The sequence below is a fragment of the Leucoraja erinacea genome, chromosome 6 (genome assembly GCF_028641065.1).
Source record: "Leucoraja erinacea ecotype New England chromosome 6, Leri_hhj_1, whole genome shotgun sequence".
NCBI lineage: Eukaryota > Metazoa > Chordata > Chondrichthyes > Rajiformes > Rajidae > Leucoraja > Leucoraja erinaceus.
The window spans coordinates 43,727,471-43,797,167 of record NC_073382.1 but is presented as its reverse complement, the minus strand read 5'-3'; the positions used below and the strand labels follow the sequence as shown (position 1 = coordinate 43,797,167).

At 44.1% G+C, this 69,697-nt stretch overlaps 3 protein-coding genes and 1 long non-coding RNA gene across 5 annotated transcripts in view; 2 read left to right on the top strand and 2 right to left on the bottom strand.

The window, feature by feature from the left end:
- The window catches only part of rfc3 (replication factor C (activator 1) 3), a 22,179-nt gene extending 19,748 nt beyond the window's left edge, over positions 1-2,431 (top strand). Inside the window, exons 7-9 of the mRNA XM_055636843.1 lie at positions 231-329; positions 781-850; positions 2,026-2,431. Coding sequence (XP_055492818.1) covers positions 231-329; positions 781-850; positions 2,026-2,217 — 361 coding nt within the window. The 3' untranslated portion in view covers positions 2,218-2,431. The remainder of the gene's footprint in view (positions 1-230; positions 330-780; positions 851-2,025) is intronic.
- Positions 2,432-14,195: 11,764 nt separating this feature from the next.
- LOC129698022 (uncharacterized) lies at positions 14,196-15,815 on the bottom strand. Its single transcript, XM_055636842.1, has 3 exons — positions 15,183-15,815; positions 14,632-14,914; positions 14,196-14,513 (listed from the first exon to the last, which is right to left on the bottom strand). The coding sequence occupies exons 1-3, from the start codon at positions 15,404-15,406 to the stop codon at positions 14,403-14,405; spliced, it is 618 nt and encodes a 205-aa protein (XP_055492817.1). The 5' UTR covers positions 15,407-15,815; the 3' UTR covers positions 14,196-14,402.
- Positions 15,816-17,752: 1,937 nt separating this feature from the next.
- Positions 17,753-61,678, bottom strand: trmt9b (tRNA methyltransferase 9B). Of its 2 annotated transcripts, XM_055636841.1 has the most exons (6): positions 61,560-61,625; positions 51,423-51,542; positions 40,369-40,429; positions 33,925-34,125; positions 32,616-32,789; positions 17,753-19,042 (listed from the first exon to the last, which is right to left on the bottom strand). In XM_055636841.1, the coding sequence occupies exons 4-6, from the start codon at positions 34,076-34,078 to the stop codon at positions 17,979-17,981; spliced, it is 1,392 nt and encodes a 463-aa protein (XP_055492816.1). In that variant the 5' UTR covers positions 34,079-34,125; positions 40,369-40,429; positions 51,423-51,542; positions 61,560-61,625; the 3' UTR covers positions 17,753-17,978. The 2 variants fall into 2 exon arrangements, with proteins under 2 accessions (XP_055492816.1, XP_055492815.1); XM_055636840.1 differs by lacking the exon at positions 51,423-51,542 and having other exon boundaries at positions 61,560-61,678.
- Positions 61,679-61,745: 67 nt separating this feature from the next.
- LOC129698023 (uncharacterized) lies at positions 61,746-64,474 on the top strand. Its single transcript, XR_008723608.1, has 2 exons — positions 61,746-62,804; positions 63,987-64,474. It is a non-coding gene; the product is annotated as an uncharacterized LOC129698023 (long non-coding RNA).
- Positions 64,475-69,697: the final 5,223 nt, after the last annotated feature.

Here is a 69,697-nt window from a genome sequence, read left to right as displayed (position 1 = left end):
TGGTTACGTTTAGATGCCACAGTGAGGCTTGATGACCTATTTTCTCAATGACCCTGGGTCTTGGTTATTGAATCTGTAACTAAATTCCATACCCTCAATCCTGTGTAAAGAATTTGACTATTTTCATATTTTCTCAATCTTTGCAGTATTTTGAAAACTACTGTCTATTGCTCTCACCATACCTTAAGCAGGAAATGTGAAAAGGGTGTAAACATTTGTGTGTTCTTTAGATATCCATTTTCAGCGGATCAAGATATTCCTGAGACAGATTGGGAAATTTACCTCAGAGAAACCGCGAATGCCATTGTCAGCCAACAAACCCCACAAAGGTAATCCAGGAGGCTACTGTTTTTGCATCTAACATGTCCGTGACTTGCTTCATCCCACATTTGAGACAGAAGCTAGTGAGCAATACAAGATTCTGGGTGTAAAGTTTGAAGCGTGTTTCAAAGCGGGGAATGCCGTTACAGATACCAGGTTTGGAATTTTACACTTGTGGCATTGATTGGCACAGAGAATGCAGAATCCAAGTAATTGCCCTTGGGTGAACAGGACTTGATGCACAAACTCATGAACATTATGCAGTATCATCTCCATGTCATATCAACGTCATAGTAATCTGCTGGTTATGAACAAGTTAATAATGAAGCATCAAGTTAGTAATAAGATCCATAACTAGTCATAAACACATTTTTTTGGCCAATGCTGATAAATTCTCTTGGGACATTGATGTTTCATTTAATTTTGTAAAATTCTTTGAAATGTCTCTATTTTACCTAGGCTGTTGGAAGTCCGTGGACGGTTATATGAGCTACTGACCCACTGCATACCCCCGGAGATAATAATGAAGGTTTGTTACAGAACATCATTTATCCCCATCATTTGATCGAAACACTGCAACGTGTGAATTATGCAATCACCTTTGATGATTTATACAGATGTTGCTTGACCTACTGAGTTCTTCCATTTTTATGTACCTCAATCAAATTTCCTTTCAATTTCCCCAAATAGAACATCTCTAGCTTATTCCACTATCCTATTATACTTATGTGAAGTCAATTACATTTCCAATTTCTCTGCTTAACTGACAAGACCATCTGTATCTGAAGCTATCCACCTCTGTTAGCCCTAGAAAATATTTCTATGATCTACAAATATGTTCATGCCCCCTAGTTTGGGTGTAAAACATTGATATATTGTAGAGATGGAGAGATACAGCATTGGCCCACTGGGTCTGTGCTGACCATCAACCACCCATTCACACTAATATAATCCAACTTTATTCTCTCTATTGTTAACAATTTCCACCAAATTCTGCTACTAATCTGCACACAAACGTCAAGTTGCAAAGGCCAATTACCCAACAAACCGTGTCTTTGGATGTGGTGAGAAACTGGAACTCCCGGAGGAAACTCACCCCATTACAGGGAGAGCGGGCAATCTCCATACAGTCTGCGCCCAAGGTCAGGATCGAACTAGAGTTTCTGGTGCCCTGAGGCTACAGCTCTACCAGCTGCGCCACTATGCTGGCCCATAAATAGATAGCAAAGGGCTGCATACTGAGACCTGTGAAACTCCAGATGGAGTAGCATTTTAGTTGCAAAAACACATCTAGTTGCAATGTTGATAGAAGGCAAAAAATTCAAAGATTTCTAACAAAAGCAGATGGCGTGATTGAGACCCAGTATTTATAGAAGTACTCTTGCGGGTTGGAACTATTGTATAGTATGTTGCAAAATTCAATTTTGCAAATGGTGAGAGAGGAATGAAGTGGTTGTAAAGATTGTATAATAAAGCCAATTTATATCAGATTTCAATCTCCAGATAGAATCTATCCCAGACAGAAAAAAATCTGATTCACATCACATTTTAGTCATTTGTTAAGTTGCATATTTAACCCAGTTGGAAATGTGATTGCTCTTCACAGTCTGGCTGTGATCTGATTTGGAATAATTCAGAAATTTGAACCGTTCCTTGCAAGTGTAACCAAGCTGTAACATTTTGAATTTTTTTTTTCTGTTTTAGGGTCTCTTGTTTGAGTTGTTAAACAACTGTGATGGTTTACTAAAAGGGGAGGTTGCACAGATGGCTGCCTATTACGAACATCGTCTGCAGCTTGGCAACAAGGCCATCTATCACCTGGAAGCTTTCGTAGCCAAATTTATGGCTATTTATAAACAATTTATGGAAGATGGTTTGGAAGCTATGATGTTCTAATAAACATCTTGTTATCGAAGATGTTCTTTGACTTTGAAAGTGAATATAACAGGATGGATTTTGTATGCTTTTAAAACCAAACCAAAACATGTAGTATACCTTAGATTTACTCTGAATTGCACAAATGTTTTTGTCCCAATATACCCATATACAACCTGATAAGGGTGGTGAAAATAATTACCTGAATCCACAATAAATGGGATTTTAATGAAGATTGATTTTTTTTTGTCGTGTTTGCATTAGTATCAATATTTTCAGTTCAAAATAATTGCTTTGCTTTTGGAATTAGTTTTTTGGATAATGGAGGAAAAGGGAACAAGCACATTGAAAGAAAAATCCTGGAGTATTATGTTCTCTGCCCAATTTGGAAATGTTTATATTTCAAAATTATTTGTTTCAGTAACTGAGATTTTTTTTTTACTGATTATTTAATGTAAATATAAATGCTATAAACCAGTGGAGAATTAGATATTCATAGTCAAATTATTCCAAAGTTAAGTGCTTAAAAAACAATCTAAACATATGTTGTATTAAGAGCAGGCAGAGACATTTTGTACCCCAAAATAAACAGTTCTGTATTTGGTATGAATAGTGAGTGGTCTGTTTGCAATGCAATGGTTTATTGGATCTCAAAATGCTTCACAAAAGGGTAGAAATAAATGACTTTATTTTAGGTTGAATAAACCTTAATTAGATAAGCCCACACCAGCAACAAACACTATATTTGCCTGACCCTTCACCATAACCTTGTCAAAGAAGAATATGTTTTGAACATTTACTATTTCACTGTAAATATGTTGCATTTGACAATCTTCAATCAAATATTTCAATGTAATGTTTTTTCTCTTCAATCTGCTATTATTAGCTTGTATTTACCTTGGGTGACTCACTGAAGAGTTCAAGTGAACAACTTTAATTTGTCTTATAATTCCTTGCAATTAAGAGACTAATATAATCTTGCAGAATTGTTGTTTTTCACCAAAAGCATATTTAACACCAATCCTCAACATGTATAATTGGATGAGCAGTTTGGACCCAAACACCACAATGTAGTGGTAGCAGCTGGTTTATACAGACTTTTCTCCTAACAATCCACTGACTGGTTTTGCACCCAATAACGGTATGAAATTAAAAAAAAAAAACTGTGATCACTGTCATGGAAAACCTCCACATTCTTTGTCTCAGTTTTAATCATTTTTACAATTGCCGTTAAATAGTAGGGTTTAGGATACCTGGCCATTTAAAAAAAAAAATGAAATTAAGTTCATCTCACACCAATCACTTCTGAAGTGTTTAATTATATATTCCTGGTGTGAATATTGATTTATAGATGCTGTTATTAAAATAATTTATTTTGATGATCTTGTGTATGTTCCCACAAGCTTAACTACACCAGTTCTCATTAGAGTACTTTCATCAATCTTGATGTATTATCGAATTGCAAGCACTCTTATTGCTGGCAGAATCTTGCAAAATATCATTACTTATTATTCATTTAGTGTTCACAAGGCTTCCTTGAGGCTTAACTACTGAATTTCCATCACTTATCTTCTAACACAGTGGAAACTTCTTGGTTCCAAATCTAATTTGCTGCCAACATGAAAGATTTCTAATATTAGCCAGCCAACTTCTAATTAGCTTATAAAATGAATGAGGAAGAAAATAATTAAAAACAGAACAAGTCCACTTACAATCATGCAAAAAAACAAATTTTGTACATCAATCTTTGTAGCACCATTATAAATTAAAGTGTTGCAGCTACTCAAGTCTGATTGCATAGCACTTATTAAAATGAAATGGATCGGTAAGGTGTTTTTGCCTAAATCTAAGAGCTATTGTTTTAGTAGACACTGGAAGGAGCAGTTTAATTCAATTTATTTAAAAGTATGCTATTTGCATTTCAAGTTCCCTTTAATACCAGGATATTGAACTATTCACAGTAGTGACATGTGCTTTTGTTTGAGAAACAAAAGTAAATGACTTGAGTCCGAAGAAGGCTCCTGATCTGATGCACCGTCTATCCATTCCTTACATGGATGCTGCCTGGCCCACTGAGTTCCTTCAGCACTTCGTGTTTTGGTCAAGATCCCAGCATCTGTAGTTCTGATGTCACCTAAATGACTTGGGTGTTGGAAAGAGCAGGATAAATTGAGTTCAGTTTAGTTTATTGTCATGTACTGAGGTACAGTGAAAAGCTTTTTGTTGCTTGCTAACCAGTCAGCAGAAAGACAATACATAATTACAATCGATCCGTTTTCAGTTTATAGATACATTATAAGGTTTAGTGCAAGGTAAAGCCAGCAAAGTCCGATCAAGGATAGTCTAAACATTATCAAAGAGGTAGATTGTAGCTCAGTACTGCTCTTTGGTTGTAGGATTATTCAGTTGCTTGATAACAGCTTGGAAGAAACTGTCCCTGTATCTGGTGGTGTGCATTTTCACACCTATACTTTTTGCCTGATGGGAGAGGATGGAGTGCCCAGGGTGCAACCCATGCTTGATAATGCTGCTGGCCTTGCGGAGGCAGCATGAGGTGTAAATTGAGTTAATGGAAGGGAGGTTGGTTTGTGTGATGGTCTGCGCTGCGTCCACAATGTGCTGCAATTTCTTGCAGTCTTGGATGTCTCTGTTCCCAAACCAAGTTTGGATGCATCCTGATAAAATGCTTTCTATGGTGTATCTAGAAGTTGGTGAGAGGTTGTAGGGGACATGCCAAACTTCCTCAGCTTTCTAAGGAGGTAGAGGCGTTGGTGTGCTTTTTTGGTTGTTGCTTCAATATGGGTCGTCCAGGAGAAGTTGGTGGTGATATTGACTCCGAGGAATTTGAAGTCGATCACTATCTCCTTTGTCTTGCTGACATTGTGAGAAAGGTTGTTGTCTCGATACCAGGACATGAGGTTCTCAATTTCCCTCCTGTACCCTGTCTCATCATTATTAAATATCCGGCCCACAATGGTGGTGTCGTCTGCAAATTTGAAAATTGCATTAGATTTGTACATGGCTGCACAGTCGTGGGTGTAGAAGGAGTAAAGAAGGGGGCTGAGAACACATCCTTGCAGAGCCCCCGTGTTGAGGGTTATCATGGAGGATGATTTGTCCCCTATCCTCACTGATTAGGGTCTGTTGGTCAGGAAGTCAATGATCCAGTTGCAGAGATAAGTGCTGACACTGTCTCGCTAGTTTTGTGATAAGCATGGATAGTATAATGGTATTAAAGGCACTGTAGTCTATGAATTACAGTCAGACATAGGTGTCTCTTATCCAGTTCTAGGGATGAGTGTAGGGCTAGGGAAATGGCATCGGCTGTGGACCTGTTGTGGCGGTGGGCAAAATTCAGTGGGACAAGGCCGCTGGGTAGACTGGATTTACTGTGTTCCATAACTAGCCTTTCAAAACATTTCATGAAGGTGGATATCAAGGCCACTGGACGGTAGTCATTTAAGCATGTGGCCTTGATTTTCCTCGGCACTAGAATGATGGCGGTCTTCTTGAAGCAGGTGGGTACCTCGGAACAGACTAGGGAGAGATCAAGGATGCCTGCGATTACTCCCACTAGCTGGTCCGCGCAGCTACTAAAGACACGGCCAGGAACTCCGTCTGGGCCAGTTGCATTTCGCGGTTTAACCCTCAATAAGGCCGATATAACCTCCTACAGTCACCCTGCGGAGAGGCACAATAGAGTCTGAAGGGCCAGGTATCACCGCCCTGTTGGCCTTCTGCTCGACGCGAGCATAGAAAGCATTCAGTTCATCAGGTAGGGTCGTACTATCACCAATGACATTGCCTGACCTTGCTTTGCAGCCAGTTATCTTGTTCAGATCTTGCCACATTTTCCGTGTGTCCAAGTAATTATACTGGGACTCAAGTTTGTCCCAGTATTGTCTCTTTGCATCCTTGATGACTTTGCTGACATCATTGCGGACCTTCATGTACTGCTCTGGGGCATTTGGCTTGTGTGCAGCAGACCTGGCCTTAATCTGCAAATTTACCTCATGGTTCATCAAGAAAGTGTCTGGGATCTTGGGCTTCGTAACTGAAGGTATTGAACGCACGAGCAGAAAAGTTTATATCACTATGATTAGGCCAAAACTAATCAGTTTTGGTCTAATCATAATGTTATAGCATTCAGTTATGGTCACCATACTTTAGGAAGGATGCAAGAGGCCTTGGAAGTTAAATTGCACTTTTTAATTTCATATTTTAGAAAGAAATGCAGATGCTGGAAAAAATCGAAGGTAGACAAAGTTGCTGGAGAAACTCAGCGGGAGAGGCAGCATCTATGGAGCGAAGGAATAGGTGACGTTTCGGGTCGAGACCCTTCTTCAGACTGATGTTGGGGGGGGGGGGGGCGGGGGACAGCGGGAAAAAGAAGAGGTGGAGACAGTAGGCTTGTGGGAGAGCTGGGAAGTGGAGAAGGAGGGAGAAAGCAAGTTCTACCTGAAATTGGAGAAATCAATGTTCATACCGCTGGGGTGTAAACTACCCAAACAAAATATGAGGTGCTGTTCCTCCAAATTGTGGTGGGCCTTACTCTGGCCATGGAGGAGGCCCAGGACAGAAAGGTCGGATTCAGAATGGGAGGGGGAGATGAAGTGCTGAGCCACCGGGAGATCAGGATGGTTATTGCGAACTAAGTGGAGGTGTTGGGCAAAGCGATCGGTCTCACCGATGTAGAGCAGTTGACACCTGGAACAGTGGATGAGGTTGGAGGAGGGGCAGGTGAACCTCTGCCTCACCTGGAAAGACTGCTTTGGTCCTTGGATGGAGCCGACGGGGGAGTTAAAGCGACAAGTGCAGCATTTCTTGCGGTTGCAAGGGAAAGTGCCAGGGAAGGACATGGTTTGCGTGAGAAGGAACAAATCCACTCCCCAGCTCTCCCACAAGCCTACCGTCTCCACCTCTTAATTTCTTCCCCCCCCCCCCCCGAAATCAGTCTGAAGAAGGGTCTCGACCCGAAACGTCGCCTATTCCTTCACTCAATAGACGAGTTTCTCCAGCAATTTTGTCTACCTTTTTAAGGAACTGCAGATGCTGGAAAATTGAAGGTAGACAAAAATGCTGGAGGCCCATTGTTATTCTCGTTGCCACCAGCTCAAAAATTATAATCTTAAAAAGTTCAGTTTAAACACAGCTAACAAATATTAGAGCCCGATTTGAATACACCAAGAGTGATAAAATAGAACAAAATACAAAGTCCTGGAGTAACTCAGCGGGTCAAACAGCATCTCTTGAGGCTTGCGTCCAAAGAAGTATCCTAACCCAAAACGTAATCTGTCCAGTCCCTGGCCCGCTGAGTTCCTCCAGCATTTTGTATTTTGCTCAAGAATCCAGCATCTGCAGTCTCTTGTGTCTGATAAAATTGAATGCTTTGACAGAATTCCTTTGACTTGGTGGTAAAATAGGACTCACTGGGAATGGTTCAACAGTGGATTTTTTTTTTAGCATGGATATGAAAGAATAAATTTCAAACAAAATACAACTCAAATTAAAATTGCTTGTCAGACAATGCAGAACTACAAAACAGTAGATGGCAGCACACTACATATTCTCTATTCAGATTTCTTTCCCACGTTGAAAACAAGTGACAGTGGAAGAAATGTGCACGCTGAGAAGGCGCAGGTGAAATATTACATTGAAATAGAGAATTTAATGTTCATACCAATGGGCCGTAAGCTATCCGTGTTACAAGGTTATATATATATATACTAGACTAAGTGGGACCCGTTGGGTCCCAGCATCACACAGGAGGGCTGGTCATCCAACGCAATATTCCACCTCTCCACCAATTCTAATATTGGTGGCCAGTTGGGGGGGGGGGGGGGGGGGGGGGGGGGGGGGGGGGGGGGGGCCTTTCTGGAGCACTTGTATGGGTGTTGTGGGCTGATGGGACTGGTTTCCAGAGGGCTAGTATGCAAATTGTGCGCCAAATGGATTCTTGGGCTGGCGTCTCAGTCAATCAAGCCTGTTGTGCTGGCAACTCACTGACTCACGGCTGGTGGGCTGGTAGTTGATTCACGGCTAATCCTTGAAATTCTATTTCAAGCGGGGTATAAGGCCACCAAATTCAAGTGCAGTTTCTTACCACTTCTAGCAGGGTGTAAGGCCACCAAATTCAAGTGCAGTTTCATACCATTTGAAGTAGGGTGCAAAGCCACTAAAGACAGCGAGTCGTGACCTCTCCCTCCTCCATCTTGCAGAGACTGAGCCACACCCCACATTTCCGGGTTTTATAACCCCTCCCCCCCCCCCCCCCCCCCCCCCCTTCGGAAAAGGTGTGGCTTTCATGGAGTGATTGACAGGAGAGAGATTCTCAACATTTTTTTAAAAAAACTAATAACACTTTTATTTTTAATTGATGGGAAGAATTCTCTGCATCTGCTCAGCGGAGGGGGACTGAGTAAGATGGCCAAAAATCACAGCCATAAGTGGTAGCGTTTTAATTAAAATCAATATACAGTGCAAACAGTAAGTAATTGCATTTACAGCAGTGCCTTTTAACTTCAAGCCAAAGCACCCAAGCCACCATTAGCAGTAAGAGGTGCCTATCAACTTCAAGTCAAAGCAACCAAGCCACCATTAGCAGTAAATACTGCCTTTCAACTTCAAGCCAATGCACCCAAGCCACCATTTGCAGTACGTAGTGCCTTTCAACTTCAAACCAATGCACCCAAGCCACCATTTGCAGTAATGTAGTGCCTGTCAACCTCATGCCACTATTTGCAGTAAGTAGTGCCTTTCAACTTCAAGCCAAAGCACCCAAGCCACCATTTGCAGTAAGTAGTGCCTTTTCTACTTCAAACCAAAGCTCCCAAGCCACCATTTGCAGTAAGTAGTGCCTTTCAACTTCAAGCCAAAGCAACCAAGCCACCATTTGCAGTAAGTAGTGCCTTTCAACTTCAAGCCAATGCTCCCAAGCCACCATTTGCAGTAAGTAGTGGCTTTCAACTTCAAACCAAAGCAACCAAGCCACCATTTGCAGTAAGTAGTGCCTTTCAACTTCAAGCCAATGCTCCCAAGCCACCGCTTGCAGTAAGTAGTGCCTTTCAACTTCATGCCACCATTTGCAGTGCCTTTCAACAATGCCAAAACACCCAAGCTACAATTTGCAGTAAGTAGTGCCTTTCAACTTCATGCCACCATTTGCAGTGCCTTTCAACTTAATGCCAAAGCACCCAAGCTGCAATTTGCAGTAAGTAGTGCCTTTCAACTTAAAGCCAAAGCACGCAAGCCACCATTTGCAGTAAGTAGTGCCTTTCAACTTCAAGCCACATATTGCAGTAAGTAGTGCCTTTCAACTTACAGCCAATGCACCCACGCCCCCATTTGCAGTAAGTAATGCATTTTAAATTCAAGCCATTGCACCAAAGCCAACATCTGCAGTAAGTAGTGCCTTTCAACTTCAAGCCACACCCAAGCCACTATTTGCAGTAAGTAGTGCCTTTCAACTTCAAGCCACACCCACGCCACCATTTGCAGTAAGTAGTGCCTTTCAACTTCAAGCCAAAGCAACCAAGCCACCATTTGCAGTAAGTAGTGCCTTTCAACTTCAAGCCAATGCTCCCAAGCCACCATTTGCAGTAAGTAGTGGCTTTCAACTTAAAACCAAAGCTCCCAAGCCACCACTTGCAGTAAGTAGTGCCTTTCAACTTCATGCCACAATTTGTGGTGCCTTTCAACTTAATGCCAAAGCACCCAAGCTACAATTTGCAGTAAGTAGTGCCTTTCAACTTCATGCCACCATTTGCAGTTCTTTCAACTTAATGCCAAATCACCCAAGCCACCACGCAGTTAGTAGTGCCTTTCAACTTCAGGCCACCATTTTCAGTAAGTGATGCCTTTCAACTTCAAGCCAATGCACCCACGCCACCATTTGCAGTAAGTAGTGCCTTTCAACTTCATGCCACCATTTGCGCTGCCTTTCAACTTAATGCCAAAGCACCCAAGCTACAATTTGCAGTAAGTAGTGCCTTTCAACTTCATGCCACCATTTGCAGTGCTTTCAACTTAATGCCAAAGCACCCAAGCCACCACTTGCAGTAAGTAGCGCCTTTCAACTTCAAGCCAATGCACCCATGCCCCCTTTTGCAGTACGTAATTCATTTTAACTTCAAGCCATTGCACCAAAGCCATCTGCAGTAAGTAGTGCCTTTCAACTTCAAGCCATACCCGAGCCAGCATTTGCAGTAAGTAGTGCCTTTCAACTTCAAGCTGAAGCAACCAAGCCACTATTTGCAGTAAGTAGTGCCTTTCAACTTCAAGCCAAAGCAACCAAGCCATCATTTGCAGTAAGTAGTGGCTTTCAACTTAAAACCAAAGCTCACAAGCCACCACTTGCAGTAAGTAATACCTTTCAACTTCATGCCACCATTTGCGGTGCCTTTCAACTTAATGCCAAAGCACCCAAGCTACAATTTGCAGTAAGTAGTGCCTTTCAACTTCATGCCAACATTTGCAGTGTTTTCAACTTAATGCCAAAGCACCCAAACCACCACTTGCAGTAAGTAGTGCCTTTCAACTTCATGCCACCATTTGCAGTGCCTACCAAGCTACAATTTGCAGAAAGTAGTGCCTTTCAACTTAAAGCCAAAGCACCCAAGCCACCATTTGCAGTAAGTAGTGCCTTTCAACTTCAAGCCACAAATTGCAGTAAGTAGTGCCTTTCAACTTCAAGCTTAAGCACCCACACCCCCATTTGCAGTAAGTAATGCCTTTCAGCTTCAAGCCATTGGATCAAAGCCACCATTTGTAGTAAGTACTGCCTTTCAACTTCATGTCAAAGCACGCAAGCCACCATTTGCAGTAATAGTGCCTTTCAACTTCATGCCACCATTTGCAGTAAGTAGTGCCTTTCAACTTCAAGCCAAAGCAACCAAGCCACTATTTGCAGTTAGTGCCTTTCAACTTCAAGCCAAAGCAACCAAGCCAGCATTTGCAGTAAGTAGTGCCTTTCAACTTCAAGCCAAAGCTCCCAAGCCACCATTTGCAGTAATAGTGCCTTTCAACTTCAAGCCAAAGCAACCCAAGCCACCATTTGCAGTAATAGTGCTTTTCAACTTCAAGCCAAAGCACCCAAGCCACCATTTGCGGTAAGTAGTGCCTTTCAACGTCAAGCCAAAGCAACCAAGCCACCATTTGCAGTACGTCAAGCCTTTCAACTTCAAGCCACAATTTGCAGTAAGTAGTGCCTTTCAACTTCAAGCCACACCCAAACCATCATTTGCAGGAAGTAGTGCTGTTTAACTTCAAGTCAAAGCTCGCAAGCCACCATTTGCAGTAAGTAGTGCCTTTCAACTTCATGCCACCATTTGCAGTAAGTGGTGTCTTTCAACTTCAAGCCACACCCAAGCCACCATTTGCAGTAAGTAGTGCCTTTCAACTTCAAGCCAAAGCAACCAAGCCACTATTTGCAGTAAGTAGTGCCTTTCAACTTCAAGCCAAAGCAACCAAGCCAGCATTTGCAGTAAGTAGTGCCTTTCAACTTCAAGCCAAAGCAACCAAGCTACCATTTGCAGTAATAGTGCCTTTCAACTTCAAGCCAAAGCAACCAAGCCACCGTTTGCAGTAATAGTGCCTTTCAACTTCAAGCCAAAGCTCCCATGCCACCATTTGCAGTAAGTAGTGCCTTTCTACTTCATGTTACCATTTGCAGTAAGTAGTGCCTTTCAACTTCATGTTACCATTTGCAGTAAGTAGTGCCTTGCAATTTCAAAACACACCCAAGCCAAGGGGAGGGGGGGGGGGTGCTTTTTGGGGCGCTAGTATGAACCATTTTAGAACAAATAGACATATTTTTTGCAAGCTTTAGAACCAATAGACATTTTTTTGCAAGCTTTAGAGCCAATAGACATTTTTCTTTTGCAAGTTTTAGAACCAATAGAGACATTTTTTGCAAGCTTTAGAACCAATAGAGACACTTTTTGCAAGCTTTAGAACCAATAGACATTTTTTGCAAGCTTTAGAACCAATAGACATTTTTTGCAAGCTTTAGAACCAATAGACATTTTTTTGTAAGCTTTAGAACCAATAGACACTTTTTGCAAGCTTTAGAACCAATAGACATTTTTTGCAAGCTTTAGAACCAATAGACATTTTTTTTGCAAGCTTTAGAACCAATAGACATATTTTTTGCAAGCTTTAGAACCAATAGACATTCTTTTGCAATCTTTAGAACCAATAGACACTTTTTTGCTAGATTTAGAACCAATAGACACATTCTGCAAGCATTTTAGAACCACTAAGAGCACTTACATTTGAGTAGACATGTGTTCAGTGTTATTCACAGCTCAGAGAAACGTGACCCTCTGCCTTCCTCCATCTTGAAGAGACTGTGTGGCACACCACTTCCTGGTTTTATAGTCCCTCCCCCTTGCCGCCAGCGGGGGCAGCAGAGAGAATGGTGAATTTTGTAAAAACATTAATATCTGTCATTTTTAATCGACGGGAAAAATCCTTGGCACACATACAGCGGAGGGGGGCTCTGAGCAAGGTGGCCAAAAATGACGGCCGTAGGTGGCGGCATTCTTTCGGAAATCACAGCACAGGTGGCCAAAACCGGTCAACAACAGACTTTTAATAATATAGATAAGGTTATATTATTTATATGGTTATTCCTGTTAGGGTCTTTCTCATTTCAGTTATTTTGCCTGGTATCTGCTCATCACAGATAACAGTACATTTCTCTCTTATTTTTGCAAGTCATTTGTCCATGTCTCGTTCAATCTTTATTGATATATTTAATTCATGTGTTATTCTTTTTAATAAAAAAGCAAATGATCACTTTCACAAATGGGAGGACAAAGGTTACCACACTCTTCTATGAATGAGAAAATAGTTGACATTGCCTATTGCTGAGAGATGCCGTGATTTTAGGCCAAAAGCAAATAGTTGTTGAGTTGACTCATGAAAGAGATACGAAACAAGACCAAGAGAGACACTTGAGGGATGTTGGGTCCAGAGGTAATGATAGAGTCTGGATTTACAGAAACACTGAAGGAGGCTTTGGAGGCTGTATCGGAGAAAGTTCATTTGATTAAAACACAATATGCTGGAGGAACTGGGGAGGGAAAGGACAAGTGATATTTTGTGTCAGTACCCTTCTTCAGATTTCAAAGTTCCTCCAGCTGTTTGAGTTTTGCTCAAGATTCCAGCATCTGAGGCCTTGGGCACGTGGAATTACAGTTTTTGCCCGTTGCTTGAACACGTTTTGCAAAACTTCGCTCATTGTGTCAAAACTCTACACACAAGCAAATAAGACACAACATTGGGAAATAAACCATTCACATCCATGTCAAATTGAAACTCTGCTATCGAAACCTAAACTCTGCTATGAAAACCTAACAATCCTTTGTCAAAACGTCACTCTGATGCCAAAATTATACACACTTGCATCATATGAATACACTTTCAGATCAGCAGCAACACACTAGTCTACTTTATATAAAACACTGCAGTCTTTAATTTTCACTGTTTTTATTCAGTTCCACAGAAGGCACGTTTTCACAACAACCAAAAAATCAAATACTCAATATAGTACATTGCAGTACTGTACTTCACAGTACTGTAAATTCAGTCAAAGCAAAAATAAAACAAAAATAAAACCAAAAATACACTATACTGTAAACACAGAAAAACACGGCAATCGTTTGTAGGTGGGCTTATGGATCCTGCCGTCTGAGGTCTGGCCACAGGATCTCATCCACATCGCAAGCAATGTCTTCTCCCGCTAGGCATCGGGGAAAATATCCCCTTGTGTGCCGAATCCATCCATGGATTGACCTCACCTCAATGTCTCCGCAGGCCTGTTCCATTGCCTGCAGAAGAGGCATGCGGGCATGTGGTTGGCGGTCATATACACGCCATCTCCAAGCCGAAAATAATTCTTCTATAGGGTTTAGAAATGGCGAGTAAGGGGGAAAGTATACCACTTCAAATTGATTATGGTTGGTGAACCAGGTCCGGACCAGAGCAGCCCGATGGAAACTGACATTATCCCCGATAACAACAAACCTGGGCTGCTCTGGTCTGTCCTGTACAGCTATATTATGAAGAGCATCTAGAAATGTGATGATATGTTGTGTATTGTATGGACCTAGTTTTGCATGATGGTACAGAAGCCCTCGAAGGCTTATGGCGGCACACAATGAGATATTTCCCCCGCGCTGCCCCGGGCCGTGCACAATTGCCCTTTAGTCAATTATATTACGACCCCGTCGTCTTGTTTTGCTAAGGTTGAATCCAGCCTCATCAATGTAAATAAAGTCATGAGGCTGTGCAGCTCCATCCATGGCCAAGATTCTCTGTAACAAAAAATACATATTGTGGATGGCTATGTGGTACTGATACAATGGTACATATTCAGCTGTTACTGGATTACACCAATACTGTATTGTAAATGTAAAGGACTGTAACACTTACTTGTACATATTCACGTCGAAGTCCTTTGACCCTGACACTGTTCCTCTCAAATGGGACCCTGTGCAGTTGCTTCATGGTCATTTTGTGCTTTACCAAGATGCGTCTTATAGTGGTAATGCTTACTCGGTTTATGTTGTTGAACACTTGCCTATCTGCAAGTATTTGTTGCCGTAGCTGCTGGAGACGGATTGCATTGTTTGCTCTGACTAGGTCCACAATGGCAAGTTCCTGCTGTTGGGTGAACAGGCGTTGGCGTCCACCACCAGAAGGTCTTCTAGTCATTCTATAGCAAAATGCAACCACAAATTGTTATTGGTTTGCTTCTTTTTTACAGTACTGTATATACTGTACTTTACTGTATATACCATAAACTGTATATCTCAATATACGTAATCACGGTATGTTTCACTAAACTACCACTTTCGTTCCAAAAGGAGCATTGGCCACCCTGCAATACAATACATGTGATACGGTAATGTGATATGGTACAGTACTGTAAATACTCTAGATACCATTTGAGTAGAGTAGAAAGTAGAGAGTTGAAGACATACCTGTTTTCCAGTCGGAATGTCCTTATTATGTATGGAACTGTGCAAGTGCTTAGATTAGGGTGGACTCTCTGCCCAGCTTCCCTCACAGTCAGGCCATGGTTTATGACATGGTCCACCAAAGTTGCTCTTATGTCATCGGAAATAACGGTCCGTGCATGGCCTCTTCGACCGCGTCCTCCTCTTCCTCTTCCTCTACCTCTGCCTCTTGCTCTCCATGCATCCATGCTTGCAAAGTTCTCAAAATGGCTTAACTGAGGCCTTTTTGTAGCTGGCTGATTGGTGTTCAGTGTTGTAAGTAAGTATTTTCAAGTGTGTATCTTAGTGTTTTCAATTACCCGATGTGTTTTGTATTTTGAATAGCTGTGTCTTCCCAATGGTACCCTGAGATTTCATTTTTGAACGAAGTGTCTTATGTATGAAATAGTGTGTAGTGTGCAGGAGCAAGTGTGTTGCAGAAAGGAGCAAGTGTGTTGCAGAAAGGAGTAAGTGTGTTGCAGAATTGCAACTAAAGTGCAAAGCAGCGCTTTTGTTTAAGGTATGGTTACATGTGTTTAAGGTATAGTAACAAAAACTTCAAGTTGTGTTACTTTGGTCTAAGCATGGGTCTATAGTGTTCAAGCAATGGGCAAAAACTGTAATTTTCTGGCATCAAACCACCTGCTCAATGAAACTCCCAATTTTGTGACAGGAAATCACTGATGTTGCAAGCAAATAACAGAATTCACAACAGGTTCTGTGGATCTAGGTACTGCAGATGTTGTTTACAAAAAAGGATACTGGAGTAACTCAGCAGGTCAGGCAGCATCTCTGGAGAACATGGATAAGTGACGTTTCTGATCTGAACTAAAGAAAATAGAGAAACATCACCTATCCGTATTCTCCAGGGAGGCTGCCTGTTCTGTTGAGGTACTCCAGCATTTTGTATCTTTCACTGCAACTTCTCTTGGATTCATTATTTCCATTGAGTTAATTAGTTGTTTAGTTGCCTGTGACGGACTGCTCGGACGTGCTTTGCTCTTTTAATACAGAAATTAATGAGTCAGAACCCACTGTCGGTGCCAGACCTGCCTTCAATTGCCAGCGCCCTACTTTGGAAGTGGAGATGCACACAGCTTTCCCAAATCTGTCATCGACAATTGGCTGCCTTGCTAAATGGCAAAGCCCTGATAATGGTACACCCACAACATTGCTCAAGTAAATATTTGACAGCTATCTAAGGCACAGCCTAGGCTCCAATGACTGGTAATACTGTCCATGCTGTGAAATTCTACTGAGTATCACTAACATATTCAGAAATTAACAAAATACTTAAAAAATCCTTATAATTGGGGCAGCCCAGTGCACAGCGAGTAGAGCTGCTACCTCACAGCACCAAAGACATGGGTTCAATCACGACGTCGGGTGCTATCCGGTGGGCGGCGCGACTCACGTCGCAGCGGCCTCTGCAGTCTGTCTGTTTTTTTGTTATTTTTTTGTCCCGTTTTAATGTAGTTTTTATTTTTTTGATGGGGTATGTGTGTGTGTGTGTGTGTGTGTGTGTGGGTGGGGGGGGAAACTTTTAAAATCTTTCCCCTGCACGGATCTCCGTTGTCATTGGGGCCTAGCACTGTGGAGCGGCCTCCAGCAGGATCGTCCTGGGGCTCCAGTCACGGAGCTGCGGAGATACTCACCATCGTGGAGCTGGCCAAGTCCGGAGCGGGTGGAGCGGTGGTGGCGCGCTGCTGCGACCCGACCCCGGGGATTCGGAGGCTCCAACCGCAGGTCTGGTAGACAGCAACACCGGGAGCCCGCGGGTCCCTGCTGGGAGACCGCTTTTCGGGGCTTCCGCAACGGTGACTTCTCCCGCCCGAGTAGCGGGGTCGAGGATGACCTGGAGCGGGGCCTGACATCATCGCCCGGCGTGGCTTCAACGGCTGCGGGACTTTGCTAGCGCCCGCCCGGGGCTCCAACAACAAGACCCGGAGCGTGGCCTTGCACCACCCGGCGCGGCGTTAATGGCCGCGGGACAATTGTTGTCGCCCGCCGGGGGCTCTCACTTGGGCTCTGACTTTGACTCTGACATCGGGGGGAGAGGGAAGTGCAGGGGAGAGATAAGTTTTTTTAGCCTTCCATCATAGCGAGGAGGAGATGCGCTGTGATGGTTGTCTGTGTAAATTGTGTTGTGTCTTGGGTCTTTTTTTTCTTGTATGTATGACTGCAGAAACAACATTTCACGAGCCTCTATGAGGTTCAAGTGACAAATAAATTGTATTATGTATTGTGTATTGTGTATCTGTATGGAATTTGCATGTTCTCCCTGTGATCGTGCAGGTTTCCTCCAGGTTCTCCAGTTTCCTCCCACAATCCAAAGATATGCGAGTTTGTAGGTTAATTGGTCTCTGTAAATTGTCCTTCCAGTGTAGGAAATGGATGTAAATGTGCGAACGGGTGGTCAATAGCTGGCATGGACTCAGTGAGCAAAAGGGCTTGTTTCCATGCTGTATCCAATTAATATAACATTTTATTTCAGCACAAAATACATTCATATTTTTTGTTAATTTTCAGCTGGTTAATAATCAAAGTACATGAAGTTTTTGAATTAAAATATTTTAATCAAGAGTGCAAAACGTTAGTCATTATAATAATATTTGACAGCACAAGTTCCTGGTCAAGTACTGCATTATCATCAAATATATTAAAGTAACACACAAATTAAATAAAACCAAATGAAAACAATATGCACAAACACTTAAAAGACACAATGATGATTAATAAAATATTGTCCATTAACATTTAGGATGTAATTATTGTGTAATCTCAAGTTTGGCAAGCTCCTACCTTTTCTGCAATTACACACCAGTTAGAATGATCATAATACGTCTCAATCACCTTGAGGTCTTCTGTGTACTTTTCTATGAGCTCAATCAGCTCGCCTTGTTTAAAAACATGGTAGTATCTGAGATATGCACTATTGAAATTCATCTGATCTTTGGTGTCCTTTGACAGCTCCAAATGCCAGCTCTTGGTATCGGTGATCACGTTACCTTGATCATTGTTATATCTGTCTTTCTCACAGTCAGGGCAGATTGCAGATTCATTTTTGCAGTGGCAGTTATGGATGTTATTTTGGAACAGAGGCTGTGAAACAAGATCAGGTAAACAAACTTCCGCACAGCTACCAAACAGGCCGGGAGAATCTCGAAGTCCAAAAGATCCAGCACATGGGTATTCAAAGAATTGCATGCCAGATGCTGAACTGTTGTTGGATTGGGTAGTTGGGCTGGGTAGTTGCGACTCGGAGAGAACATTCAGAACATCTTCACAACTTGGTCCATAAGAGAACCCATTTGAAACAACCCTGGTCAGCTGGTCACTGTTGCTTTGTTTGAAAGATTTTATCGCACCATTTGTTTTAACTGCAGTAGAATAATCCTGACACAGCCACAGTTCTTTGGGTGTTTTTGTTCTATCATTGGTGCTAAACTTTAGCACAGGATTGAGTGATTGTGAAAACAACCATAAGTTGAAACATTTTTCAATCAGTAATTTAGCCTCCTTTCCCAACATGGAGGCTTCGTTTGACTTTAAGTGTTTTTCACAGCTATTAAGTTCATGCTTACAAATAAAAGATTTGCTTTGATTAATAACTTTATTATTGTACTGGAATGATTTATCATCTTGATTCATTATTCTGCTCTCAGAACATTGTGTAGGTGGAGATGTTGGGTTCCATGGAATTAAAATATCTTGTTTTTCAAACTTTCGTCGTTTTTGCTCCATTGCCCATACGTAAATCATAATTTTCCCTCTTACTTTCAAAATCCTTGCCATTTCCTTTATTGCTTGAATACGACGTTCTTTCGTGGAAAAATGGTGTATCACTAAAGCAAAAAAAAGAGGTAAATACTTTCTTAGACACCAGTGTTGTCAATAAGCTGAAAAGAGCAGAGAAGATTTGGTGGGGTTTTGCCAGGACACGAGGGCCCGTGCTATAGGGAAAGACTGGGCAAGCTAGGACTTTAATGAATTAGGAATTGATAGCTGGCCAACTGGATAACCTGACCGCAAGCAAACCAACTACAATAACAGAGATGCAAAACAAAAACATCTGAAGGGTCCCAACCCAAAACGTCATTTGTCCATTCCCTCCACAGATGCTACCTGACCCGCTGAGTTCCTCCAGCACTGTGTTTTGCACAAGATTCCAACATCTGGAATCAGTGTGCCTCCAAAACAAAACATGTTTCCATCAAAATTGAACAATTCCCTAATCTTGTCATACTTTTATGAATTTTGCTCTTCACTGCTTTTTTCCCCTTTTTTTTCAAAGGTCTTGGCTTGTTCTCTTCTTCCAATCTACTCCCTGAGCCCACACGTGTTATTGGACATGGTTTTACTCATCAATGTTTTGGTTATGAACACATGCTCAGCTTTCCATAACTTTACTTCCATAGTTCACACCTCAATCCCAAGTACCAAATTCCTCTTAATTAGCTGCCATAGAGAGAGTCATACAACAGAAACAGGCCATTTGACCCATCTTGCTCATGTCTACCAAGATGTCGCATCAAAGCTAGTCCCAGTTGCTTGCGTTTGGCCCATATTCCTCAACATTTCTCACCCATGGACCTGTTTATGAGTCTTATGGTGTTCTGGTACCTGCCTCAACTAGTTACAGCGGCAGCTTGTTCCATACACCCATCACCCTCTGAGTGAAAAAAATTGCTAACAGGTTACTATTAAATCTCTCCTCCGGGTGGCGCCAGCAATGGTTGCCTCGCCAACAGTCTGTCTCGTCTCATCTCTTCCTTCTTTTTTATTTTTTTAGTATGTGTTAAATGTATGTTTTCATGTTCTTTAGGTAGTCTTATGTAAGGTGTGGGGTTGGGGGAAACTTTTTTAATCGCTGACCTCGACGGAGATCTGATTTTTTTTCAAATCGTATCTCCGTCCACACTGTGGCTTAACATGTAGTTGGCGGCTTCTGCTGGAGACCGACTTCAGGAGAGCCAACCGCAGGAGCCTGCGGAACTTACCATCGTGGAGCTTGCGATCCCTTTGCCAAGGATCGACCTCGGGAGCTCCAACTGTGGGAGCCTGCGGACTTTAACATCATGGGTTACACAAAAAAGCTGGAGAAACTCAGCGGGTGCAGCAGCATCTCTGGAGCGAAGGAAATAGGCAACGTTTCGGGCCGAAACCCTTCTTCAGACTGATCGGGGGCGGGGGTGGGCGGGGAGAAGAAAGGAAAAAGGAGGAGGAGCCCGAAGGCTGGGAGGAGACAGCAGGGGGACTGAGGAAGGGGAGGAGACTTTAACATCATGCTGCTCGCGGTCCCTGGTTAGTGTGTCTTGTTGCTTTTTTTTAGTATGGCTGTATGGTAATTCGAGTTTCACTGTACCTTAATTGGTACAAGTGACTTTAAACCCTCTCATCTTAAACCCAAGTCCTCTGGTTCTTGTTTTCCCTACCCTACGTAAAAGATTCTGTGCATACACCCTCCTGATTTTATGCCTTGCCAATTTCCCCACATACTTTGGACTTCACCATAGTGGCAGCCCAAGTTACACTGCTCCGGGCCAGTGTACCGTCAGTCCAGGGCTGTCGGTCAACCCGGCGGGACAGAGTTGAGCTAGAGTCAGCGCTTCTTCTCCACGCTGGCTGTAAGCCTGGGCCGCCACACTGCTCCGGGGCGGTGTCCCGTCATTCCAGGGTCATCCCGGACATCTCTGGCCGCCCCCGGACAGGGATGGGACACCCGGGAGGGGACGGGGAAGGTTCAGTAGCAATTCAACAGCGCTTGCTATGCCGGAGACCCGGGTTCGGTCCTGACTACGGATGCAGCAGCACAGCTGCCAAGAATGTTTTATCGCGTGACCTTTGACAAATTCCATGATTTCTTGCGTTTTTCTGAATACCGCTCGCTTATTGTGTGCTTTTAAGTAAAACATTTATTTGTTTGGATTTAGAGATCAGTCATTATATTAGGAGTGCACCTAACGCATACAAAAAATTTGTATATAAAATGCAGCTTAAATGATACTAGACCAAGTGGGACCCGTTGGAACGTGTGTGGGGGGGGGGGGGGGGGGGGGGGGGGGGTGCAGGGGGTGGGGGGTTTGGGGGGTCGATGAGAGTTCTCTCCCCCAACCCCCCCCGATTGGCCATCCCCACTCCCTGCCTTGTGTCCAAACACCAGGATCGTGGGACCAAAATGCAACTAGAACAATGAGCAGCCCCTTCAGATATTGGTAGAGGGGCAGCAACCTCGTTACCGTTGGCAACGTCCCATTGTGATGTCATTGTGGCAGTTGGCAGCCGACAGCCGGCTTGAGAGCCCATTGTTACCGTTGGCAACGTCCCATTGTGATGTTATTGTGGCAATCGGCAGCCAGCTTGAGAAGCCATTGTGATTGGGAGAGGGAGAGGGAGGGAGAGGGAGAGAAGCACACACAACTTAGTTATATAGAGATGCATACCAATTTTTTTTTAAAAAAGGGTTGCCTATCAGTATTCTTCAGCTGTGTTTAACACCAGGGAGGTGCAAACATGAAATATTCATGAGTAGAGAGTTGTCTGGCCCATGTCCGTGGGCCCTTACTGGCTCTCACCGCTGCTGCATGTTGTGCAGAGACAACTAGGATGCCTGAGACAATGTAACCGCTTCACTCTTCATTAATTATTGGAAATTATTTCACGTTTGGCTGTTAAACAGAGACTAACATTAGCCAATGGCGGTTAAGAAAATGTTCCAGACCAAACTATGAAACATTCCTGAGCAAAACATCACCCCTACCCTTCTACCCTTCAGGGTGTATACACAATATACACCCATGACTGCACAACAATACACAGCACAAACCGGATCATCAAGTTTGCAGATGACACGACTGTGGTGGGGCTGATAAATAACAACGACGAGTCTGCCTACAGAGATAAAGTCCAAAAACTGACTGGTTATTGACTTCAGGAGGAACCTGCTCCTCTCTACATCAAAGGAGACATGGTGGAGAGAGTCACTGACTTTAAGTTCCTGGGAATATACATCTCCCAGGACCTCAAATGGACAATAAACTCCGTCACTCTCGTGAAGAAGTCACAGCAGCGGCTGTATTTCCCGAGGTCTCTGCGGAGAGCAAACGTTTCACAGCAGCTCCTGGTGTGGTTTGCTAGCTGCACTGTGGCTGAGAGATGGGCGCTGCAGAGAGTTATTAAAACTGCACAGAGCATCACAAATGCTCAACTGCCCTCCCTGGATGACATGTTTGTGGCCCGATGCTTGCGCCGGACCACAAACATCAAGCAGGACACATCCCACCCTGCCAACCACCTTTTCACTCTGCTACCCTCTGGGAGGCGATACAGGTCTCTGAAGGCTAAAAAATAGACAAAAACATAATTTCTACCCATGTGCGATAAATGAACTCAACTCTAACAGAGAACACTGGGGGAAGCACAATATAATTCGGGGTGCAAGATAATGCACAAAATTCTTTTAAAATATTTTTAATACCTATTTATTATTTTCTTTACTGATCTTGTGTATATGTGAATCAATGGCTGTTGTGTTTTGTTCTTTTTAAATCTTTTATCCTGTGTCTTCTATGTACACACCGAAGGAGATGCAATGGAATTTTGTTGTACAGTTGTTGTGCAATGACAATAAACGTATTATTATTATTGTTATCTTCGTGCCCCACCCCTCCCTGGTGCACTTCTATTTCCCCCACTATCTTCCACTCTCCCAGTCAACCAACTTCTTTCCCCTTCTCTGTATACTCATGCTCCATCCCAGAGTCCCACATTTCTCATTTATGCCCCCTCTCTTTCAGTTCTTCCGAGCCCTACGACCCATATCCCTCCCTCTGGCTTTACATTTCACTCCTCTTCTTTTCTCCTTATCAAACACCCTTTTGGCTCCTTGTAACCTCTAGCCTTTGTCAGTTACTCCACCCATCTGCCAATTAAACCTCCCTCACCTGTATTCACCGATCACATGCCAGCCTTTGCCCTATCCCCAGCTTTCTCACTCTTCTCCGTCAGCCTGAAAAATGCTCCACACCCGAAATGTCATCTGTCCATTCCCTCCACAGTAGCTGCCTGCACCTGCTGAGTTCCTCCAGTACTGTGTGTTTTGCTCAAGATTCCAACATCTGCAGTTCCTTGTCTCTCCTTCCTAAATATTATTTTCACTTTACCTCGGTACATATGACAATAAATTAAACTTTGTATTACAATGGAATACTTCGTAACTTTGTCGGCGCCCTTTATCTGGCGACTCTTTGCAGTTCTAAAGCCAAAGAATCTCTGTCACATGTGATAATAAAGTAACGTATCAAGTAAACTAAGCAAAATTAAACCAATATTTGGATTGTTTTCACTGGAACACCGGAAGTTGAGGGGAGACTTAACAGAAGTATATAAAATTACGAGGCACAGATAAAGTAGACAGAACATTTTTCCCAGGGTAGAAATGTCAAAGACTAGATGCCATAGCTCTAAGTTTAACATGTCAACATTTACAGGTGGTATGTGGGGCAATTTTATTGGGACAGGGAATAGTGGGTGTCTGGAACACACAACCAGGGTCAGTGTTGGAAGAAGATACAAATATAGTGCCCTCCATAATGTTTGGGACAAAGATCCATCATTCATTTATTTGGTGGTGTTGTACTTCCGGTGGCGCTGGTGCCAGCAGCCTCCACCTACAGCCTCCACCTACAGCCCGGTATCTTTTTGTTTTTTTGTTTATTTAGTTATGTAAAAGTGTGTTTTTTTGGTGTTTTTGTGTGGGGGAAGAGGGCACGGTGCGGGGGATACCGTCCTTCGGCCGCTTCTTGGTGAGGACGCGACTATTATTCGAGCTCCAGCAGCGGCGGGACAGCGCTGGAACATCGCGGGGCTGGTGATGCCTTACCGGGGGTCGCCGTCTGGAGCCCGGAGTGCTGGACCTGCTGCACCAACATCCTGGAGCTGCGGTTTGCGGAGCTCCCAACGCGGGCGGCGCTGATGGACAGCGCGGGGTCCTGTGACTCTGCCCGGTTTGGCCTGTGGACTCGGGAGCTGCAGACTCCGCCAGCGGGAGGCGGCTGATCAGGAGGTCCGGGCCGCTGAGGAGGAGGATGCTCACCGTCGGGGTTCGGCGTCGGCGTTCCACCAGCCCGGCGTGAGGGCCTGAACATCGGGCCACCCGGGGCGGCGACTGCGGGTGCTCGGAAGGCCCCGACCACGGATGAACACGGAGGGGAGGCTGGCTGGACTATGGTGCCTTCCTCACCTTGGTGCCATTTATGTTATGTTGTGTCGTGGACTTTCTGTGTTTGTGCTTTTTTTTAATTCAATTTCAATTTTATTTTTAATATGTTTTATTATTTATTTATTATTTATTTATTTTTTTGTGTGATTTTTTTTATGATACTGCCTGTAAGGGAAATTCATTTTGTTGTCTCAAATTGAGACAATGACAATAAATTTGAATACAATACAATACTATTTGCCTCTGTACTCCACAATTTGAGATTTGTAATAGAAAAAAAAAATCACATGTGGTTAAAGTGCACAATGTAAGATTTTATTAGTCCATTTTTTTACATTTGGTTATACCGTGTAGAAATTACAGTTGTGTTTATACATAGTCCCCCCCCCCATTTCAGGACACCATAATGTTTGAGATTTGTAATTGCTCAGGTGTGTTTAATTGCCTCCTTAATGCAGATATAAGAGAGCTCTCAGCACCTAGTCTTTCCCCCAGTTTTTCCATTACCCTTGGAAACTATTATCGCTGTTCATCAACATGAGGACCAAAGTTGTGCCAATGAAAGTCAAAGAAGCCATTATGAGACTGAGAAACAAGAATAAAACTTAGAGACATAAGCCAAATCTTAGGCTTACCAAAATCAACTGTTTGGAACATCACTTAGAAGAAAGGGAGCACTGATGAGCTTACTTATTGCAAAGGGAATGGCAGGCCAAGGAAGGCCTCCACAGAAGATGACAGAATAATTCTCTTGATAATAAAGAAAAATCCCCAAGCACCTGTCCAACAGATCAGAAACACTGTTCAGGAGTTAGTTGTTGATTTGCCAATGACCAATGTCCACAGAAGACTTCATGAACAGAAATACAGAGGCTACACTGCAAGATGCAAACCACTGGTTAGCTGCAAAAATAGGATGTCCAGGTTACAGTTTGCCAATAACAACCACAGTTCTGGAAAAAAGTCTTGTGGACAGATGAGACGAAGATTAGGTTATATCAGAGTGGTGGTCAGAGCAAAGTATGGAGGAGAGAAGGAACTGCGCAAGATCCAAAGCATACCATCTCATCTGTGAAACAGTGGTGGGGGGGGGGGGGGGTTATGGCCTGCGCATGTAAGCCTGCTGAAGGTACTGGCTCACTTATCATCATTGATGATACAAATGCTGATGGTAGTAGCATAATGAATTCTTAAGTGTATAGACACATCCTATCTGCTCAAGTTCAAAGAAATGCCTCAAAACTCATTGGCTGGCGGTTCTTTCTACAGCAAGACAATGATCCCGAACTGCTGAAGCAACAAAGGAGTTTTTCAAAGCTAAAGTCAATTCTTGAGTGACCAAGTCACCCGATCTGAACCCAATTGAGCATGCCTTTTATATGCTGAAGAGAAAACTGAAGGGGACAAGCCCCCAAAACAAGCATAAGCTAAAGGTGGCTGCAGCACCAGGCAGAGCATCACGACACCCAGCAACAGGTGATGTCCATGAATCACAGACTTCAAGCAGTCATTGCATGCAAAGGATATGCACAAAATATTACTACATGACTACTTTCATTTAAATTACATTGCTGTATCCCAAACATTATGGTGCCCTGAAATGGGGGGGGGGGACTATGTATAAACACTGCTGTAATTTCTATATGGTGAAACCAAAATGTATAAAAATTGGTTTTATTAAAATCTGATAATATGCACTTTACCCACATTGATTTTTAACTATTACAAATCTCAAATTGTGGAGTACAGAGGCAAATAAATAAATGATGGGTCTTCATCCCAAACATTATAGAGGGCATTGTAGCAAAGGTGAAGTCTTTTCGATAGTCACATGAATATTCAAGGGTGGAGGGACGTGGATCGTGTGCAAGCAGTAAAGATTAACATGGCATCGTGTTTGGTATAAACATTATGGGCCATAGGGCTTGTTCCTGTGATGTAATGTTCTATTTTATATGCTGTTATGTATTCTTATTGAATCTACCTTATGGGTCTGTCCCACTTGGCGATTTTTTAGGCAACTGCCGGCGACTGTCAGAGTCGTAGCAGGTCGCAGAAAAACTGGCTACAACCTACTTCGTCCTGGCGACAACCTACAACAGCACCTACGTCAGGAGAAGTCAAGCTACGCTCATTGGCGTCATACCCACTATCACCGTAAATTTATCAACATGTTGAAAATTTAGCGGCGACCAGAAAGACGCCATGACTTTTTGCACGACTGAGGAGACTACTCCCGGCGACCATCGGCGAACATGTGGCGACAAACCAACTGGCTGGCTTTCAACTACACAGAGCGGACCGCGAAGCGGAGGCAGCGGGGAAATCAAGAGGCGGTGGAATATGCTTCGATGCTAACCAGGGCTGGTGCAGCGACATCACGGTACTGTCTAACTTCTGTTCTCCTAATCTGGAATATTTTTTTGAATGTTTTGGATTGGATTGGATTCCTTTATTGTCATTCAGACCTTTCGGTCTGAACGAAATTTCGTTGCCTGCAGTCATACATATAATAATAAATCACAAAACACACAATAAACACAAATTAACATCTACCACAGTGAATACCTGGTACCTCCTCACTGTGATGGAGGCAAAAGTCGCAAAGTCTCTGTCTCTTCCCTCCTTGTTCTCCCTCTGCGTTGAGGCGATCCAGACTTCCGTTGTTGTGACCCGGCCGGATGATGGTGAGTAAGTTCCACGGCTCAACCGAGCTCTGCGAACGGGCCGGTTCAAATTCTGTGGCCCGGGATGGTAGAAGCTGCCGAAGATGCCGCCCTCCAGTCCAGCGGACGAAGCTGTAGTTGCGGGAGCTCCAGAAAAACAGGCACCAACCTGTGACCTGCGAACTCCCGACAATGTCGTCCACTGGGCCCGCGGCCGAGCCCCAAATTCAGGTCGCCGCCGCCGAAACACCGGAACGCCGCCTCAGCCCCAAAGCCAGGTCACCATCACCGGAACGCCGCCTCAGCTCTGAATTCGGCCAGCCTCGCGTTGGTAAGTCCTGGCTGACTCTGCTTCCGGAGCCTCGAGGTCGGTCGCAGTTGGAGGCTGCCAGCTCCGCCATTAGGCCTCAGCGCAGACGGAGGCAGAGAAGGGGGATACAACAAGAAAAGTCGCATTCCCCCGAAGGAAGAGACAAAAACATTTGTTTCACCACCCTCCCCCCCCCCACACACACATATACACAACCTAATAAACTAAAATTTAACTAAAACAAGACAAAGAAAACAACAAAAAAAGTAAAAACAGATGGACTGCAGGCGAGCCGCAGCTGTCAACAGCGCCACCTCTTCCGGAATGCTTTGCAACATACGAGGAATTTCATTGGCCAGGTCAGTCATACAATTAAAAGTACCAGATCACTTCAAAAACACGTTTTAACATCCACCACAGTGACTCCTACACATTCCTCACTGTGATGGAAGGCGAAATAAAGTTCAAGTCCTTCCATTAGTTTTTCCTTGGTCGTGGGCCTTGAGCCCCCTTTGACGGGACGATCTTGACTGCCGTAGCCGGCAGCGTTCAGGCCCTTCGTGTCAAGGTGATCTACTCCTGCATCGAGGGGATGTCAGTTCCCCCACGCCGGGCGAATCGAACCTCGTGTCGGGGCTGGTGAACCTTCCACGACGTTGGAGCATCCCGACTAGCCTCACCTGAGACTGCGAGCCCTTTATATTAGAGTCCACGGTGGTCGCAGTCCCAGGCAAGGGATCAGCTCCGATGTTAAGTCTGCGCCTCGCGGTGGGGCTCCCCACAGTTCAAGGCTTCCAGCTCCATCGATGGAAGGCCGCAGAGCCCGGAGAATGTGATCCGAAAATTGATCACATCTCCGGGAAGGTAAGTGCTTGAAAAAAAGTTTCCCCCGATCCCCTCCCTCCTGCCCCCTCCCCCCACATAAAATAAACTGAAGAACATTAAAGACAAAACTTTTAACAAACTAAAAAATAACAAAAAGAATGAAAAAACACACAGACTGCCGGCAGGGCAGCCATCTCCCTGGCGCTCCCTCAAAGCCAGCCAGAACCTCAGCCGAGAGCTTCCAAAATCCAGATATCACGTTACCTGCCCCACCAGAGGGGAGAGAACACTAAATCATTGTTATACTACAATCAGAACTCAACAATGCAGCTCTGGGACTCTCTGATCATTGTTGAGTTCACCTTATTCCAACCTACAGGCAGAAACTAAAATTTGCCAAGCCTGTGGTCACAACAATGAAAGAGTGAGGGCATTGAAAACCGCAAGGCTGCGTACTCTCCCCTCTCCTTTAAGTTCTCTACACCAACGACTGCACCTCCACAGACTCCTCTGTCAAGCTTCTCAAGTTTGCAGATGACACAACCCTGATTGGACTGATCCAGGATGGGGAGGATTCTGCCTACAGACAGGAAGTGACACAGCTGGAGTCCTGGTGCCATTGCAACAATCTGTAGCTCAATGCTCTTAAGATGATGGAATTGATCCATCAACAACACCACAGTCACATCTGTGGAGTCATTTAAGTTCCTTGGAACCATCATCTCCAGGGACTTTAAATGGGAGGCAATCGTCGACTCCACAGTCTAAAAGGCCCAACAGAGATGTATTTCCAGCGGCAGCTGAGAAAACACAATCTGCCACAGGCAATGATGGTTCAGTTTTATACTCCCATTATAGAGTCTGTCCTCATCATGGTCTGGTTTGGTTCAGCCACCAAGCATGACATCCGGAGGCTGCAACGCATCATTCGATCAGCCGAGAAGGTTGGCTTGTATGTATACATATTTGGCTAATAACATTTATTCAATTAAATTCAATTCATTGAGAAATAGAATGATGTCCAAAAATATGAATACATTAAAAACATGATCGTTAACTTTGAATTAAGTGGTCAGAAATATATATTAATTAGACTAAGTGGGACACGTTGGGTCCCATGTTCACAAGGGAGGGCTGGTCCCCCAACGCAATATTCCACTTCTCCACGAGGGGGAATATTTGGGGGGGGGGGCTTTCTGGAGAGCTAGTATGGGTGTTGTGGGCTAAAGGGACTGGTTTCCAGAGGGCTAGTATGGACATTGTGGGCTAAATAGATTCTTGGGGTGGCAGCTCAGTCACTGAAGCCTGATGTGCTGGCAGCTCACTCACGGCTGTTAGGCTGGCAGGTGACTCACAGCTATTCCTTGAAATTCCACTTTAAGCAGAGTGCAAGGCCACCAAATTCAAGTGCACTTTCATACCACTTCAAATTCAGGTGCAGTTTCCTACCACTTCAAGCAGGGTGCAAGGCCACTGAATTCAAGTGCAGTTTCCTACCACTTCAAGCAGAGTGCAAGGCCACCAAATTCAAGTGCAGTTTCCTACCACTTCAAGTAGGGTGCAAGGCCACCAAATTCAAGTGCAGTTTCCTACCACTTCAAGCAGGGTGCAAAGCCACCAAATTCAAGTGATGTTTCCGACCACTTCAAGCAGGGTGCAAGGCCACCATATTCAAGTGCAGTTTCTTACCACTTCAAGCAGGGTGCAAGGCCAACAAATTCAAGTGCAGTTTCCTACCACTTCAAGCAGGGTGCAAGGCCACCAAATTCAAGTGCAGTTTCCTACCACTTCAAGCAGGGTGCAAGGCCACCAAATTCAAGTGCAGTTTCCGACCACTTCAAGCAGGGTGCAAGGCCACCATATTCAAGTGCAGTTTCTTACCACTTCAAGCAGGGTGCAAGGCCAACAAATTCAAGTGCAGTTTCCTACCACTTCAAGCAGGGTGCAAGGCCAACAAATTCAAGTGCAGTTTCCTACCACTTCAAGCAGGATGCAGGGTCACCAAACTCAAGTGCAGTTTCCTACCACTTCATGCAGGGTGCACGTCCACCAAATTCAAGTGCAGTTTCATACCACTTCAAGCAGGGTGCAAGGCCACCAAATTCAAGTGCAGTTTCTTACCACTTCAAGCAGGGTGCAAGGCCAACAAATTCAAGTGCAGTTTCCTACCACTTCAAGCAGGATGCAGGGTCACCAAACTCAAGTGCAGTTTCCTACCACTTCATGCAGGGTGCACGTCCACCAAATTCAAGTGCAGTTTCATACCACTTCAAGCACAGTGCAAGTCCACCAAACTCAAGTGCAATTTCATACCACTTCAAGCACGGTCCAAGTCCACCAAACTCAAATGCAGTTTCACACCACTTCAAGCAGGGTACAAGGCCACCAAATTCAAGTGCAGTTTCCTACCACTTCAAGCTGGATGCAAGGCCACCAAACTCAAGTGCAGTCTCCTACCACTTTAAGTAGGGTGCAGGGCCACTAAATTCAAGTGCAGTTTCCCACCACTTCAAGCGGGGTGCAAGGCCACCAATCTCAAGTGCAGTTTCATACCATTTCAAGCAGGGTTCAAGGCCACCAATTCAAACGCAGTTTCATACCATTTCAAGCAGGGTGAAACCACCATGAAACCACCATAAACCCACACAAAACACCACATAAACATCACACTCACAGTTCAGTAGACATTCAGTGTGTTCAGTTGATTCACAGCTCAGACAGTCGTGACCTCTCCCTCCCCAATCTTGCAGAGACTGAGCAACACCCACATTTCCTGGTTTTATGATCCCTCCCCACTCCCACTGGAAGGGGCCTTCATATCGTGATTGACAGGAGAGAGATTCTCAACATTTTTTAAACACTAATACCACTTTTAATTTTCATTGATGGGAAGAATCCTCTGCACCTGATGAGCGGAGGGGGCTTAGTAAGATGGCCAAAAATCACAGCCGTAAGTGGTAGCGTTTTATCTAAATTCAATATACAGTGCAAACAGGAAGTTGTCAAGTTTAGACTTTTAATCTTTTGCCATTTTAAACCAACCACCTCCAACCATTTCCTGTGCTTTATTTCAAACCAACCACCACCAATCATTTGTTGTGCTTTATTTCAAACCAACCACCAGCAACTATTTGCTGTGCTTTATTTCAAATCAACCACCACCAACCATTTGCTGTGCTATATTTCAAACCAACCACCACCAACCATTTGCTGTGCTTTATTTCAAACCAAGCACCACCAACCATTTGCTGTGCTTTATTTCAAACCAACCACCACCAAACATTTGCTGTGCTTTTTCAAACCAACCACATTTTCATTTTCAAACCACATTAAGGGCACTCAAGGTCAGTAAAACCACACTCACAGTAGACATGTGTTCAGTGTTATTCACAGCTCAGACTGAGAGACGTGGCCCACTCGCTCCCCCATCTTGCTGAGACTGAGTGAGGCACTCAACACTTCCGGGAGTGGCCTTCAGGAGAGAGAATCTCAACATTTTTTAACCACTAGTAACTCTTTTATTTTTAATCAATGGGAAAAATCCTCATGTCCTGCGCAACGGAGGGGGACTCTAAATAAGATGGCCAAAAATCACAGTCGTAAGTGCAGCGTTTTTTCTAAAATCAATATACAGAACAGGAAGTGGTCAAGATCAGACTTTTAGTAATATAGATTTCAAAAATAGAACTGCTTCCTTTCTGATGTGATTGTAAGCTAATATTTTAATCAGAATACGTCAGGAGAAGTGCTTGGAGATAGTGACATCTGTCAAGTGAGGTCACCCTACAGCTCAGCAGATGGCTCACGAATTCTATTTAACCGGCTGTTGCCACGGTTTGCTGGAGAATCCTGAGCATCTCAAGCAAACCTTGAAAGAGTCCGACAGTAGACTTTACATCATCAACTTTTTTTTAAAGGCACCTAACATTCACTTCACACGATAGGCTAATAAACTGACCCATCTGTTTAGAATTTGAGTAATGTCTGTGCTGATTCAGGTTTATTATTGCCACGTGTACTGAGATACAGTGAAAAGTTTTGTTTTGCATGCTATCCGGTCAGATCAGATAATACTATGCATAAATACAATCAAATCAAACTCAGGTACAATACCCAGAGTGAAGAGGAAGATACAGAGTGCAGAATATAGTTCTCAGCATTGTAGCTGATCAGGTTCAGAGGGTGTAATAATGCGAACGGACTGTAATTATAAAACGGTCACCAGGAACTACGGATCTTGGCATCTTGAGCAAAACACAAAATGCTGGAGTAACTCAGCTTGTTGAACAGTATCTGACGCTGCCTGACCCGTTCAATTATTCCAACACTTTGTGTCCTGCTCAATCATAAAACGTATTTTGCTTATTGCTGAACAATAGAATAAATTAGTTCCTCACCTGCTATGGACAGAATGGCATCAAAACACTGACTGCGATATGGTAGGTGCAGACTGTCACATACCATGGTCTCATAGTTCTGCTCTCTTGCGGATTCTACCAAGGGCAGGCAATAATCGCAACCCACTTTGTAGGCTTGATTGTTGATACAAAGGTACTTCCCATTCCCACATCCTAAATTAAGAAAGAATTGTAATGAAATTAAATTTAAAATAGAATTTACCTTCTTAAAGTGTGGTAAGCAAACGGTGACTTAGCAGGTGAGGGTATTACAAACAGATACATCCCTCGTGTGATGGCCCCGGTATATTACCTCTAGAGACAAGGAACTGCAGGTGGTGAATTACAAAAAAAGATACAAAATGGAGTAACTCAGCAGATCAGGCTGCATCTCTGAAGGTGCAAGGATGTAAAGATGAGACTTTATAAGGCATTGATCGGGTCACATTTGGAATATTGTGAGCAGTTTTGGGCCTCATATCTGAGGAGAGATGCGCTGGTATTGGAGAAGGTCTAGAGGAGGTTGACAAGAATGATTCTGGGGTCGATAGAGTTAATGTATAAGAAGCATTTAATGGTTCTGTGCTTGTAATCACTGCAGTTTAGAAGGAAGAGAAGGGAATCTCATTGAAACCTACTGAATAATGAAAGGCCAAGATAGTGTGGATGTGGTCGGTGGGGGCGCTGCGAGTTGGCTGCCCTGCCAGCAGCGTGTTCGTCATTTCTCATTTCTACTTTTGGGGGGGGGGGTTTAGTGTGTCCAAATGTGTGTTTTAATGTCCCTTGGTGTGTCTTGTGTGGGGGGTGGTGAGGGGGGGGACCGCTTTTGGTCGCCTCCTCAACGGAGAGGCGACTTTTTCCATGTCGCCTCCCTCGTGGCCTAACACCATGTTAGGTAGATGGTAGGTGAAGGAATATTTGATAGGCACCTCTATTCCTTCCTCTGGCTTCACAAATCTCTTTTGTTCTTATTTCACACCTTTTGTCTTTATCTCTGGCTTGTCCAACCATGTGCCTTTCAAAACCCCCTTCACTTGTATCCACCCATCGCTAGGCTGTCCTGCCCCTCCTCTCTTCCAGCTTTCCCCCCTCCCCCCACACGAATCAGTCTGAAGGTTTCGCCCTGAAATGTCACCTATTTAAGTTCTCCAGAAATGCTGCTTGACCTGCTGAGTTACTCCAGCACTTTGTGAGTTCTTTTGTTCATTAACACTGCTCTCACGGCAAGCAGAGGTGCCAAACACAAGACAAGTATCAACTTGACAGGAGTTTCACTCTGAGCTCTTGTTATCTTGCTCTTGTCACTAACCAATATCGGCGATGAGACTGCCAGATTCTTGTTCCATAAGAAACTGACGTACTCTGGGCCAAGCTTTGTATCGAGTGTCATTGAAGTGAGGAGCAATCTTCTCATACACACTATGAACATAGTCCTTCTCCAGGCGACTTGCTTCCTTGTCCATCGTGTAACTATGTATTCGGTCATGTACCTCGCCAAGTCTTCAAGAAACTTAAGGAAAAGAATGCAAACATGAAAGTTATTTAAAAAGTCTTAGAATTGAGTTAACAATAGGGTTATTAATTTTACACTGCTACACGCGCAGAAAATTTCAGAACACGTTATTTGTTCATGCTGTCATTGATATCAACCAAATAAATATGTTCAAATCAAAGTATTTTTGTATTTTGTCTGCACGTTTCCTGCGAAGGTGTTCACACCCAAATACATGGTATATATATATATATATATACACACACACGTTTATTATTGTCACGTGTAAAGAGGTACAAAGAAAAGCTTTGTTTTGTTTGCGAAATAACCAGACCAATGAATTCATATACATAACTACAATCTCGTCAAAGTCATACCACAGGTAGACCAAAAGGGAAGGTAGAGGGCAGAATATAGTGGTTAGCATTGTATTGCATTAGTTCCAAAGCTGAAGTCCAATGTCTATAATGGAATAGAGATGCATTGGACGGTGCCATAACTTATGGAAGGGCCGTTCAGAAGCCTGATAACAGATGGAAAGTTGTTCCAGTCTGGTGGTGCATGCTTTCAATCTTCTGTACCTTGGTTGATTTATGGCGTAATCAATTGGTGCACATTAGTTTGTTTTATAAGGGGTCTTTAATGACATAGTTAAACAACTATGTTGTTTGTCTCTTCTCTGTATTCCCGTGTAAATTTATCTAATTACCCTGAAATTCAAACAGATGACAAACTACAGGGCTCTAATGTGAGCATGTCTAAAACAAGCTTAGGTGAAATATGATCTGGGAGAAGGGTGCAAGCCCATTCTTTTCAGTAGTATTCCCCAGGTTAGGATTGTGCTGAGGTGAATGCTGTCCAGTCCATCACACAGACCACACTTCCCACCATTGACTCCATCTACACTTCACACTGACTTAGAGAAGCAGCCAACAAAATCAAAGGCGTCCGACCCCGGTCATTGAATGATATCTTTTATTTCGAACGATTAAAAAAAAAAGAAGAAAAGATGAAAATGAATAAATAAAAGGAAAATTATATATATACATAAATACATACACACATATACATACACGTATACATAACATATATGTACATACATAAATTAAAAAATCAAAAGCCAATTTCAACATAATACACATTAGACTCGTTCGAAAAGGGATAGGAAGAAGCCTATGCTTGTCAAGTCCTACCCCCATTCTTCACCATTAACAAATGCAAAATTCAATAAAATAAACTAAACAGACAATTCAAATAAAACTACTCCAATCAAGCTATTAAGAAAAAAAGAACAAAAAAAGAAAAGAACAAAAAGCACCATTAACATCTGTGAGATTTACATTCTCCTTCCTCATTACTGTACTTTTCAGATATATCTTTTGTACATTTTTTTAAATTGCATTATATTCATACTTTGTTTAATCGTTTTGTCAAGACCATTCCACAAAACCACCCCACAAATGGAAATAGACATACTTTTTTAATTGGTTGAGCATAATGCTGTTTCAAGTTTAGTTTCCCTCTAAAGTTATAACCCCCCTCTCTGTCTTTGAACAGTTTTTGTATGTTTACAGGTAGCAGTTTATTTTTTGCTTTATAAATTATTTGTGCAGTCTTAAATTCTACCAGATCCTTAAACTTTAAGGTGTGTAATTTTAAATACAGTATATTGGTGTGTTCATGATATCCTACATTGTTTACTATACGAATAGCTCTTTTTTGTAGTGTGCTCAGTGATTGTAAGGTGGTTTTGTAGGTGTTGCCCCATCCTTCCACACAGTAATCTAAATACGGTAACACAAGTGAGCTGTACAGAATATACAGTGCTCTCTCATTCAAAACATGCCTTGCTTTCCCCATCAATACTCCATGCTACTTTTGCTCTCACATGTTTTATACGGAGTTTCCAGCAGATTTTGTGATCAAGAATCACACCCAGAAATTTTTTTTCATACACTCTTTCTATTTCAACATTATTTATCATTACTTTTACTTGTATATTTATTTTGCATTTTCCAAACAGCATTAGTTTGGTTTTGTTTAAATGTAATGATAATTTATTCAAATCAAACCATGTTTTTAGTTTACTCATTTCTGCTGTGACCACCTCCGAAAGCTGCTGCAAATTGTCCCCATCACATAAAATATTAGTGTAATCTGCAAATAACACAAATTTCAAGAGGTTTGACACCCTACATATATCATTAATATACAAAATAAATAATTTGGGGCTCAAAACCAACCCCTGTGGGACTCCACAAATTATTTCTAAGCATGTTGATTTGTAGTCCCCAATTTGCACAAACTGATGTATTTTACTTATGTAGCTTCTCATCCACTCTAGTACAACCCCTCTGATTCCATACTTTTCCAGTCTTTTGATTAGCAAATGATGATTCATTCGTCTCGCCGTTCTTGTCAGGCAGAAGGTACAGAAGCTTGAAAGTGTGCACCACCAGACTGGAGCAACTTTCCTTGTAATCAAACATTTTTAACAAACTCCAGAAAATCACATATTTCCATTGCAATGAGAAACCTTTTAGAACGAGGAAACTGTAGCAATAAACATAGTGCTGGAGGACCTCAGCAACTGTGGAGGAAATTGGACTGATGGCAGTTCTGGTTGAGACATTTCTATAGACTGATTCTTCACAGTGAATTGGCAGAACCCTGGGGAGTGTTGTAGAGCGGACGAGTTGTAGTAGTGCAGGTACAGGGTACCTTGAAAATGGCATCACAGATAAATAGGGTAGTCAAAAAGGCTTTTAGTACATTGGCCTTTATCAGTCAGGGTGCTGAATAAGATGTTGGATATTATGTCACAGTCGTACAAGATGTTGATGAGGCTGTATCTAGAATATTGTGTTCAGTTTTGGTCACCCTGCTACAAGAAGGAAGTTAAATTGGAAAGAGTGCCGAGAAGATTTGCCAGGACTTGAAGCCCTGAGGTATAGCAGAGCTGCCAACTCTCACACCTCACACCCTCACCACCGGCCGTTCTGTGTCCGTCGGCCGCTCTGTCCACACCCTCTGGAGATTCCTCCACCCTCTGGCCGGAGCGGACTGGGTGAGTGGGGGCATCGGTGCCACCACCGGAGCCACGGGGAGGAATCTCGGGCTAAGGCTCCGCTCCAATGCCCGACCACCACGTCACTGACCCTCACCTCCCCCTGACCCCAGCTGGACACAAGCACCTAGACCGGCCCGCATTGCCGAGGGGGCCGGGGAAACGCTAAGTCTCCAAATTTCCACTCACTCCGGGTGATGTCGCCGCTTCACTGACACACAACCTAACACACACCCTGACACACTCTCTCAACACATACATTCTCACACACACTCTCACACACACTCTCACAAACACTGACACACACTCTCACACACACTGACACACCCTCGCACACATACTGGCACACACTCTCACACACACTCAGTGGGGGGGCGCTGCGAGTCAGCTGCCCTGCCAGCAGCGTGTTCGTCATTTCTACTTTTTTTTAATATGTCCAAATGTGTGTTTTAATGTCTCTTGGTGTGTCTTGTGTGGGGGGTGGTGAGGGGGGAAAGGGAGGAACCCCTTTCAGTCGCCTCCTCCACGGAGAGGCGACTTTTTCCACGTTGCCTCCCTCGCGGCTGACACCATGGATTGGTGCGTCCTTTCCCGGAGTCGGGCCCGGAGCTTCAGCAGCAGGCGCAGCGTGGACTTTTCATCGCAGAGCGGGGCAAACCCATGCTGGGGTCGACAGAAGGTAGTGTTCCAATCGCTGGCCCTTGGACTGTTACAGCCTGAAGCCGCGGGCGTGGCGTCCGGAGCCTGGGATCCCTCTTTGGGGATCCCCGGAGAAGAGCTCCGACCGCCGGCCTGCGGCCTACAACATCCTGAAGCCACGGAGCATCTAGCCACGGACGGCGTGGACTTACCATCCAGAGCGGGATCCCTCGCTGGGGATCCCTGGTGAAGAGCTCCGACCACTGGCCTGCGGCCTACAACATCCTGAAGCCACGGTCTCCAGTAGGGAAGTACCGATTAGGGACTTACCTTCCAGACAAGAGATGGCCTGTACATCTGGCCATCTCGCACCGGCAACTGCGGAGGTTTATGGCCACGACCACGGGGGATCAATGGAAGAGGACTGACTGTACCTTCCACCACAGTGAAGATTGCTGTGGTGGATGTTTGTCTTTAATTTTTATTGGATATTGTGTGTTCTTTTTCATTGTACCACTGCTGGCAAGTTCATTTCACTGCACTTTATTGTGTATATGATGAATAAATCTGATTGATTGACTGACACATACTCTCACACACATTGACGCACACCCTCACACACACTCTCATACACATCCTCACTTCAATCAGTGAAAAGACTTAGTTGAAGGCACCTCACACGCTCTTCATCTCAATGACCCGTTTTCTAGGCCCCCACTCCCTCATCATCACCATGGATGTCCAGTCACTCTACACCTCCATCGCCCACCAGGAGGGTCTTAAAGCCGTTTCTTCCTCGACCGCAGACCAAGCCAATTTCCGTTCTCCAATACTCTCGTCTGCCTAGCAGAGCTGGTCCTTACCCTCAACAACTTCTCCTTTGACTCATCCCACTTCCTCCAGATCCAAGGAGTAGCTATGGGCACTCGCATGGGCCCTAGCTATGCCTGCCTCTTTGTCAAACAATCTCTGTTCCAGTCGTACACTGGCTCTATCCCCGAACTCTACCTCTGCTACATTGACGACTGCATTGGTGCTACCTCCACCACCCTTGCAGAACTCACTGACTTCATCAACTTCACCACTAATTTCCATCCTGCACTTAAATTCACTTGGACCATCTCCGACATCTCCCTACATTTTCTAGCCACTCCGCTTTGAGCTGAAGGGTCTGTTTCCATGTTGTATGAGTCCATGTGTAAGAAAGAACTACAGATGCTGGTTTAAATCGAAGGTAGACACAAAATGCTGGAGTAACTCAGCGGGTGAAGCAGCATCTCTGGAATGGGCGACGTTTTGTGTCGAGACCCTTCTTCAGACTGATGTCAGGGGAGGGGGCTGGACAAAGATAGAATTTAGACACTGAACACCTCCGCTCAGTCCTTCTTAACCTACCTGATTTCCCGGTATCTCAACACTTCACCTCCCCCTCCCATTCCCAATCTGACCTTTCTGTCCTGGGCCTCCTCCAATGTCAGAGTGAGGAACCAGCTCAACCTGGATGAACAGCACCTCATGTTTCACTTGGGTAGTTTACACCCCAGCAGAATGAACATTGACTTCTCGAACTTCAGATAGCATTTGCTTTCTCTCTCCATCCCCTTCCCAGTTCTTCCACTGGTCTTACTGTCTCCAACTACATTCTATCTTTGTCTCGCCCCCTCCCTTGGCGTCTGAAGAAGGATCTCAACCTAAAATGTTGCTCATTCCTTCACACCAGAGATGCTGCCTCACCCGCTGAGTTACTCCGGCATTTTGTACGAGTCTATGATCTATGAGTCCATGTGTGGTGTTTCAACCTCCTGAAACGTCACCACTCAAAGCATCTGCTTGTATTGTACATCTAAATGAGCCCAATTAAACCAACTGATATTCTGTCCATACCCTTTCCAATTGGCAAGTACGTCTTAAACAATTCGGGTCACATTCTGGGATTCTTTCTTTAACCCCTCTGGCTCTTACTAATTGAAGTAAATTTGCAGACGGCTCTTCTACTCTCTTTTCTCCCTCATAACGCTACACTGCAACCTTGCCACATCCCATATCATGTCCTTCCCTTTCTTTTGCTTGCTCCTTTTCAAAAGTGAAATGGTGGGACATAGATTATAAATAGCTAATTGAAGAGTTTATACCATGTAGAAACAACGAACTGTAGCTGCTGGCTTACACAAAAAGGACACAAGGTGCTGGAGAAGCAGGTCAGGCAGCATCTCTGGAGTACATAGAAATGAGACATTTTGGGTTGGGACACTTCAGAAGAGTCCTGACCTGGAAAGTCACTTATCCATGTTCTCCAGAGAAGCTGCCTGACCCACTGAATTACTCCAGCACTTTGTGTCCTTTAAGAGCTTACAGAAACCTCTTTAGTTAATTTCATGGATCATAAGCCGAGTATCATGCAGGAATTTCTTCCTTTACAGAGGCAATTATGTTGTTATATCTGATATATTGCAGCAATTTATCCGCATTACTAATCCCACATCTAGAGCTTGCCTCATGCAACACAAAATTAATGAACTCAGGCACTACAGGAAAGCATCAGTAGATGGACTAACCTCTGAACAGTGACGCTTTAGCAGACTTGTCATTCTATTACTTCAGAAAGGTCAATGACATCTATAATAGAAAAGTACATTGTTGTTTAAAATTATCCATAATTTTCACGTTAAAATCCAATGTGAAATTAATTGTTGTATTCAAAATTACTCTGATAAAACCACATCACAGAATCATGTTCAACAAAATCTGGTAATCTAAATTAGAACCAGACATGGAGAAATGAGACTGCAAATGCTGGAATCCGGAGCTACATGTGCTGTTTAAAATAAAAATTGTTTCACTTTCGCTTTTTTGTTTTTACAGAGCACAGATCTCAACACTTAAACAACCTCTACTCATGATGAAGCGTTGAACTCAAAACATTAACATAATTTCTCTTTGCAAAGTGAATTTTGTGTGTTTTTTTCTTCCTTCAGTTTTCAAGATTTCCTATTTAAGAAATTATTAGACCAAGTGCAGCCCCGTTGGGTCTGTTCCCGAGGGGGCGGCCTGACATAATCGCGCAACGCCACGCGCTAGGCGTACGCTGTCAAGACGCTGCGTACAACGTCAAGATGCTGTGTATGCCCTCAATGCGCCTGCGGGCCGACAGGCCGTTGACGCGCGGGATCTTCAGACACTGCAAGCCAGTGAGGACGGCGAAAAGCAACGGGGGGTGCAGGCGATCTTTGGCTTCGCCCAGCGTGGCAGAGCCGGGCCGGGGAGGGGGTTTGAGTGGAGGAAGTAAAATCGCCAGCGAAATGTGAAAAATGTCGGTCGCTAGCGAAATGGGAAAAATGTCGGCGTTTTTGGAGGAGAGCCGGGCGGACTCAGCCGTTATGGTTGCTGGCAAGCAGGAGGCGAAAAAATTAGTGGGGGGGGGGGATAAAAATGTGTACAGAAAAATGACTACATTTAATGAGGAGTGGATGAGTGAATGTAAAAGTGAAATGGCTGTCAAAATGGTAAAATTCTCGGCATGTTGGCGTCTGGTTTTGGCGGAGTGACGAATCAAAGGCCAAAAAAATGACATACACACACACACAGTTTTATAAGTATACGAGACCAAGTGCAGACCCGTTGGGTCTGTTCCTCCAAAGCACGGTTGCGGGGGGGGGGGGGGTGGCCTGCGAAATCACACACACACTAACCACCCCTCCCCCCCACACACACACTCGAGCTGTTAAATGAGAAACAATTAAATTCAATACAATAAAAATAAAGAAGCAGATTTTTATCGTCAGGCAAATGCAATTCAGGACTTAGAAACATAGAAAATAGGTGCAGTAGTAGGCCATTCGGCCCTTCGAGCCTGCACCGCCATTGAATATGATCATGGCTGATCATCCAACTCAGTATCCTAAGCGGCTTCTGACTCTGTAAACCCACAGCTGGATTGAGAGTGCAAGGCGCGTGAGGAGTCCCTGTCCCGAGATGAAGAGAACAAAGAAGCTACAGCGGAACGGAGCTGGAGAATGTTTGTTCTGCAGAACTTTCTCGGTGGTGAATCTCTGGAACTCTCTGCCACAGAGGGTAGTTGAGGCCAGTTCATTGGCTATATTTAAGAGGGAGTTATATGTGGCCCTTGTGGCTAAGGGGATCAGAGTGTATGGAGAGAAGGCAGGTACGGGATACTGAGTTAGATGATCAGCCATGATCATATTGAATGGCGGTGCAGGCTCGAAGGGCCGAATGGCCTACTCCTGCACCTAATTTCTATGTTTCTGCGCCTTTAATCCACAGCGGCGGGGGGCCTGGAGGCAGGTGGGCCTGGATTGGTCGGCACATAAAAATGTGTAAAGTTAATGAGGAGTGGATTAGTGAATGTGAAAGTGAAATCGCTAGCGTAATGGAGAACAACACGGACAGCATGTTCACACACACACACACACACGGGAACACACACACACACACACACACACACACACACACACACACACACACACACACACACACACACACACACACACACACACACACAGGGACACACAGACACAAACACTCTTGACTAACGTCGCTAATGTGTTGCATAGAACTAGTGTACGGGTGATCGGTGGTCGGCGTGGATCGGGGGGCCGAAGGGCCTGTTTCCATGCTGTATCTTTAAACTAAATTAAAAACACTAAAACCAGAGGAAATCTAAAGAAAGGGTCTCTACCCGAAACGTCACCCAATTTCTTCTATCCAGAAATGCTGGCTACTCCATGGAGTTCCCCCGCACAATTAAAGCATTAAAATAGTCTTCACCCTACCACAGTTACCCAACGAGACGCAACTAAATTTAAGGTAGCTCTTATTTCCCAAGAACCCTTTTTTGCTTAAGTCAAGAGAGTTTTATTGTCATGTGTCCCAGATAGGACAATGAAATTCTTGCTTACTGCAGCACAACAGAATATGTAAACTTAATACAGAACAGGAGATAAAAGTTCAGTGTGTCTATATACCATAGACCATATATATATATATATATACACACAATAAATAAACAGATAAAGTGCAATAGGCTGTTATTTTTCAGAGTTTGGTGGTGGTGGGTCCACTCCTGTTTAAATTCCATTTGGAATATTTTTGGAGGACCAGGAAACCAAGAAGCAAGAGTTATGCCCGTCCCACAGGAAACCTGAACGGAAACCTCTGGAGACTTTGTGCCCCACACAAGGTTTCCGTGCGGTTCCCGGAGGTTGCAGGTGGTTGCTGGACGTTGCAGGTAGTGGAAGCAGGTAGGGAGACTGACAAAAACCTCCGGGAACCGCACGGAAACCTTGGGTGGGGCACAAAGTCTCCAGAGGTTTCCCTTCAGGTTTCCTAAGTGGGACAGGGGCATAACTCCTGGATGTTACTCCAACTCCAGGGAGTGATTCTGCATTGGTTTTCAGCGGTCGCGGCGAGGCGGTGACCGGACAGCAATGGCGATCAAATCCCCCACAATTCAAAGCAAGGAAGAAAGTGGCTAACGCTGACCAGTTGCCGTGGCAGTGCGCATGTGCAGGGCGGCACATGCGCAGAACCACAGCCGATGATGTGCCGGCCTTGGTTGTGCGCATGTGCAGGGGGAGGATGTGCAGGCCATGGCGGATGAGGAGCGAGCGGAGACCCGAGACCCTGACATGGATACGGATGGCGGGCGGAGACGGATAGTGACACAGAGAGAGATTGAGAGGGGGGCCCGCTCAGAATTAAAAGATAGGTGTCCCGGTTGCTTGCCAAGCCGGGCAAAATGGCAGGGCTTTTAGGTTGCCCGTAGCACTTTAGGTCACCATTGGCATCCGAGCAACCGCTAATTTCGAGCCCTGGCTAAGCAAGAGGGTATCTTTGCCCATTAGCAGTTGATTCAAAGACTGGGGAAGTCATGAATTTAAGTTTCTTTGAGTAAAACGTACTAGGGATGCAATGAATAACTTTTTGTATTGAACACATAACCATAGAAGTGGTGAAACCTTCAATAGACAATGGGTGCAGGAGTAGGCCATTCGGCCCTTCGAGCCAACACCGCCATTCAATGTGATCATGGCTGATCAACCACAATCAGAACCCTTTTCCTGCCTTCTCTCCATATCCCTTAACTCTGCTATCCCTAAAAGCTCTATCTAACTCTCTCTTGAAAGCATCCAGAGAACCAGCCTCCACTGCCCTCTGAGGCAGAGAATTCCACACATTCACAACTCTCTCTCTGTGAAAAAGTTTTTCCTCATCTCCATTCTAAATGGCTTACCACTTATTCTTAAATTATAGCCCCTGATTCTGGCCCCTGGATTCCCCCAACATTGGGAACATGTTTCCTGCCTCTAGCGTGTCCAATCCCTTAATAATCTTGTATGTTTCAATAAGATCCCCTTCTCATCCTTCTAAATTCCAGAGTATAGAAGCCCAGCCGCTCCTCTTGTTATGAAGGCCAACATGCCATTCGCTTTCTTCACTGGCTGCTGTACCTGCATGCTTACTTTCAGTGACTGATGAACAAGGACCCCCAGATCCTGTTGTAATTCCCCTTTTTCCACTTGACACTATTTAGGTAGAACATTGTATAGATTGCTGAGAAGGAATGATTTGCAGGGCTATGAAGTGGGATCAAGGGGGTAGAATTGACAGGGAGCGAGCGTAGATCCCGTGATCACTTTCTAAACCAATACATTTAGTTCCTTTGTAGAATCCACTAAATCCATGACGATAAGTAACACCAAGCTTTGCCAAACACCTTGTGTCTCGTTTAATAAAAATCTCCTCAAACTCTTCAGAGTGTTTGATATCATTGTGCCGGTAAGACGGAGTTATTAGTCGTGGAAATTGTTTCAGTAATTCCTGATATGGGCTGGTGCTGGGTTGGAGCCTGGTAAGGTGAGAGATGGTCAATGCCGGACGGCAGATGCAGTTCACCTGTGCACGAGTACTGCAATCACTCAAGCGGCGATTTCTTAAATCCACCAGCAAAGAAAAGTGTGGAAGAAAATCCGCTCCGATAATAGGTTTTGATACGTCGGCGACTGTGAAAATCCAGCGAAACGTTTTCTGCAGACCGAAGTCGAGCGTGACTGATTTCTGACCGAATGTCCGTATGCTGGAATTTTTTGCGGCAGTGGGAACACATCCGGGGTTAGGGTGTAAACTCTCTTGGGAACTGGAAAGAACGACCGATAACTCGGCGCCAGAGTCAATAAGATATTGCATACCCGAAAAGGCGGTCAATGAGAACAATGCGGTGGCTAGTTTGCCCACGTGCGCTAGTCGCCTCTACATCCGGGCCTCGTCGTTTCCCCTGGTGTTGATATTTATAGAAAGAGCAAGGAGGTTGACATGACCGAACTGCTGCACCAAATTTGTGGTGTTTCCAGCAAATGCGTTGGGTGTCGCTTCGGCCCCGTCCCCGACCCCCAAGGTTTGCATTAAACCTGAAATGGGGATGGCTCTGCTGGGCTGCCAAAGCCTGGACTTGCGCAGTGAGCACTGCAATTTGCTGTTCCAACTGTGCATTCTCCGGCTTTACTGTCGCTGCATTAACCACCGTCAACTGCAGCACAGTAATTGTCTCCATGACAATGTCGGCCTGTTTTGCGAGCTCGTCTATGCTGGCTGATTGAAACATACCTATTACGTGCCCCTGCACATGAGTAGGCATGCATCGGAGAAACTTCTGCTTCCAGACATCACCATCAATGTCTTCATTTATTGCCAGCCTGCGCCATCTCCGCAGCATTTGTGATGGCCTCCTATCGCCGAGATTATCATCTCCCAGCAGCTCTGAAATGCGGGCTTGCTTTGAGGGCTGCGTTCGCTCCAAGACAGCGGATTTAAGCTCGTCGAATGGCGTTGTGAGGAAAGGGTTAATAGGGATAGTTGATTTAGACTAGAAATCCTGAGAAATAGCTGAGGTAGGATAATAGTGAGCTTCAGCACGAACACCCGATACCTCGATGGCTGGATAGTAACAGCAGAAGAACAGGTAGTGACATTTCAAGGTTGAGAATTAGAAGATAAGGAGTCCAGCAGAAACATTACGAGAACTGGGGGAAAGGGCAGGAACTACTCTGTACTGCACATGCTTAATAAGATACATGAATATTACGACAACACCCATCATGACAAAATGTCTCATTTAAATGCACATGCGATGTATGATGTGGGAGATAACCTGGACGTTGAAGGGCGTCACGGGTGTTCTGGTGAGAATGTGAACCTCAGTGCTCTGATTGGAAGGAGCCAGAAGGGGAGGCTGGTTCAGCCAAATGGTGCTGTATAAGTAGAGGATGGTTTCCTGGTCTCGGTGTGTCTCGGTTGGAGAGACACCCGGGGGCTGCAGACTTGTAAATAAAGGAGTTTCTTGTTTCCACGACTTTGTCACTGGCATCGTGATTGTGAGCACTCACAGCGTCAAATCCTTCGGATTAAGGAGCACGTCCTCGACATCACATGCGATCTGCTCTGGAAGACGAGCTGCTAGGCACCCAAATTCTTTTTGTTGGCTCGTGACATTAAGGGAGTGAAATCGAGCTTCTAGTATCGAAGAGCACACTCTTGCATTGGTTGTAAAAAACATTGGGACATCGAGTTGTACTTTGTTGACTGACACCGCGTCACTTTTATCGTCGTACATTTCGTAAGTAAATAGTAAGATTAAACGAGAACTTACCAGTTTGAAGTTTGATCGTTATTTTATGAGAAGTAACGTTGAGGGATTGCGTGAAGAACCCCACCAGGACGCATGCGTGTCATTCTTCAAAGCAGCGGTGTGAAATCACAGATAACTGTAATGACTAAACATAGTAAGAGAAGAGATACCAGTTGAGTATATGATCAAGGGTGGGAGCAGAGGGCACGTAATCCCTCAACGTTACTCCTCATAAAATAACGATCAAACTTCAAACTGGTAAGTTCTCGTTTAATCTTACTATTTTACTTCGGAGTCACGTGAGTGACTACGTGAAGATTTTAAAGCTCTGTGATTTCATGCCGTGGAAACAAGTCCATGCATCACATCTGCCTTGATGACTGTAGGAGGAATTGTGTCAACATAATTTAGACATGAATTCGACATTGAAATTCATAAAATTTATTAACACAAAATTATAACCCTATTTATGGGGTAAATTAAATTACAGAACTTAAAATTGTTTCTGCAAACGTTCCAGGTTTCATGACTGGTTTATGATAAAATAGTTGGAATTTTTTTCCCCTGACCATCCTGCTGCCTTGAGAATTTGGTCCATTGGTACATCCAACTGCATAGCTGCCGATGTAGCTGCAGCCCTGGTGGAATGAGATTTTAAAATATTAGTATCCACCCCAGCCTGTGTTAGCACCTGTTTCAGCCATCTTGAGATGGTCTAGACCGTCACTCTTTTGTGTGGTTGCTTATGGCTGACTAAAAGTGCCTTCTCATTGCCTCTGATGATTTTCGTTTTCTCCATGTATAACGACAAATGTCTTACTATACAGAGACGATCATCTGTTGGGTATGACCTAAATTCTATATTGAGGCCTGCTGATTCCTGTCTGTTCTGCTTTACTAATTCAAAAGTATGAAACGTAATATTTTCAGATGTAGAGGTCATGTTGTCCAGTCTTAATTTATGTAATGACTGTACCCTTTGTGCCGTGACCAATGCCATTAGCATGACTGTTTTTAATGTCAGTCTATGTAGGGACAGAGCTGTTGCTGGAGACCAATTCCTGAGCATCTTCAGGACAATACTCACATCCCATATTTGGGAGTACCTGGTTCTTGGGGGATTGGTATTAAAAATTCCCCTCATATATTTTGTTACCAGTGGGTGAGTTCCAACAGAATAACACTCTGTTCCTTGCCATAGATAAGTCGATAAGGCACTTCTGGCGCAGTTGATGGCACTATAACTGAGCCCCTCATCATAATGGAGGCCTACCAGGTATTCCAGAACAGACGGGATGTTCATATCTCCGTAGGTGATGCTGTTTTTGTTACAATACATCTCCAACTTCCTGATATAGACCAGATACTGTTTTTTGGTGGACTGTCTTAGGGCCACCAAAATCATATTCACTGTTCGGTCCGTCAGTCCCAGCTGTAGTAGAGGTATTTTTAAACTCTACAAATTAATATTCAAATAGTTATGGCATAGGTGGCTATCCCTTGTTACGGGATGAACCAACAAATCTGGTCTATTCAGGATGGTGATACATGGTTCTAATACCATGTTCATTATCACTGGGAACCATGGTTGAGTAGGCCAATCGGGTACTACCAAAATGCCAGACGCAGAGTCCTAGCTGTATTTTCCTTAATACCCGACTAATGAGGCAGAAAGGAGGGAATGCATAAATAAACAATTTCCCCCCCAATGCAGCGAAAATGTATCTGTTGCCGCTGCCCCAGGGTCTGGTTCCCATGAAACATAATTTGATAACTGGTGATTAAGCCTGGATGTGAATAGATCGATATCTGGTGTTCCATATCGTGCTGTAATATCAGCAAATACTTTTTATTCAACATACGTTTTCAGTAAATTTGCGTGACCTGGTGTCTGCCACTAAATTTAGTTTACCTGGTAGGTAAGTAGCTGATATCCAAATATCTCTCTGGATGCACCACTGCTAAATTGTATTAGGCAGATTGTCACATGATGTCGATTTGTTTCCACCCATGTGGTTGATATATGCTACCACGGTGGTATTGTCAATCTATAGTCTAACATGCTGGTGATATGACCCAGTACAATATGACTTTAGGCCATATAATGCACCCAACATTTCCAGGTAGTTTATGCCCAGTGTTAAGTAATAATGATGCCTCCTGAGCAGTCCATCTACCTCCACAGCTGGAGATGGAATTGGTGGCACCCCAACCAAGTGCACTGGCATCAGTTTGTAGCACCATAGAAGGGTTGCTGATAATGATTGGATTGAAACAAAGCCAGATGTTATCTATCCACCATTTTAGTTCCATTATAGCTTTGATTGGTAGCTTCATTGGTCTGTCAAAATGACCAGCATTGATTTTGAGTGCTTGTATTTTTGCTCTCTGTAAATGTTGGTGATGTAAAGGTCCAAATTGTGTGGCTGGAAAAGCAGCCACCATTTTGCCAATTACTTTTGCTACCAATCTGATGGACGGTTACTGATGTCAATGAGATTATTGCAAGCCTCTATTAAGTCTATAGCCTTTCCCTTTGGCAAAGTCACCGACATGTGAACTGAGTCAATGGTAAACCCAAAATAGTCCATTGTAGTGGAAGGCGTTAATTTAGATTTAACTGGATGGATAATAAACCCCAGTTTTTCAAATAACTGTTTTGTGGCTGTTACAGTTTGTTTGGCCAATTCCAAAGTTTTGCCCACAATAAGTATTTCATCTAGATATGCCATGACCATGTGTTTTTGTTTCCGTAGAAACGCTAGGGCTGGTTTCAAAATGTTTGTGAACAGCCTGGGGGCTGATGTTAACCCATTTGGCAGCGCTCTATATTGCCATATTGTCCCATCCAGTTGAATTTTAAGTAACATCTGTGGTCACCTCGTATAGACAATGAATAGTAAGCATTTTTTTAATCGATGCTAGCCATGAAGTAACCTTTGGAAATCAATTGTTTAGCAGTAACAAAGGTTTACATTTAAAAATGAATATAATGTACAAATGTATTCAATTTGGTCAGATCTATGATGATGCGACAACCACCATCTTTTTTTTTTTTTTTTTTGATTTTGGTAAAGATATTGGACACAAATTCTAGCGGTTCGTGTTGGGATTTTTCAATTACCCCTTTTGCGAAAGGCCGCTCCAGTTCAGCCTGCGCTTCTGATTTTTCTTTACCGGAAAGTACGAACATTCGGTTCGGTATATGTTGAACTGGAAGGCTGTACTTGTGTATAATTCTATTGTATATCCCTGGATACTGCTTAAATATATGTATCGGTAGTTAACATACTCCATGCATCCAGAAAGGAGAGTAAACTCTGCCCCTCCCCCCCCCCCCCTAACCTCCATGCTCCCTGCAATTTGTAGGGAACCAGACCCACCTACCTCCATAGTTATCAGTGGCAGGTTTACTTCTTTTTGTAAATCCTTCGTTGATGTTGAGGCGTTGGTGTCTGGGTTTGTGGTTTAGTTGATGTTGGAGGTTTGCGTATCTTCCAAGAAGGCCGGTCTGGGCCATGGCCTAAGAAAGACTCATGTTTGGTGTACCGGACCTTCGAGCTTTCACCAGTCGGTCTTGTTCTACTGTTGGGTGTGTAAGAGTGCTGTCTATGGCCGTGTGTTGCAAAGCAGTGCCAGTGCTTCCTGTTGGTCCTGCAACATGTCCATCTCCTCCAGGTTTTGGCCAGTCTGGTCTGGCTGTATGAAGTTGGACACCATGTCCAGTAGATTTTCACGTTCCTGCACCCCCTGCACACTTGATTTCTGTTCTGCAAACCCCTCTTCAGGATCAGCCCAGAACTGACCCCCAGTACTCCCCTCTGACGAGGGAGAAGCACTGTGCAGCCCTACAAGAGGTGCTGCTGTGGGTTTTACATAGAGCCCACAGTGACTCGACTCCATCTCCCGGAGCCTGTCACGTTGGAGCAAATGCTCCACACACCGCTCCATCCGGCTCCAGCGCTCACGGTCACTGGCCGCCCGCGGCTGCTCAAAGTCGGACTCCTCTTAGTCCACGACTTTGATGGTTTTTTGTCTTGCCTTACCGCCCGACCGCGGAATGGATCTGGCCGGTGCGGACGCGACATCGGGCACAGTTGATCCCATTATAGGTGATTCAAGTGCCGCTGGCCGCTGCTAGCCCACCAGCTTTGTCGCAGCCCGTTGGTTTCTCCACCTGTAATCAGCATGGGAAAACACAAAAAGTCTGCATAGCACTCTTACCTGCAGGTCCTGGTTTAAATTGTCGCTACGGGGGAACGTCGTTCCACCCCGCCTCCTGCCGTTTTCGATTTGTCAAAAGTCGACGGCCCCATCTGAATAGTCTCCCGCCCGGCCGTGGTGCTCTGGCCAGCGCGGGTCCAAAAATTCTACTCTCTAGAATTTAGGAGATTGAGAGGGGATCTTATAGAAACTTACACAATTCTTAAGGGGTTGGACAGGCTAGATGCAGGAAGATTGTTCCCGATGTTAGGGAAGTCCAGGACAAGGGGTCACAGCTTAAGGATAAGGGGGAAATCCTTTAAAACCGAGATGAGAAGAACTTTTTTCACACAGAGAGTGGTGAATCTCTGGAACTCTCTGCCACAGAGGGTAGTTGAGGCCAGTTCATTGGCTATATTTAAGAGGGAGTTAGATGTGGCCCTTGTGGCTAAGGGGATCAGGGGGTATGGAGAGAAGGCAGGTACGGGATACTGAGTTGGATGATCAGCCATGATCATATTGAATGGCGGTGCAGGCTCGAAGGGCCGAATGGCCTACTCCTGCACCTAATTTCTATGTTTCTAAAAGTCGGCACAGCTGATCCCTTACGGCGCTTGTGCCTTCAGCTGCTGCTGGCTCCCGCAACTTTGCGGTCTTCCCCAGCCAGCTTTAGTCGCAGCACTTGTGAACACTATTTTGTCCAGCTTCCCCCCCTGTGTAAAAAACAGCGCGGGGACAAAAACTACCGTAGAGTAAATCACTTACCTGCAGGTCGCGATTTCAAACTTACCGCTGCGGGGGAACGCTCCACCCCGCCTGTCGTTTCGCAAGCGTGAAAGCGATATGACACGCATGCGTCCTGGCGGGGTTCTTAACGTAGTCACTCTACACCAATTGTAGAATCCAGTAAATCTCACGACCGAACGTAAAGGACAAGTGACACCAAGCTTTGCCAAACAACTTGTGCCTCGTTTAATAAAAATCTCCTCAAACTCTTCTTGTACACATCAGCCCGTTATGCCCTCTGACCTCGGTTTGAATCTCAGCTCTCGACCCTCACGTGACTTGTTACTAGGCAACGGGAATAAGCTGTACCTAAACCTTTTTGCAAATCATTAATATAAACTATGATTACTTTGGCACCCCATCAATTATAATTTGCAGTAATCTTCACTCATCCTTCTGTTAACCAAATCTCCATCCATGCTAATGTATTGCTCTTAACACCGTGAGTGTTTATCTTATGCTGTGGCCTTCAATTTGTTATCATATGCTTTTTGGAAATTAAAATAGCAGCTTTCCTTATCGTTCTTGATAGATATGTATTCAATAAACGCCAATAAATATGTTAAACACAATTTCCATTTCATTAAAATGAAGTTGACAGTGCCTAATCAAGTTTTGTTTTTCCGTGAACACTTCATTAATAATATGTTCCTAGAGGGTATCCCAGAGATAACATGGCACAAGTTATCAGCAATAAGCTTCTCACAGCTATCAGGTTACAGATTTTAACAGCCACATTGTATACAAAACAAAAATCGCTCCTGATAGCTGTAAGCGCATATCTGATGATTTTAGGTTTTTTTATTGTCATGTGTACTACAGTACAGTGAAAATCTTTATTTTGTATGCTACCCAAATAATTCTGACATACCAATCATTGATACAATCAGTTCATACTCAAGTATGATAGGGCAAAGATAGAGTTCAGAATATAGTTTTCAGCATTGCAGCGCATCAGTTCCCTGGACCAAGTCCAATATCCAATAGGGTTGAGGTGAATTGAATATACCAAACTATCCTGAATGTCTCTGGGCTACCCTATAGGAATATTGAAGCCTTTATTGTGCAAAATATGCATAATAAACAGACTTTCAACAGTTTCCTGGATAATTTCTTTCACAGGATGTTTTCTGTCACCCAAAGTGCAGCGGGAAGAGGCCCAAGACTCATGGTCGGGTCAGGTCACTCAGTCTGGGGTTGCACCCTTAGTTGGCAGAGTTGGGCCGAAGGGCCTGTTTTCATGCTCTATGACTGCTAAGAAAGTAAGTAATCCTGTACCATGTGCCCACCCCACATTGAGTTATGTCTGGGACTGTTCCTGGCATGCTCTCCTGCAATCCTTCATCCTCCTCATAACCTGAAGAGGCTCCGTAATATGCACTGTGTACACCCCTTGCAGGTTCAACTCTTGCTGCCGTGCTATGATGACAATTTTCCAAATAATCTAAATTCTAGGCAGGGAACTCTAATATAGTTGAGTGACTGCATAACAATTTTGGTGGGAAGCACTAGAGTGATACACAAAAATAAAGCACATCAACATCTCTGATTTCAAAATAGGTTCAAGCAATTAATCAAGCATCAGTGAGAAAACATTGTTCCACTTGAGCACAATAGTGATCACAAATCATCATAGGAAAAGTTTTAACTTGGGCCACCTGCATAAATCAAGTAGCAGGTAACATAAATATCTTAGGGACTGCACTACCTTCAAAGGACACTGCTGCTTAATGGCCAAAGTGTTTCTTTAAATTTCTCATGAAAATTGTAGCTTTAATAAAGAATTGTGCAGTCTGGGACTTAATTTCTTGGAGCGCAGGAGGATGGGACGTAATCTTACAGCTGTGTATAAGATCATGAGGGGGATAGACAGGATAAATGTCTTTTTCTGAAAAATTCAGGCTTTCTCAGAGGAATACTGATGAAAAAGAAGTCCAGCTAGATGATTGATTGAAAGATTGGAGCATGGAAACAGACTCTTCAGATCACCGAATCCCTACACACTAGGGGCAATTTACAAAGACCAATTAACCTATGAACCCACACATTTTTGGGATGTGGGAGGAAATCAGAACACCTGGAGGAAACCCACACGGCCACAGGAAGAACGTGGAAACTCCAGACAAACAGGTCAGGATTGAGCCTGGGTCTCTGATGCTATGAGGAACAGCTCTACCAGCTGGGCTATGGAAGACAATGGATAATGATAAAGCCATTATCTTCCATTATCCTGCTAGTTAAAATATACAACAATAATGGAGAAATTAATCTCCATCAATCCATCTATAACTGACGAGGTGAAACAACTTAGCACTGTCTTCATTATGGAGTCCCGTTAGAATCTTAATAACAATCAAATCACCTCTCATCCATCACTCTTCTAATGAGAACATCTCAATTCACATATTTGTCTTTCATAATTCATTCCCTTAATCCCCTCAATTATTCTGAATGCCTCCCTCTGTATTTGTTCAACTGGTGCAATAAATTCTTTGGATTAATGGTACACAGTATTTTAAGTGTGATTTATAAAATGATTGGATTACCTCATAGCAATCTTGAAATGCATCCAAATGTTGTGTGTGCCAGCCAGCATTGTTGCCATATCATCAGTTTAATTTCCGTCAGGAAAGCAACATTTCCCCCAGAATAAATTCAATATTACAGACAAGATTCTCTCTCCATTTAAGTAACTGGCTTTGTTGGAAACGTTATGAAGGACTTTGCCCACATTGAAATTTACCTGCCATCTATCTGCTTGTTTCTTAAACATATTTAAATTCTCCTGTAGCTATTCCCATCTGACTTTGCAATCTCCTTGACTGGCTTTCTTTTACTCGAGGATAGAGTATCGTATAGCTAAACATTACAAGCCAAAACTTAAAGCAGGAACCTGAGCCACAGTTTCAATGGGATTTGGGTGGGGCAGGTTGAAAAAAAACAGTTATTAAAGGAAGTTTATTCCTGGATGCCACGTAGTTCCATGTTCTCCAGGGATAATGCCTGACCCGCTAAGTTATCCAGTACTCTGTGTTCAGTTTTGAGTTAATGCTATGAATGTCCTTTGTCCTTTGAATTGAAATGGCAAATGGGCTGTGCCATTTTGCAGGATGTACTAGATATCCAGATCAGGAAGGATGAACATTTAAAAAAAGACAGAAAGGGACTGCAAGGAACTGGAGATACTGGTTTGTTTGCCCGATCCATCGTGATTTCTAGTTCAGACACTGGTTTATATTTTGACAGAACGGGTAGAGTGTCCATACCTAGCATTGGTACTGGTATTGTATTGGTTTATTAATGCCATGCATACCAAAATATAGTGCAACATTTTGTATTGACCATTAAATAGTGGGGAGATGGGGACAACAACTTGAACGGGTATGCGTGCAGTTAACCGGAGAGTGCAAGAAAACCCACCCATGACAGGGGGATGGGAACCAATGAAGGCTGGGAGACAGAGGGCCGTAAAATGAGAGCAAGAATCAGGAGTGTGTTATTGTCATATGTCCCAGATAGAACAATGAAACTCTTCCTTGCTGCAGCACAACATAATATGTAATCATAATAAATAATAACAAAAACTCAGAAAAAAACACAATAACAGTGCAATAATAATAATAGTCTATTGTAGTTCATAGCTTAATGTAGTGTTTAATAGCCTGATTGATGGCTGTAGGGAAGAAGCTGTTCCTGAACAGAAGCAAAAGGTAAAAGGAAGAAAAGAAAAATAAACCTGAAAGCTCTGTGCCTTAAAGCGAGGAGCATTCATAATAAGGTGGATGAATTCAATGCGGTTAGTTATTACCGGATATGATATAGTTGGGATTACGGAGACATGGCTCCAGGGTGACCAGGGCTGGGCGCTCAAATATGTAGGGGTTTTCAAAATTCAGGAAGGATAGACAGAAAGGAAGATGATGTTTTGTAGCATTGCTGGTTAAAGAGGAGATTAATGCTATAGTATGGAGAAATGTCAGCTTGGATGCTGTAGATTATGTATGGGTAGAATTGCGAAATAGCCAAGGGCAGAAAACGCTTGTTGGGAGTTGTGGACAGACCACCAAACAGCGGTAGTGAGTTTGGGAATAGCATCAAACAAGAAATTAAAGGTGCCTGTGGCAAAGGTATAGCAGTTATCTGGTGTGACTTTAATCTACATATAGATTGAGCAAACCAAATTGGTAACAACATTGAGGAGGAGGATTTACTAGAGTGTATACGGGATGGTTTTCTAACCCAATATGTAGAGGAAACTACTGGAGAGCAGGCCATCCTAGACTAGGTATTGTGTAATGAGGAAGGATTAGTTAGCAATCTTGTTGTGCAAAGCCCCTTGGGCAACTATGACCATAATATGGTGGATTTCTGCATTAAGATAGAGAGTGACAGTTAATTCAGAGTCAAGGGTCCTGAACTTAAAGAAAAGTAACTTTGATAGTATGAGATGGGAATTGGCACGGATATACTGGCAAATGATACTTAGAGGGTCAATGGTGTAAATGCAATGGCAAAGATTTAAAGATCGCAAGGATGAATTACAACAATTGTTCATCCCTGTCTGACTTAAAAATAAAACAGAGAAGGCTGCTCAACCAAGGCTAACGAGGGAAATTAGGGATAATGTTAAATCCGAAGAAGTATAAAAATTTGCCAGTGGAAGCAGCAAACCGGAGGTCTGAGAGAAATTTAATATTCAACAAAGGAGGACAAAGGGGCTAATTCAGAGGGGGAAAGGCCATGAAAGAAAGCTTGCAGGGAATATAAAAACTGACTATAAAAGCTTATTTAGATATGTGAAGAGGAAAAGATTAGTGAAGACAAATGTAGGTCCCTTCCAGTCAGAAACAGGTGAATTTATAACAGGAAACAAGGAAATGGCAGTATATTGGTCCTGTCTTCACCAAGGAAGACAAAATCTCCCAGAAATACTAGGGGACCGAGGATTCAGCGTGATGGAGGAACTGAAGGAAAATCACAATAGTCATGAAATTATGTTGGGTACACTGTTGGGACTGCAGATAAATCTCCGGGCCCTGATGGTCTGCATCCCAGAGTACTCAAGGAGGTGGATCCTTTGGACTAGAGGGTAGCTAATGTAAATGCACTTTTTAAGAAAGGAGGGAGAGAGAAAACAGAGAATTATAGACCAGTTAGCCTGACATCAGTAGTGGGGAAGATGCTTGAGTCGGTTATAGACAATAGATGCAGGAGTAGGCCATTCGGCCCTTCGAGCCAGCACCGCCATTCATTGTGATCATGGCTGATCTTCCACAATCAGTACCTCGTTCCTGCCTTCTCCCCATATCCCTTGACTCCGCTATCTTTAAGAGCTCTATCTAACACTCTCTTGAAAGCATCCAGAGAATCGGCCTCGGCTGCCTTCTGAGGCAGAGAATTCCACAGATTCACAACTCTCTAGGTGAAAAAGTTTTTCCTCATCTCCGTTCTAAATGGCTTACCCCCTCCGTTCTAAATGGCTTACCCCTTATTCTTAAACTGTGGCCCCTGGTTCGGACTCCCAACATCAGGAACATGTTTAGCATATCCAATCCCTTAATAATTGTATATATACACGTTTCAATAAGATCCCTCTCATCCTTCTAAATTCCCGTGTATACAATCGCAGTCGCTCCATTCTTTCAATATATGACAGTCCCGCCATCCCGGAAATTAACCTTATAAACCTATGCTACACACCCTCAATAGCACAAATGTCCTCCCTCAAATTTAGAGACTAAAACTGCACACAATACCCCAGGTGGGGTCTCATCTGGGTCCTGTACAACTGCAGAAGGACCTCTTTGCTCCTATACTCAACTCCTCTTGTTATAAAGACCAACATGCCATTAGCTTTCTTCAATGCCTGCTGTAACTGCATGCTTACTTTCAGTGACTGATGTACAAGAACACCCAGATGAACACCCAGATGTTGTTGTACTTCCCCTTTTCCTAACTTGACACCATTCAGATAGTAATCTGCCTTCCTGTTCTTGCTACCAAAGTGGATAATCTCACATTTATACACACTAAACTGTATCTGCCATGCATCTGCCCACTCACCCAACCTGTCCACATCACCCTGCATTCTCATAGCATCCTCCTCAGTTCACACTGCCACCCAACTTTGTGTAATTAGCAAATGTGATAATGTTACTTTTAATCACTTAATCTGAATCATTAATGTATATGGTAAATAGCTGCGATCCCAGCACCGAGCCTTGCGGTACCCCGCTAGTCACTGCCTGCCATTCTGTTAATCCCTGCTCTTTGTTTCCTGTCTACCAAACAATTTTCTATCTATGTCAGTACCCTACCCCCAATACCATATGTTCTAATTTGCCCACTAATCTCCTATGTGGGACCGTATCAAAGACTTTGTGAAAGTCCAGGCACAATACATCCCTTGTCCATTTTCCTAGTTACATCCTCAAAAAAGATTAGGGAACCATGATTTCCCCTTCGTAAATCCATGCTGACTTGGACCGATCCTGTTACTGCTCTCCAAATGTGCCGCTATTTCATCTTTTATAATTCAATGCAGCATCTTCCCCAGCACCGGTCAAGCTAACTGGTCTATAATTCCCAGTTTTCTCTCTCCCGCCTTTCTTAAAAAGTGGGATAACATTAACTACCCTCCAATCCATAGGAAATGATCCTAAATATATAGAGCATTGTAAAATGATCATCAATGCCACCACCTCCTTAAGTACCATGGGATGCAGACAATCAGGCCCTGGGGATTTATCAGCCTTCAATCCTATCAATCTACCCAACACCATTTCCTGCCTAATGGGAATTTCCTTCAGTTCCTTCATCACCCGAGGTCCTCTGCCCTCCAGTACATCTGGGAGATTGTTTGTGTCTTTCTTAGTGAAGACAGATCCAAAGTACCTGTCCAATTTGTCTGCCATTTCCTTGTTCCCCATAATAAATTCATCTGTTTCTGTCTTCAAGGGACCCACATTTGTCTTGACGTGTCCCCCCTGGCCCCCCCGGGATTTCCGCCCATGATTAGTGGGGTGCTGCAAGACTCAGTGCTGGGACCCAAGTTATTTACAATATATATTAACGATTTAGAGGAAGGAATTAAATGTAACATCTCCAGTTTTGCGGATGACAAAGCTGGGTGTCAGTGTGAGCTGCGAGGAGGATGCTATGAGCCTGCAGGGTGACTTGGATAGGTTGGGTGAGTGGGCAGATGCAGTATAATGTGGATAAATGTGAGGTTATCCACTTTGGTGGCAAGAAAAAGCGACAGATTATTATCTGAATGGTGTCAGGTCAGGAAAAGGGGAGGTACAAGAAGCCTAGGTGTCCGTGTACATCAGTCACTGAAAGTAAGCATGCAGGTACAACAGGCAATGAAGAAAACCAATGGCATGTTGGCCTTCATAGCGAGAGGATTTCAGTATAGGAGCAAGGAGGTCCTACTGCAGTTGTACAGGGCCCTGGTGAGCCCATACCTGGAGTATTGTGTGCAGTTTTGATCTCCTAATTTGATGATGGACATTCTTGCTATTGTAGATTCACCAGGTTAATTCCCGGGATGGCGGGACTGACATATGACGAGAGAATGGATCGACTGGAATTATATTCACTGGAATTTAGAAGGATGAGAGGGGACCTTATAGAAGCACATAAAATTCTTAAAGGGTTGGACAGGCTAGATGCAAGAAAAATGTTCCCGATGTTCGGGGAATCCAGAACCAGGGGTCACAGTTTAAGAATAAGGGGAAGGCCATTAAGGACTGAGATGAGGAAAAACATTTTCAGCCAGAGAGATGTGAATCTGTGGAATCCTCTGCCACAGAAGACAGTGGAGGCAAATTCACTGGATGTATTCAAGAGAGAGTTAGACAAAGCTCTTAGGGCTAACGGAATCAAGGGGCATGGAGAGAAAACAGGAACAGGGTACTGATTGTGGATGATTAGTGGTGGTGCTGGCTCGAAGGGCTGAATGGCCTACTCTTGCACCTATTTTCTATATTTCCATGACTTTTCAGGTCAGGACCTTTCTTCAGACTGGAGAAGGATCATGGACTGAAATGTTGCCTATCCATTCTCTCCCCCGATGCGGCTGAGTCACTGAGTTACTCCAACACTTTGTGCTTTGGTTATGAACAATGGGTTCTCCAACCTCATGTAATATATTCTATCCCCCCCCCCCCCCAACATCCATTCTTCCTCCTTGCCAATGCCCCCTTGCCAGTGTGCTCCCATTTCTTCCACCATTTCCCGTCAACAACCCCCCCCCCCCCCCCTCCCAGTCACTCTCCTCATTTCCCTCATTCGTGCCCTCATCACCCAACCCTGAGTTCCTCCTCTTTTGCTTCTCCATCCAGTCCTCTTCCACCCATATCCCTCTCTCCGACTTTACATTTCATGCCTCCTCTACTCTCCTTATCTGACACCCCTTTGTCTCCTTTTGTCATGAGGGGAATATGGTGAATGCAGTCTTTTGCCCTAGTAGGGAAATCAAGACCCTATGACTATCTAATCAGACTTTATCCTTCACTAAGTATTATTCCCTTTATCCAGTATAGATATGCCATTTATTGTCACTATACATGTACAGTGAAACTGAAAGCTGCTCGTACTCAGTGCATACATACAATTTAGCACAAAAGAACAAGAAACAGAAAAACAAAAACAGAAGGGAGAAGGGGGGGGGGGGATAGGTGCACAATTCTTTGGCGCTACATACATATATACATATATACAGATGGAAGTCCGGGTGTTGGGCTGTGAAGTCAGTGCATGTGTGAATTTGAATTCAGAGTAGTTATAGTTTTCGGAAAGCAACTATTTCTGAGTCTATTTGTCCTGGATTTGATGCACCTATAGCGCCTTCCAGAGGGCAGCAGGTCGAACAGTCCAAACGCAGGATGGGAGCTGTCTTTGATGATCTTCTTTGCCCTGCTAAGGCAGCGGGAGGTGTAGATATCCATCAGGGAGGGGAGAGGGCAACCAATGATCTTCTGCGCTGTCCTAGTTACCCTCTGAAGCCTCTCCCTGTCTGCCATGGTGCAGCTGCCATACCATGCTGTAATGCAGTATGTCAGCAGGCTCTCGATGGACGAGCGGTAAAAGGTCAGCAGCAGGTTAGAGTCCAGGTTGTGCTTCCTGAGGACCCTCAGGAAGTGCAGCCGCTGCTGAGCCTTCTTGATGACCGCTGTCGTGTTGTCTGTCCAGGAGATATCAGCAGCGATATGGACGCCGAGAAACCGGAAGGTGTTGACCCTCTCCACACACTCGCCGTTGATGTGTAGGGGGACTAAGTCGGTGCTGTGCCTCCTGAAGTCGACAATGAGCTCTTTTGTTTTCCTGGTGTTCAGAGCCAGATTGTTTTCTGAGCACCAGGTTGTCAACTTCAGGACTTCCTCTCTGTAGGCTGCCTCGTCTCCCTTTGAAATAAGTCTGACTACAGTAGTGTCGTCAGCAAATTTGTATCTGTACATTGTGGACGGCTTGAATGTAATCATGTACAGTCTTTCAGTTGCTTGAGCGCAAGTAACAAAACAGGTTTTCATTGTACCTCTGTGAACGTCACAATAAATGAAACTAAATAGGGAAAGATGTAACAGGAACCTGAAGGCAACATTTTCACTTGGTGGGTGGTGGATATATGGAATGAACTGCCAGAGGAGGTAGGTGAGGCAGGTACCATTGCAATATTTAAAAGACATTTGGACAGTACACAGTAGGAAAGGTTTAGAGGGATATGGATCAAACACACGCAGGTGGGACGAGTGTTGATGGGGCATCTTGGTTGACATGAAGTTGGGCTGAAGGGCCAGTTTCTGTGCTGCATGGCTGATTTATTCCATCCATCTGTCAGTCACTCCTCCTCACTTGTATCCACCTTTCATTTGGCAGGCATGGACCACCCCCTCCTTCTCATCTCTTTTCCCACTTTCCCCCAGCTTGAAGAAGAGAGCCGACCCGAAACGTCACTTGTCCATTCCCTCCACAGATTCTGCCTGACCCGCTGAATTCCTCCGTTTCCAGAATCTGCAGTTCTAGCGTCACCAGTTTGCTTTCCCTCCGCAAGTTTAAATGCCGTCGCTTTGATCCCCACCCAGGGCTAGGAGTTGAGCAGAGGTCAAAACTTACCTTTACCGAGAGAGACAACTGAACTTGTGGCATCATGTCGCCGCACCTGGCGATCTGCGACTTGTCAATCAGCGACCAGCGAAGCCCCGCCCCACGCCGGCTGGGATCCGTCAATCACCGGCCAGCGCAGCTCCCACCTCAGCGACGAGCTAGCTCCTGCCAATCAGCAGCCGACTCAACGCACCCTCCCTCCTCGGCAGCGGGCCAAGCAGCAGCCGGTTTCACCGTGCGCGCGCTCAGCCAACCGCCGCCTCAGCAGCGAGCCAGTCAACTGTCAACCGCCAGTTCGCCCAGCCCACCCCCGCGCGTGCGTGCCGGGGCCCGCCAATTAACAGCCAGAAAAACCCATACTCCCGCCTCAGCAGCGCGTGGGACATGTCAGTCAAATACAAACCCCGCCCCCCACCTCAATCAGCCTCTAGCATAATCTTTGGCCTCTAGTGCAGCCCAAAGATCCTGGAGGAGTATAGGATCTTTGGTGCAGCCCCTGCCCGCGTTCCCTATGTCTCGTCAGTTGGGCGATGAATGAATCCTGCCCAAAGATTCCTGCCTTAGCAACCAGCCCGGCCCCAACCTTGCAGGGTCACCACAGCACTCACTCAGAATAACATAGCCCTATTAACTATAGTTTATTTACAAAGAGAAAATAACATCTTACCCATTAAATGAGTGGCAGACCATCAGTTTAGGTTAGTTTGGAGATACAGCGCGAGAACAAGCCCTTCGGCCCACCAGGTCCGCGCCGACAAGCGATCCCCGCATTGTAACACTATCCCGCACACACGGGACATTTTTTACATTAAAAAAAAATATTAGAAGCAATTGTACAAAGATAAAACGTTCGGCATCTAGAATTATACAATTATTGTACAGCTTCATTTTTAACCTTATAACCTAAATTGTGAAATTAGAAAAAATGGGAAAAGAAAAAGCAAGAAAAGTAGAAAAGAAGAAAGGAAAAAGTGAAAAGAGAGAAGAACGAGGAAAAAGTCCCCTAAACTACCAAAGCAGTGAAGCAGAAAGATAGAGGAATAAGAAAAAATGGAGATATACCTTGCCCCCTCCCACCCCCCCAATATTTGTTTCACCATACTATTCTTGTAAACATTCAGTGAAGGGTTGTCCATGTCTTAAGAAATTGATCTGGTTTTTCCTCCAAGACAAGCCTAATGTTTTCCAAATGTAGTGACAGCCATATCTGTAATCCACATCTTCACTGCAGGGACTGTTGGCTGTTTCCAAAATGTAAGTATTAATTTTTTTGCTGTTATTAGGCCATAGTTGAGGAAACATCTTTGAAATATTGTTAACTTAGAACAGGCCTCTGACATACCTAATGTGATCAATTTTATATCAGGGTCCAATTTAGTTTTAACTAATTTGGAAAAGATATTAAAAATTTCCCTCCACAAGTTTTGTAACTCTGTACAGGAAGCAAAAGTGTGGGTTATAGTCGCATCTTGGAGGAGACATTTATCACAATAGGAGAGACATTTGGGAAGATCTTGTTCAATTTAGACTTTGAATAATAAAGTCTGTGCAGTATTGTATATTGTATAAGGGAATGCTTAACATTAAGAGAACAGTAATGTATGTATAAAAGGCTTTACTCCCAACTATCCTTTGAAATTAATAAACCCAATACATCTTCCCATGCTCGCCTAATTATTTCCGAAGATGGGATATGTGCAGTTAAAAGGGTATTGTAAATATAGGATATTAACTTACTTGTATCCGCCTTACTATTCATGCATTCGTCTAATATATCTGGGCCCATAGGATGACCGCCTTGCGTGTGTGTTCTCACATAGTCTCGGATTTGAAGATATCTAAAAAGATTACTGACTTTCAAATGATATTTAACCTGTAATTCTTGAAACGAGAAGAAAATCCCCTTCTCATAAAGATCTCCCAACGTTTTGATTCCTAGATTTTCCCCTTGTTCAAACGCCTTATCCAAAGTAGACGGTTTAAACGAGGGATTGTTGGCGATTGGTAAGAAGAGAGAGAAATTTCTCAATTTCAGGGTTGATTTCAACTGTTTCCAAATTCGTAGGGTGCTATGAATTATCGGATTTTTCTCATACTTTGATTTATTTAGATGTATTGGAGAAATAAGAATCGCATCTATATTGAAAGACGGACAATCTTCCCTCTCCATTTTTAACCAGTTTACTTCTTGACATATATCTTTCATCCAGTAGATTGCATTTTTAATATTAGTTGCCCAGTAATAAAAAAGAAAATTGGGAAGAGCCAGTCCACCGATTTCTTTAGGTTTACATAAATGTAATTTATGAGTTCTATGAGTTTTATAATCCCAGATAAAGTTTGTAATCACAGTCAAGTTTTTTAAAAAAGCTTTTAGGGAGGTAAATCGGTATTGATTGAAATAGGTAAAGGAATTCATTTTTTACATTTACCAAGCCAATTTACCTGCACACCTGGACGTCTTTGGAGTGTGGGAGGAAACCGAAGATCTCGGAGATAACCCACGCGAGCACAGGGAAAACGTACAAACCTCCATACAGACAGCAAACATAGTCGAGATCAATCTAGCATCTTTGGTCGGGATCGAACCTGTGTCTACGGCGCTGCAAGCGCAGTAAGACAGCAACTCTACTGCTGCGCCACCCACCTCTGAACCATCTCTGGGTGTCTACACTCAAGGCAGAAGTAGAAATTGTGGATGAATGGATACCTGTGAGGTTATATCAACACCAACTTTAATTTAGAAACAAGGAACGGCAGATGTTGCTCAGCAGATGACTGCACAAAAGGACACGCAGTGTTGAAGCAGCTCAGTGGGTCAGGCAGCATCTCTGAAGAACTTCAAATTAGTTATCCATGGAGTTTCTGGCTCAAAACCAAAAGATATCTGCACTGGTTTTAAAGATTTATAAAATATTACACAATGCAAATAAAATGTTGGTGTATTTTTTATTTAATGGAATTGAAAGATACAGCATGGAAACAGACTTCAGCCGACTGATAGAAACAAAATGCTGGAGCAACTCAGCGGGATACGCAGTGGATAGAAGGAATGTGTGACCCTTCAGGTCGAGATCCTTCTTCAGACTGAATCAGGGGAGAGGGTTTCTCTCCATTGTCAGGGTGAGTCTTGGGTCGCCTCCATCGTCAGACTGAGGCCCAGCGCAAATTGGAGGAACAACACCTCATATTTCGCTTGGGCAGCTTACACCCCAGCGGTATGAGTATTGACTTCTCTAACCTCAAGTAACCTTTGCTTTCCCTCTCTCTCCATCCCTCCTCCTTCCCAGTTCTCCAACTAGTCTGACTGTCCTCATTTACATTTTATCTCTGTTTGCTTTATTGTTACCTTTTCCTAGATGACAATGATCTATTCTACATTTTCCTTGTGCTTCATCCCATTTGTCTCGTTTTCACACCTTATATTTCCTTATCTTTTGATTTAGTCTGATGAAGGGTCTCGCCCAAAACGTCACCCATTCCCTCTATCCAGAGATGCTGCCTGTCCCGCTGAGTTACTCCAGCATTTGGTGTCTATCTTCGGTTTAAACCCACATCTACAATTCCTTCAGACAACTTCAGCCCACTGATTCCATACCATCCAAGATGCACCTTCTAAGCAGTCCGATGTGACCCAATTCACTCCAAACATTTCCTATCCATCTATGTGTCTTTGAATGTTGTTATTGTACCTGCTTTAATTATCTTCTCCAGCAGCTGTAATTCTTCGAAACTCGACGGACTATAGACCCAGTCCGCTCAATCTCTCCCTGTGCGACTAAAATGCCATCTCAGGAATCAAGATGTAGTAACAAGTAACTGCAGATGCTGGTTTACAAAAAAAGACAAAGTGCTGAAGTAATTCAGTGGTGCAGGTAACATACGGTTGGATAAGTGATGGTTCAGGTTGGGACCCTGGTAACCTCCAAACCCGCACGTCTTTGGGATGTGGGTTGGAAACTAGAGCACGCGGAGGAAACCCATGCGGTCACAGGGAGAATGTGCAAACTTCACACAGACAGCACCCAAGCTCAGGATCGAACAAGGGTCTCTGGTGCTGTGAGGCATTTATTCTACCAACTTAAATTTAATTAATTCACAGAGACTTCTAGTTTTCTTCAAAAATGCTTTTTTTTTTAATTTATAAGTTTGAGAAATTTTATTTCATACCAAAGGGGCATGCAATGTTGGCAGCAGGAACTTTTCACTTGTCTAATCCTAAATAACCATTATATCTGATCTTTGTTTGAAAGCTGTTGCCTGGAAATTCTCAAGTTCAATAGTGGAGCATCCAGAGATTCTTTGGTATTTCTTTTTAACAAGATTGGTTGATAAATTAATCAGCTACTGTAAATTACAGAGTGGAGGTGGAGTTAATGGGCACGTGAGAAAGAATAATTACTTGTACTCAATGGGCCTACCAACTTCTCTATCATGAAAATAAACAGAGCTACTAATATTCCTTCAGTCTCATCAGTATGAAGATGGATCCCGGCCAGAAATATTACCTCCCCTCTCCCTTCACAGATGTATTTTGTATTTTACTAAAATATCTTAAGTGAAGAATATGTCACAGACAACATTGGCTGAGAATGTGCCAAGCATAAAGCCAAGATAAACTGCCCGCACACTTGCCTGCACATGATCCATATCCATCTAATCCCTCCATATCCATGTACCTATCTAAAAGGCTCTTCAATGCTACTATAATATCTGCCTCTACCAGACCCTGGCAGCGCGTTCCAGGCACCCACCACTTTGTGTTACAAACTTAGCTTGCACATCTCCTTTAAATGTTGCCCCTTTCATTTGAAAGCTGTCCTCTAGTCTTTGACATTGCCATGCTGGGAAGAAGGTTACGACTGTCTAACCTATTTATGCTTCTCATGACTCAGGCCTCCCTTCAACCTTTGGTGTTCCAAAGAAAGCAATCCAAGTTTGTCCAATCTCTGCTTGTAGCTAATACCCTTTAATCTAGCCAACATTCTGTTAGACCTCTTTTGTACCCTCTCCAAACCTTCCACATCCTTTCTGTAATGAGAAGACCAGAATTACGCACAATACTCCACATTTAGCCTAATCAGACTCGAGGAACTGCAGGTGCTGGTTTACAAATAAAAGGACTTCAGTAACTCAATGGGTCAGGCAGCATCGCTGGAGGACAAAGATAGGTGACGTTTCAGGTCGGGACCTGTCCGAAAAAGAGCCCGACCTGAAACGCATGTTCTTCCAAAATGCTGCTTGACTTGCTGAGTTACTCCAGAGTCTTATAGAGATGTTTCATGACTCCCTGACACTTATACTCAATGCCCTAACCAATGAAGAAGGACATACCATATGTCTTCTTTACCATTTCTATCTACATGCGCTGCCATGAGACTTTGGGAACTTTTTGATGGAAGTGGAGATGATGTTGGCCTAGGGAAGAAATAGAGAGAGTAACCTATCCTCACTTCTCGAACATAAAACATGTTTTGTTTTAGAAACGGAACGGCAGATTCTGGTTAACAAAAAAAAGACACAAAGTGCTGCAGTAACTCAACGGGTCAGGCAGCATCTCTGAAGAACATGGATAGATGATGTTTCACATTGTTTGCCTCAATTTTCCAGTTTTATAGTCGTATAGCGTGGAAACAGGTCCTTCGGCCTAACTTGTCCACACTAGCCAACATGTCCCAGCTACACTAATCCCACCTGCCTGCGTTTTGCACATATCCCTCCGAACCTGTCCAATCCATGTACCTGTCCAACCATTTCTTAAATGTTGGGATAGTCCCTGCCTCAACTACCTCCTCTGACAGCTTATTCCATACACCCACCACCCTTTTTGTGAAAAGGTTACCCCTCAGATTTCTATTAAATCTTTTCCCCTTCACCTTAAAGCTATGTCCCTGGGCCCTTGATCTACCTACTGACAAAGGCCACTGTGCCAAAAGCATTTTTGACATACCTCTGACTCCACCCACCTTCAAGGAACCATGCACCTGCACTCCTAGATCCCTCTGCTCTACAACACCCTCCAGAGCCCTACCATTCACTGTGTAGGTCCTACTCATGTTAGACTTCCCAAAATGCTACATCTCACATTTCTCTTTATTAAATTCCATCAATTGGTCCCTGGCCAATCAATCAAAATCCTGCTGCAGTTTTTCACAACCTTCTTCACTATCTATGAAACCACCCACTTTTGTAACATCTGCAAATTTGCTAATCTTGCCAAGTGTGTTCTCATCCAAATCATTGATATAGATGACAAACAGTAACGGGCCCAGCATTAAACCCTGAGGTACACCCATCATCACAGGCCTCCAGTCCGAGAAGCAACCTTCCACCATCACCCTCTGCTTCCTTCCATGAAACCAATTTTCAATCCATTCAGATCTTTTCTTGGATCCAATGCGATCTAACCTTACAGAGCAGCCTACCATGCGGAACCTTGTCGACAGCTTTGCTGAAGTCCATATGTACATCTACAGCTCTGTCCTCATCAACCTTTTAGGTAATTGTAGAGCTATTAACAAATACTCCAAGTAACGATCCAACACGTTTATTAGCATATAATAAAGTTACACTATGCAGTCGCTTCAGCACTGGAGCAGGTTAAACATAGTCCCCCTATATCTAGGAGTAGATTTACAAATGCAACCCGCACACGTACGGTACAAGCTTGCATCTCCATCCTTCACCGGCGAGAACTGTGAGACCAGGGGCTGTTGGAGCACCGGAGATCCGAGGGAATGGTGAGGTGAGACTGGAGACCGGGACACCGTCCGTGGTGACGAGAAGGCAAGATACAAGCTGGGTGCAGACTCCGCAAATGGACGGCGGGCAGGGGAAGAGAGAATATCAGTCGTCTGGTGACACAGTCCAGGAACATCTGGATAAGGGACCGTGGGTTGCGGTTCATTCACTGGTAGAAGGTGTTGACGGTTTCGCCGGTAAGTCCCTCCACTTGAATCAACCATGTACGAACAGAGCTGCAGATTAAACCAAGGCGTCCATGACCCTTGTCAGTTTGAAGTCGTACAACTTGACCACTTGCCAGCGGCTCGAGTGGCCTGCTTGTTTTGTCATACGAGTGTTTCTGGATCTCGCGCTTATGCTGAAGTTTTGCATGAATTACTCATGGCTTGCGAACCTGTGGCTGCAGGAGTTGCTTGGATATGGGCAGCGTGGTACGGGTCTGCCTTGGCATAAGACATTGGGCAGGAGACCCTAGCACTGGGTCATGGGCAATATTAAGTTGAGCAAGTCCAGGTAAACATCAGATTTTGCCAAGTGAGATCTTTCCATGACCTGATTTTCAGATCGGATTGCCCGCTCGGCCAGCCCGTTCGATTGAGGAAATTCGAGATGCTGGTAATGTGGTGAAAGTCCCATATTTGGGCAAGATTTTTGAAGCACTGGCTGGTGACCTGGCTTCTGTTGTCAGACAGGAGTTTCACGGGCGCCCCGTGACTTGAAAAGTGTTGCGCTAGTTTTTGAACCACCACCGCTGAAGTGGGGCTGGGAAGCAGATCGATCCCAAACCAGCCCGAGTACAAGTCGACCAGAAGCAGGTATTGTTTACCACGCCATTCAAATATGTCTGTTGCCAGTGTGGACCATGGTAGGGCAGGGACTGGGTGAGGGAGAAACCGCTGCTTGGGTTGATGGGGCACCAGGCTATTGCAGATCGCGCAGGCTTCCATCTTCTCCCGTATAAACTCGGTCATTCCAGGCCAGAAAAACATGCTCTTGGCTCGAAGGATGGTTGCTTCGGTGCCCGGATGTCCCCTGTGGACAGAGTCAAAATATTTGTCTCGTAAAGCAGGTTGAATGACCACCTTGTGTCCCTTGACAATCACACCGTCCTGGAGCACAAGCTCATCACGGACCGGGAAGTAAGGGCGAATGGTAACAGGTACCTTGTGCTGTTTATCCGGCCAGCCATGCCAGATGATCGAGGACTGGGACTGCAGGGTGTCATCGGCTGCTGTCTGGGCAGCCAGGTCGTCCAGGCACTCTGTGGGAAGGTAAGTCACCATCATCACAATGTAGGTGTCGTTGTCCGACGGTTGTTGCTCGTAAGTCTTGCGTGGGGCTCTGGGTAGAGTGTTGGCTAGGTGCATGTCTTTGCCTGGTTTGTAAACTAGTTTGATATCGTA

What these genes read in the sequence shown, in the direction of transcription:
- LOC129698022 (XM_055636842.1), bottom strand. Translation starts at nt 15,406, where the DNA reads ATGGATGCATGGAGAGCAAGAGGCAGAGGTAGAGGAAGAGGAAGAGGA. An exon ending in ACATTCCGACTGGAAAACAG is followed by an intron (nt 14,915 to 15,182) that starts GTATGTCTTCAA and finishes ATTTTGCTATAG; the next exon opens with AATGACTAGAAGACCTTCTG. An exon ending in TTCGACGTGAATATGTACAA is followed by an intron (nt 14,514 to 14,631) that starts GTAAGTGTTACA and finishes TTTTTGTTACAG; the next exon opens with AGAATCTTGGCCATGGATGG.
- trmt9b (XM_055636840.1), bottom strand. Translation starts at nt 34,078, where the DNA reads ATGGACAAGGAAGCAAGTCGCCTGGAGAAGGACTATGTTCATAGTGTG. An exon ending in CAGTCTCATCGCCGATATTG is followed by an intron (nt 32,790 to 33,924) that starts GTTAGTGACAAG and finishes TTCTTAATTTAG; the next exon opens with GATGTGGGAATGGGAAGTAC. An exon ending in TGCCATTCTGTCCATAGCAG is followed by an intron (nt 19,043 to 32,615) that starts GTGAGGAACTAA and finishes TTTTTGCTTTAG; the next exon opens with TGATACACCATTTTTCCACG.